Genomic DNA, 71,190 nt, shown 5'->3' with positions numbered 1-71,190 from the left:
GGACCCGGATACATAATTTTAAAAAATCAGTTTCAGTTTATGTGAGGTTCTCACCCCACTTTCGCTTCTTAGTCAGATTTGTTTATGCAGAATCGACATTTAATAGTGCTAATTGCACTCCAGTTAAATTGCCCTGATTGCAGAAAGGGAAGCAATTTTCGTGCTCTCTGTCTGGGTTTGGAAGAAATTGTTTTATATTCACCTCTTTATAAAGAAGTGGAGATAAGGCACCGAGCCTTTGCACAAATTGCACTTATGGGCTGACTGGCAGCATTCAGGCTCTATAATAGAGCATTATTTGGCCGTTTTGAATAATGTAAAGCATTTGCTGAAAGCTATTCTCCTGAAAATTGCTTTAACTTTTAAAAGGGTGATGATTCACTCCAAACCAGGCCTTTGTTACATTGTCATTATCCCCCCAAATGTTTTAACAGTCAGCTCAACACTTTAGCATAACACATTGATCTTTGTTTAAAAACTCGATTTTTGGAGTATGAAAAAATCTGTCAGAAAATACTTGACCCCCTAAAGATTTTAGCAGCGTTCCCCCTTCCGCCGCCATTCCCTCAGCCTTTCCACCGCCTGCCTCGTTCCTGCGGGTTTTAGTTACTTTTCCGACTACAAAGGGGCGAGGAGATGGATGTGCGGCAGGCAGAGCCGCCCGCCTGCCTTCAGGCACAGCAGAATCCCTACTTTGCTGTGGGAGCGCAAGCGGGCAGCGGATGCCTTTACTCGCTGATGCAGAGGCAACATTTTTAAACGTCACGCTCTCGATCTGCCTTCCAGACGTATTTTATTGATGACTTTCCCCAAGATAAGAGGAAAGACCCTCTCCCCCCGCCGCCCTGGGGTTGGCCAGAAGCGCCGCGCTGCCACTTGACGACCACCACGGCAGGCTCCTGGGAAGGGAAGGAGCGGGTTTCCCCCCGGAGGAAAGGAGGAAGGAAAGAAGGAAGGAGGGAAGGAAAGAGTCACCTGTTGGGCGACGGCTCCCGGGTGCCCCTGTCGGACTCCTCGCCTCGCCTGCGGGGGTTATGTCGCTCCCCCCGCCACCGCCTTTCAGCCGCCTCCACCCGCCGAGCGCTACAGCCCCCCTGGGTGCAGCCGCCGCTCAGGATCTGCTCCGGGCAGACCTTTCGGAGGAAAGGTTTACCATGCACTCCCCGGACCCCTGCGCCGGCTGCGAGTCAATGTGGAAAGAATTAAGCGCAGAACAGTATTTCCTCCTATTGCCCCGACTCTGTTTAATACGTGGCGACAAAAAGGCGAGCGCCCTTTGAAAATAGCCTTAGACGTTTAAATAAAAGATAATCTCCAGGGGCATCCTTCCCTGCAGATTGCATAACACAATGTAAAATAAATTGCAATGCCTGCCTTTTTTAAGCACACACACACACAAATATATCAAAACATGTAAAGAAAAGGAAAATCCTCTCAGTTTCCCGGTTTCTCCATCTTGTTCCACAGCGATGCCTATTTTGCATCTGCTAGGTGGTTTTACACTCGATGGCTGAGGCGGCACCGAGAAGAAGGAAATATTGACTCAAATGCAGAGCAAGGGCCCGGCGTTGCTTGAACGCACTCATCGTATTTCTGGTTCAGAACTGTACCCAGCTGCACTGGGGACGGCAGAAAGGAGAGGGAAAAACTCCTATTCCCATCTTCACAGAGACGACTGCAATGATGAAAAGTTGTACACCTATTGATCTTCTGCGGGCACAGTACGGCCAAGTTCTAGCCAATTACTTAAGAAGCCTCAAATAATTACAATCAAAGGGACTAGCTTCCAAGACATTGAGGAGCCGAGGTTTGGACTTACATTTCGCACATGCAGAGAGCAGGTAAAGTCTCTGTCGCTCACTGGGCGTGTGGAGTGTGCACAGTGCAGAGGCCACAGGCAAGTGCTGGGGAGGCTTATTCCAGCAGAGCCCTAGCACTGCTAGGAGGGAGCAAGCCTTCTCCCATTAGCAGTACTGCTTCCACGGGAGTATATGAGGCTTGAAAAACGTGCTGCCGGCTGCGAATTTGACTTTCAAAGTGTTTTGCTGGCGATTACTCTGTAAAATAATATCCTCTCTCTTAAGCGACAGGATGCCCCTTGTCCTCTCTCCCGCCCCAGTACAAGAGCAAAGGGATGCCTGTCGGTTCCCTGCCTTTGGATTTTTTTGGCGCTTTATATAACTAAAAAGCCTTCTCGGTTCCTTTTGCAAATAAAGTAAGAAACACGTTGTGCACGAAATCACTTCTAGCATTTAGCAAAAGAAAAACCAAAAAATTATCGTGTTTTCACAAAACGTCATTAGGCGCTGTGAGGTTATTCGTATCCAACACGGGCAGCTCCCAAACGGCCTGAAAAAGGAGGAAGAGGGCCTGTTGAATAAAAGCGAGGCAGGTACGGTTTACTGGCCGCGAGGATCGCAGGTGACCGCACCGGCAGCGGGGGACATGACACCTCCTGCACAGTTTACAGGTGGCGGGTGTCACGCCTGACGCGGCGGTCGGTGCGTGCCCGGCGGGAGCGGCGCGGGGCGGGCGGGAATTGCGGCGCGGCCGGACCGGGGAGTTTTCTCCCCGCGCGCTCACTGGCACGCGCCCCGCGCCCCGGCACCTCCGCGCAGCCTGATTGGCTGCCGGGCCGCTCCGGGCCGCTCCGCCCGCGCCCTCATTGGGCGAGCGCCGCCGCCAGCGGTACTTCAAAGCGGGCGCTGCCCGCACTTAGGCAGAGTTTGGCCCCGCCGCGCCGGAGTGTCCTCAGTGCCGCCGGGCAGCGCGGGGCGCACACCGAGCGCCGTCCCCTCCGCCCCACCGCCCAGCCCACGGACGTGCTATGGCTACGTCTATCCTCGGGGTAAGTCGCACCGCGCGCTTCCTCGCGGCTTCCCCCTGGAAAAACTGCCGTTGCCGCCGCCGCGTTGTGGCTGCCCCTCGCACAAATCGCGAGGATGGGCGGTGATCCCGGCCCGCCTCGGGGGATTTCACTGTGGGCAGCCCATCGGGTCGTTACCAAAGAGTTTAGTCTGAAAACTCGCTGGGCCGGAGAGAAGCCGTGCTGCTTCTGCTTTCTTTTGTTTTGGTTTGTGTTTTGTTTTTTTTGTTTTGTTTTGTTTTTTGGTTTTTTTTGTGTTTTGTTTTGTTTTTTTTTTTTTAACTCGAACTACGGTTGATTTCCAAAGATTTTCGCCAGCCCGGCGTTGCGCGTGGCGACGGTCAGAAGGCTCCGCACACCGCTCGCCTTGCTGCCATCTCGTTTTCCCGTCTCTCCTGTACGATTGCTCGAGGAGACGCCGCATTTCGTTCCCACGGGATTTTTGGTTTAACGGTAGTACGCTCGAGCAGCCCTCTCGGAACACGCGTGTCTCTCGTACCCGTCGGGATCCTCTTCCGATGTAAAAATCCCTCGGGCGCCGAGACCGGTCCCTGGCGGAAAAACGAGTTGTGCTAACGGGGCAGGGCTGAGCCTTCCTCCAAAATAGGAAAAAACTTTTCCGCGGTACCGCTCTTCGCGCCGCGGTTCTACCCGCGCTGCCGCGTCTCCGCGGGAGCCTGACGGGCCGGCTTTGTCTCTCCCGCAGGAAGAGCCGAGATTTGGAACGACTCCCCTGGCCATGCTGGCCGCCACCTGCAACAAGATCGGCAACACCAGTCCCCTGACCACCTTGCCCGAGTCCAGCGCCTTCGCCAAAGGGGGCTTCCACCCCTGGAAACGCTCCACCTCCAGCTGCAACCTGGGCTCCAGCCTCTCGGGCTTCACGGTGGCCACGAGCAGGGGCTCCAACGGACTGGCCAGCGGCACGGGCACCGCCAATAGCGCCTTCTGCCTGGCTTCCACCTCGCCCACTTCCTCGGCCTTCAGCAGCGACTACGGCGGCCTCTTCTCCAACTCAGCGGCGGCGGCGGGCGTGTCCCCGCAAGAGCCCGGCGGGCAGTCGGCCTTCATCTCCAAAGTGCACAGCTCGGCGGCCGAGAGCCTCTACCCGCGGGTGGGCATGGCGCACCCCTACGAGTCCTGGTACAAGTCGGGCTTCCACTCCACGCTCTCGGCGGGCGAGGTGGCCAACGGGGCGGCCTCCTCCTGGTGGGATGTGCACACCAACCCGGGCTCCTGGCTGGAGGTGCAGAACCCGGCGGGGGGGCTGCAGAGCTCGCTGCACTCGGGCGCCCCCCAGGCCTCGCTGCACTCCCAACTGGGCACCTACAACCCCGACTTCAGCTCCCTCACCCACTCCGCCTTCAGCTCCACCGGCCTGGGCTCCACGGCCGCCTCGCACCTGCTCTCCACCAGCCAGCACCTGCTCACCCAGGAGGGCTTCAAGCCCGTGCTGCCCTCCTACACGGACTCCAGCGCGGCGGTGGCGGCAGCCAGCGCCATGATCTCGGGCGCCGCCGCCGCCGCCGCCGGGGGCGGCTCGGCCCGCTCCGCCCGCCGCTACTCGGGCCGCGCCACCTGCGACTGTCCCAACTGCCAGGAGGCCGAGCGGCTCGGGCCGGCGGGGGCCAGCCTGCGGCGCAAGGGGCTGCACAGCTGCCACATCCCCGGCTGCGGAAAGGTGTACGGCAAGACCTCGCACCTGAAGGCGCACCTGCGCTGGCACACGGGCGAGCGGCCCTTCGTCTGCAACTGGCTCTTCTGCGGGAAGCGCTTCACCCGCTCCGACGAGCTGCAGCGGCACCTGCGGACTCACACGGGCGAGAAGCGCTTCGCCTGCCCCGTCTGCAACAAGCGCTTCATGCGCAGCGACCACCTGAGCAAACACATCAAAACGCACAACGGGGGCGGCGGGGGCAAAAAAGGCAGCGACAGCGACACGGACGCCAGCAACCTGGAGACGCCGCGCTCCGAGTCCCCCGACCTCATCCTGCACGAGGGGGTGGGCGCCGCCGCCCGCGGACCGGGCAAGGAACCTACCGCGGGGCCCGGCGACTCCTAGGGCAGCGCCGCCGGAGCCGCCCGGACTGAGCCCCGCGCCGGCCGGAGGGACATGAGCCGCCCCGCCGCCGACAGCGTCCCGGGCCGCAGCGGGCCGGGCCGGGCCGGGCCGGCGGACGGCGGGGCCGGAGAGACGCGGCCCCCGTCCCGCCCGGCCAGTAGGTACCGAGTGACACTTTCTTCCGCTTCCCTTTTCTCTTTCTGTTGGAAGGCAAGCATCCTAAGAGAGGCTTAAGGTGAGAAATCCAGCTGCAACTCCGAGACGATCCCTCTGTATCTCATAAACATCTGTATAAATAGGGTTCAAAAAGAAGAAAAAAAAAAAAGAAAACCAGATCGTGTTCCCTTATTTTTCTTGTAAATGTTGATCTGATAAGGGGTTTGGGGGATTTTTTTTTTTAATTGGTGAATTCCTGAAATTCAGGGAGGTTTTGGGGTTTTGATTAATTTTTTTTTTTATTTTAAATTTCTGATGCACTTTGTGGAAGTCAGTATATATGTAAAAGATATTTAAAATGTTGAGTTAACACTTCACTCAAACACACGTAAGTTAAGGTCTCTTAAAGAAATTAAATGCGTTTATCTGTATGGAAAAAATCTTGACATATTTTCATTTTGGTATTATTAAAGGACTCTGAACAATATACTCACGGGTTTGTTCTTCTTCGTGCCCCCTCCTTTCCCCCACCCAGTCCTTGCAGGGGTCAGGGTTTTAGTGGGAGCCCTCGCACCCCCTTCCCATCCTCTTTACAGTCACTGTGATTAAAAAATGCAGCCAGCAATGATAGCCAGGATAGCCCTGAGCCAGGCGCGCTGAACTGCTCTGCTCGCTCTTTTCAAACCTCTTAAGGTTTGGTTTATTATAAAAAAAAAAAAAAACAACAACCAAAAAAAACCAACACACAAAACCCAAAGACCAAACAACAAAACAACACTAAAACCCAAAACAAAAAACAATTCCAAAACCAAACAAATTTAAACGGAGTCCGAGCCCTGCTACACCTGCCAGGAACCACGCCGAGACTTAAGTGTCTTTGGTGAAACCATCCCCAAAATCGAGTGAAGGCAAACTGTACTGAGGAACTATTTATTTAATTTAAAAAAAACCTTTAGCGCCACAAGGCTGCCTAGGCTGGGAGGTGATCTCGGGGGAATAAATCGCTAGAGTCAATACTCCGGAAAAGACATTTCATGCCTAAATGAAAATCTTGTTAAATGTTATTAATTTTGACTTAGAGCACACAGCAGCCCCCTGTGCCTTGTATTCCCTTATTAGGGATTCATGTCTTATCAAATATCTAATTAATCTCCTAGACATCATTTGTTCTGGCCAACTTTATCTCAGCTGGTCCACGGGGAAAACTCCAAATATTCTCGGTGACAAAGCTCCCTTGAAGATCCTTTTAATTGTCCAAATTAACTGCACCAAATTTGCATGTCAAACGGTAAAGGGCAACCTAAGATAAAATGTAAACGTTTTAAAAGCCCCAAACTAAGCACTTGATTTGATAACTAGGCTTTTTAATGTTATGGAAGACAACTGCTCCTTTCCTTTTCAAAGACAGTTGATCTATGCAAATAGTGAATTGGAAATGCTTATGTCCCCATGCAGTCAAATGGTCCTTGCATGTTATTTGAATATCAGTGGCTCTGCTATTGAAAAGGTTCAAGGATGCTCTCTGACTTCTTTGTGATTACTCAGTGCAGCGTCTTATTCTGAAGAAAAAAAACTCAGGAATAATTAAAGGCTGGGCTAAGGCCTGGGAACACATTTGGGACAGGAATCTCATTTAGACAGGCTCTTTCAAAATAAGGCACAGTTAAATTGACCAGAAGGCAATTATTGAAATGAAAATTATTTTCACTCCCTTTGTCTCCTGACCACCAACCTAACAGTCACAGTATTTTTTTTTAAAGGCAAATTGTTAAATAAGATAATTGTGTTATTAAAAAAAAAAAAAAAAAAAAAGAGGAGGGGGGAGGGAAAAAAGTTAATTTACTCTGCCCAGTACAGATTGGATGAATACAAATATTTTAATCCTCCATAAAACAGGGAATGCAAATAACATCGGGAAACGGATTCTGCTGTCGGCCACCAACCGGAATAAAGACGTTGCGTTAAAGAAAATACATCTGCCGTGAATACTAATAACCGCGTCCCACCTCCTCCGCGCCACTGTTGCACAAAAGCGGCCGGGCAGCGCCGACACCGCCTGTGCCCCGGGGCGGCGGTGGGAGCCCGGCGGTCCGTTCCGCGGGCCGGTGGAAGGGAGCCACCCGGGAGAGGCACCTCGCATCCCCGCTGCCGACCGCACCTTCCCCGAGACCCGCTCCGGAATCTTCCTGGCCAAAAGCATCCCGGAAGGTGCCTCTCCTCCCGGCCCGGGCGGGCAGGTTTCCCGGCGGGCAAGGGAGGGGAGCGGGCGCGGGGGACGCGCTCGGGCGGCGGTAACACAGAGCGGGCCGGGCGGCGGGACCCGGCTCTCCTCCCTGCCGGGCGGCCCGGGGGCTGCGCAGGAATGCACCCGCGCGGGGTGCTGGGCAGAAGTCAGCTTTGTTTTCGATTTATAATAAAACACATCAAAGGACACCATCCAGGTCCAGTTTCTGCCAGGCCGGGGTTACAATTCTCAGCTCAGTGATCAAGGACCTCTTTGCATTGCCTTTGCCCCTTCGGGTCAGAAAACGTCCATCACTTACAGACTCCCCAGAAACAAGGAAGGGAGAAGCTCTGGGCCGCAGAACCGGTTCGTTTAACCAGGAAAATAGAAAGCATGTCACCTTTTTAAAAATAAATGACACCATTCTTTCGTAAGTGTTGGCGATAATTATATGGTCTGGGGAACCTCTACAGAAAAAAAAAACTGAAGAACAAACGGTGTGAGGACCGAAAAATAAATCTGATTTCAGTCTTTGAACCCCCAGTTCAGCCAACACTTCATTAGTGAGAGAAGGCTAACCCGAGAGCGGGAGAGCACCAGGAACGGGAGGGATGTCCTCTCGGGCTCCAGCGGGAAGGGGGGCACAGGGGAAGCCGGGCTCCCCGCCGCCTTGGCCCCGCTCGCCCGTGAGCTGTGCCTACCTCCCATTTACATCCCGCTTCAGGAGGGAATGCTTCCATTCCCATACCTCGCGGACAGCACCTTCACCCCTGCTCTGCGAGCCCGTTAAAACACGGCAAACAACCGGCCAGCGACAGCAACCATCACCGCCGAGAGAAGGTAAAATGCCAGGAAAAATTATCTAGTAAATGTCATTCGATCGCCAGGTCCCCCGTTCGCAGGAACCGTGTCCCTTGCCCCCCGCGGCGAGTTACAGCCCCAACGGCTCGTTTTACACTTTAAAGGTAACATTAATTTTTTTGTTCTAATGAGATAATATATAAACACCCGATCCCGTGCCTGGACAGCTTCTTAATTGCGTCTTTCAATTCAAATGGAAACTTTATCTGCGGGAAGCTGTAATTTATTTGCAGCCATTATCTGTTCGCCAGGATCCTCTCCCACCCTTCCAAAACGCAGATGAAGGGAAGCTAACAGACAGCCCGCCCCTTTGGATAATTGTGCGCTAAGTGTTTATTTTAAGTGAGAATAATTTGGCTACAAATTTCCTCAAGGAATAACATCCTCCACACACTAAAAAGCAGACCTGGAGGCACAATCCGGAGCCCGCACACCGGGACGCGCCCGGCGCTGCCCGTCCGGGGCCGCTCGGCGGCTGCCGGGCGCCACCTACAGGCGCTGCCGCGGCGGGCGGCGGGCCGGGGGCGCGGCCGGGGCGGCCGCGGGGGCGGCGGCGCTACGGGGGCCGGGCTGCGCCGAGGAGCCGGCGGCGGGAGCGCGGGGGGGCCGCGGCGGCTGGGGCGGGCGGGGGGCGCGGCAGGGCCGGGCAGGGCCCCCGGGAGCGGGGGGGGGCGCGAACTTTTCCGGGAGCAGGCGGGGCGGGACGGGCCCGCCGCGGCCACGCGTGCACGCCCCCCGGGGCGGCCGGCGCGGCTCCGGGTGACGACCCGGCGGGCCCTCCGCCGTCCCCGCCCCCCGCGCGGCCCCGCGGGACGGCCCCGCACCTGCGGCCGGGCGCGGCTCCCGGCGGGCTCCCGCCGCGGGGCCCCGGGCGCGGCTCCGCCGCCGCTGCCGCCTCGGCGCCGCTGTTGTTGCACAAACGCGCGGCAGCGCTGCTCCCGAGATGTGCTAATTGGTACCTGGCTGGCAGGGCGCGGGGCCCCTGTCCGCTCCCCGGCACAAAGTAGGCTGCTAGGAAATTTGAAATTGCCTTTCAGCCTAAAGCTGCCTTACCTGAATGTCATAATTACAGTAATTATGTACATCCAAATTACATGCTAATTAAATTAGAATCAAATCGTTCTAAATCGAAATCAAATGAGGTAGCGAGAATTAATCAATGACAACATAAATAGAGAGCTTCCTTCAGGGATATTTATTGTACCGATCAGAGCAGAAGCCCGATCTGGGAGTCACCCGTTTATTTACTTTCGGAGCAGGAATAATTTACTGGAAGGCATTACTTCCAAGCCGTGGGTCCGGCGGGGCGGCAGAGCCAGAGCGCGGCCCGGGAGCCCTTCTCCCGAGGCTCCCCGCCAGCCCTGCCCGCCCCGAGAGCCGGCCGGCGCGGGCGGGAGCCGTGCCCACGCCGTCCCAGCCCCAGCCCGAGCCCGCCGGGCCGTGCAGCGGCCGCCCTGCCGCCCGTCCCAGGGGAGCCGCCGGCCCATGCTCCGGCGACGGGCAGTCCCGGCCCCTGCGCTCCCCTCAGACTGTGGGAGCCGCCGCACGGCGCCGCGCCCCCCGCCGCCCAACCCCGCACAGGCTTAACCCTATTCCGCGGCTTGTACGAAGATAAATAAATAAATAACTCTGTCGCCAGAGCTGCTCTTACCGCAATCCGCAGAGCGACAGCACCTCCTGCCGGGCCCCGCCGGCTCTGCCGAGTGGCCGCGCTCGGGCCGGGCCGGGCCGGGTGTCCCGCGTTCCCCCGGGCCGGGCGGGGCGGGGCGGGGCGGGGCCGAGCGCGCGCAGCCGCCCCACAGCGCGGGCGGCGCCCTCGGGCCTGCCCGGGCACTTCGGCCAAACACGGCCCCGGGCCCCCCCCGACCCTGCCCCGCGAACCGGGGCTCCGACACACCGGCGCTGCCTGCTGACACCCCCCAGCGTGACTTGTCCGTCCCGCAGCCGCCCTCTCGGGCGCTGAGGGTCGCTCTCGTAGCGGTGAGGGGACACAAACCGGCCTAGGGAAGGTACCGAGAGCAGTGATCCCCTTCCTACAGCCGCACCAACCTTCCCCCGGCGAGATCAGTGGTTTGTTTCAAAACTCTTCCACACGTAGTCTTTGCTACATCCAAAATGTCATGATTCTTCTGCCAGTCTTTTCCTATGCGAAAAGGCAGGATGCACACAGCACACGGTTTAAGTACACGGAGAGGAATGCAGAGCCCACAAAAAAGCCTAGTGGTGCAGATGTCGAGCTGTTCATCGTTCTTCAGGTGGGAGTCAGTTGCATTTTGGTTGGCAGGTTCCTGTGCTAAACACAAAACAACTAGAGAGAGCCAAAAGCAAGAGACAGTTCTTTGGAGCAAAGGCACCTTCCAGTACTTACTGGTTATTCTCCCTATCTTTCATGCTGCACTTAACACAAAAATGTTCTACCAGAATACACCTTTTCCCGTCACATAACTCCATCCTCTCTTACAAAGAAGGATAATAGATCCTTCGTAAGAGGTTTTGTTTAGATTGCCAAAACAGGCATTTTGGCAGTCTCCTGTCCTTTCTACATCAGAGCTTCCACACATGCATCAATATAGAGGGGCTGACTCTACTGCAGGGGAGTCACCACTGCTGTGCACGCTCCTTAACTCCCAGCTACTTCAGCAGGAACTCCTGGAGCAACCTAATGCAACACACTGAAAAGGTGACATCCTTTAATGGTTCACCCTTTCAAACTCTTCACATGCACTTAAACGATAAGCCAGGTCACTTTCACCATGTATTATTATACTCTGTGCGATGCTGAAAATCTTGAGTGACCATTTTAAGAAGTAGAAGTGGCCTGGTAATAAAAGATAGTCCCATTTGTCCTGTGAGTGAGGAGGGTAAGAAAGTTGCTGGAATACTGAGCACAGTGACTCCTTTTCACATGTCCACTAATGAATGTACTTCCATCTGCCATCCTAAAAGGGCAGAAAAACCTTTCCTTGGCAATAAAAACCTTGTGAAATGTTGCCTTGTGCATTTGTACTGATTCAGAACTCTGGAAAAGAAGGAAATTACTACTGGTTTTAAAGAATAAGGTATTTTATTATGGAAGTACATCTTCATAGCAGTGTATGCAGAAAATGACTGACAATCATTAAAAATACAGGAAGTTTGTTTCATGAAAACAAAAGGACTATTTACATTAACTGTGTACCACAAACAATAAAATACCTGAAACAGTTGAGGCAGTAAATATTCTTTTCATGTCTTGAGAGATTATTGAACAAAAACTTGACATTGTACTGACACATAGCAACAGGGGTTCAAGATGTTTAGATAGCCCTGACCAAGCTGTACACTGCAGGAGGCCAAAAAATGTTGGCTACACACTTATGTGAACTATGTCTCTCTGTTGTTCTAACTCATGAAATTGATCTCTTACAGGGAACTTTAGGAAAAATACTTCAGTATGAAAAAAAACAAAACCCTCTACAAGACAATGCTTTGATATCTGAAGCAGTGATTTTATCCAGAACTATCTCAAATGTTTGTTAGCATTTAGCATCTCTCAGGGCTCTTCCTGATTTACTCTCTGCTTCCCCTCACAGTTGTGCCTGAACAGAAATCACCACTGACAATACAAGAATATCACATACCGCTTTGAAATATTTTAAAACCCTAAAACCAGGTCTATGAATTACTGCCTGTATACAAGAAGTATTTGCCAACAAGCATATTTAGACAGTAAGAAAAATATTGTAACATTTATACCTAATTTACAAATATTCCAACATGACAGAATTGATGGTGTTGGCTTTATGTAGGAAATGCTACAGAGGTTGGAAAATGAACAGCAGTATGTAATTGAGCCCTTGTTAAAGTTATTCATCCAAACCCAGAGACATTCTTGTTTGTACCTGTCCTCTATACTATCTATTTTTTTTCCTCTCTCTGCTTCTGCTTCTACTGCGTCTGCTCCTTTCTCTGTGTTCCACTTTACTGCCCTTGTCCCCATAGCCTTCTCTACATTTTTTCTTCTCTCTGTGTACATCTGTGCTGGGGCTTCTGGTTTCATTTCTCCGATGCTGCTTTTCACCAGGGCTTTGACTTGGACTTCTTCTTATGTGCCTTTGCCTGGAACTGCTGTGACTTGTGCAAGGGCTTCTCCTGCTCCCCTCATTCATGCTCTGGCTTCTACTATCCCTCTCCTTTCTTTCAGTCTCTCTCGTGTTGGTGCTGTGGTATCTGCTTTTGGACTTTCTTTCCTCCTCACAGGAGTTCCATTTGTTGTTCTCTGCAGAACTATCTTGCTTTAAAAGCCTGTACTTCTCCCTATCTTTGTCCTTGTTACCGTGACTACTGGAGAGATCTTCATAAAGTTTTTCCTTCCTCATCTTTGCCTTTCCTTCTGAATCGCTGCTGCTGCTGCTAGCCTCTGAAAACTTGTCTTTTTTTCTTTTCCTAGAATCTATCTTCTTTTGTGCTGCTTTATCTCTGCTGTCAGTCTCGCTATCACTGCTGCTTACTGAAGTCTCACTGGAGGATGAGGAAGACGATCTTCTCTTATGTTTCTTGTGTTTACTTTTGCTTTTTTTCTTTTGCTTTTTCTTCTTTCTGTCTTTCTTTTTCTTTTTCTTCTCTAGACGATCCAATTTCCTTTTATTTTCAAAATAAAAGAGTAGCATAATCAATGTGTTAAGATATCCTAAATTACAAAGATGTTGTCTTTTAAAATTTGCTACTTCTGATGACCAACCCAAATATACTCTTTTTCCATATAAATATGTTAAATTCCTTTCCTCTTTTAGCGAAGTATTATTTTAAAACTTCTACTCTGACATTACCCATAGTAAGTAATCCACAGTTGCTCCCTCAAAACAGGAGCAATATGATTTTTTTAATTCTTTAATTTTCAAAAAGATAAGTAAGATATGTCAATTTTGGCTTTGCAACTAAGAATAAATACACTCAGTAATGATTTTTTTTCCCCTTGCCTGTCCGCTCTGAAAACTTTAGAAAAATTATTGCTGCTTTTGTTTGTGCATTTTAAAAAGAGATTTTGAAAATGAAAAAATGCAATTAGTATTCAGTTTCACTTAATAATGAAAACTGAGACTCCAAAGCCTACATCTCTGAGTTCTCCAGGCAAATACAGATATTTTCAGTTATCTCTTCTGCCACAACTAGAAGTTTACATTTTCTATCTGTAAATACAATATTCCATCATGCACATGCATTCACTGTTATTTTACTATTTTCATGTAGTTTTTATTTTGCTTTTTGTGTTTATTCTAAAAAAAAATCAGTGTCTGAATAGTGAAACTGCTTCTGGTGTATTAAAAAAAATCCCTTCAGACTAGTAAAATCTAAAGGACCCAAACATTTACTAAACTTCAACTTTCAAAACGTAAAGGATTATAAACATTTCAATATCTTGGGCCAGCGGAAGTTCAAGCAAAATACCATTTTAAATGACTCAAACTACATACACATTCCTTACTTAAAAGGAACATAAACTATGCCAACTACTTGCAGAGAATTATTAATTACATATGTGAATACCATATGTACCTACCTACTCATGTACCTGCTTAGCCATTCACCTTCCTCCACTCTTCCCACTCCCTGTATACATGATATCTTTTAACCTTAAAAGACCATTTTAACTGTATGCCTGTATGCAGTAGTAGGTATTTTTGATTTTAATAATTTTCAGGTTATTTCAAGATAACAATGCAAATTAACAGAGAAAAAAACCCAGAAGTCACATGACACACAAAATCAGTTGGATAAAAGCAAAGCATGGAGACCTCATCAACTCAGACCCTTGCGGGGCAGCGAGCTGCAAACCCTGACCCAATCACTGGCCAACCTTGGCCTTGGGGTACAAGGTCACATTCAGTTCAACCACATGGCAGAAGATAAACTCTGTCAAGTTGTAAATCAGTAAAAAAGAATACAGAATTTTTAATCACAGAAGGAGACAATGTAAACAATGGAGTGCAGAAAAATATTTTAGAATAGCAACTGACAGCATCTTCAATGAGCCAATTATTATTTCAGTATATCAGTTAAACTGGAAAAGAGTTCCAGTACTAGATTAAAATAAAACAAACAGATGAAAAAAAAATCATGCTGCATAATGCTATTTGTGGTCAAGCATATGTTAAACTAAGATGATTTTCTTCTATACTGATGGTGTTGAATGGCACCAAAGAGTTAAAGTCGCAATCATGGAGTCACAACTACAAGTGATACAGACCCTCTCCACTGGGTACCACACCTACCTTAGAAGTTTCTGCTTTTGTTTGGTTGACAGTGATTTTAAAAATTCAACTTCTGGATCATCATCTCCTTCACTTGCAACAAACTCCTAGAAGAATTCAGTAAGACATTAGGTTATTATATATAAAAATACTATCTTCATTCAGATTTGTGTTTTAAAAGTGATGCCTCAATGTACCTTATTTTTGCACAGACACAAATACACTTTATTACTAAGTCAGCTTGAGACTCTTTAGAAAGAGCAGCATACCCATTACAGAGTGAAAACCCCTGACATTCTGTCTTAAAGCTGAGTAGGTGTTATAATGTGGGGGTTACACAACAGGAGTTATTAGTAACATATGAAAAAAGCACTGCTAGGGAAAGAAACATTTCTGAAATAGTTAATAAAAATGAGCCAATTTTGGAGCCCACGGTTCCCCAGGATAAGTCACTCCATTGTTATCACGCTTGGATGAATAGGCAAGATGCTAGTCCTGCTCGAACTCAGAGTAATTTAAGCAAATTACTTTTCTGTCTCGGTTTAGTCATTAGGAAAATGGGTATTAACACATCTACTTCACTGTTGTGTTATTAGTCTTAAAATGTTCATAAAGTGTTCTAGCAATGCAAAATACTGTAATCATATAATCTACATACAGTAACGCAATCAGCAAAGCATAACTACTTTGAAGACCCTGCATTCCTCAAATTATGTGAATCTGGTACACTACAGTTCTTCACAGTGATGTTTTTAATTTTAGTCACATTCAAAAGGGAAAGAAGAAATAAAGATTAAAAACCTTTTCCAAAGAATCCTTTTCCAAAGAAACCCCTGCACACCTAGCAAACATACTGGTATCACCACGGTTCACTTAACAGTGCCCATATGCTACATTTTTTGGGCTACGTAGCTTTTTTAAAGGCAAAGGTAGGAGACACAATGAATTGTTGATTTAATGAAGAGCTCAAGACCAGTTTGTGGTCATCCCCTCTTTACTAGTGGTTTGACTATCCTGCCATATGAACAAAGTTTATTTCAAGGAGTGTATATTAATTTTTCACTTTACATTTTTATTAAATCACCTCAGTCAGAAATACACTCTGTGCAGTTTAAGTAAAGGTAACTGAACATTTTCACTCCCAGAAATAATAACTGAAACAATAGTGAATCAAGTAAAAAAAAAACTCTTCAGATACAGCATTCCTGGCAGTAATTATTTGGGCATACGGCTTCAAACCTCATCCAAAAGCTAGCACTGCATCAGAAGGATGCAGCAAAACCTCTAACCACACCTTCATGAAAAATTCAATTTCTATTCACCCAGGGCAGGAATTTAATTTATTATATGTGCTTTCAAAAGAAGTAATTTATGATTCACCGTCCTGACAGAACCAAAGCTGGAAAACTGTAAGTTTATGGACATTTTTCTACTGGTATAGCTATTCAGCTTTCCTATGGATATGCATATTTGAAAACATTAAGTAACAATTCACAAGCAATCACATTTAGATTTACAGACATTTTCAGCTTACTGGTAAAAAGGTATTACCTGTGATGGATCATTTGCGGTCAAGTTTCTCCCCAGTACATTTTGTTTCAGTGCAAACCCACTGTTTCTCATCTCCGCTATTAGCTCCGAGGGGTGCATTGATGGCCCTGTTCACAAAAATCACAGTTTGAATGTATCATTTATATCTCTCTACCTTTTTTGGACTCCACAGTAGGAATTCAGTTGAAGCTTTGTTAAGTAAAATCACAGCTAAATCAACTCAATAATCTTCTGCTGAGCAAATAATCAGATATGATTTTCTAAAACAGCAGTCTGAAGATTCAGAATGGAAAATAATTGCATTTTTCTTTAAGTACAAGGGGATTCTCTTATGTAACTTTGTCATGTTGAAAACAATATATTTAGGTAAGTCTAGTAATATATTTTTATTATAGTAAAAAAGCCCAGGAAACCTAAATAGAGCACATTAAGTAAGACACTCAGGTGCCTCCTTTCCCTTAAAACAATGGGAAAATGCACTTCTAATATGTCACTAATGACGCATTTTTCATAATGACACAAATGTTTGAACTTCAGTGTAAGAAGTAACATTAGAAACATAGTAGACATATGGAATATAAATACATGAAAAAATATCTATCTCTCTACTTATTCTAGGGACTGCCAAATCTCTAGACTGTTACCTTCTCAGAGATTTCTGTTTTTATTAGCTTAAAAACCATGCTATATATTCCATTGGAGTAGGTGTTTGGGATTAGGCATGTGCTTGCTTTCTTTGCAAACATCTAACAAGTAGTACAATACAGGATGTATTAGGTATCCTTCAGACTTGGCTGCATAACTTGTAAACCCTGTAACTCACTCTTATGCTTTAACTGAATCACCACGATCACCAAAACTTTATGTACTTGTTTGATTAGGTACTTCTTCTTCACCCTAAACATTCAGTCCTGTGTGATCACTTTCAGTAAATTTCCTTCCCAGTTCCTTGCTAACCTTACTGTTAATGAACCAGCACTCCTGCGTAAGGTAAATCTAAATCAGGAGGAATGTGTAAGAGCATGGAGCACATGATTACTATCACTGCACTAAACTACTGTAGATTATAAGATTAACTAGTCTTATGAAACATACTGATCCTGCTTTGTGGTTTTAAGAGTTTCTTAGTTGTGCAGATTGACTAAATTCTTAGATTTTTAACACAGACAAGTATGGAAAGTAAAGGGAGATTTTCACTATGGAATATATATGGAAAGTAATACAGCACTTTCTCAAAAAATGTCAACTTCTTAGTTTTCCCATATAATACACTACCTTGCAGACATGAGCAGACCTCCATGTAAAGCAGGAAGGAAGAAAACAAAACTTCGAAAATTGTTTAAGCAGACCTTTTGTTACTTGTTTTTCCATGAGTTCTTTACTTTGCCAGGCAAAAGAATTTTTGAATGAGATACCTTTTAGTCTTTCCTTGAGTTCACATTTTTTAAGTAGGGGGTTATTCCCCATCCCCCCACATACTTTACCAAAAGTACTTTTTCCTTTTAGGGGTTACAGTGTAATGGTAAACTCACAATTAATGAATCCATATAGGCACCAGGGTTACAGTGTAATGGTAAACTCACAATTAATGAATCCATATAGGCACCAGTGTCTACATTTGCATGTATCCCAAATTTAAAATCTTGCTCTGCTTGCCCAAATCTACTCTGGCTGGAACAAAAAACAACATCAGACAGACACCTAACAACAGAATTTGGTACCAGAAGATGCCTTGATTTGAAAAGTTCACATAAACCAGCCATAGAATTCAGTCAAATACCTTGTATGAGGAAGCCAAATGGAGACAAAGCACAGAGTCGTGAAAGAAGACTTCACCATACCAGAGAAACCAAAACACTTGATCAGTTGAAGGCTGGAATACCCCTATTATTCAAAGGCAGTAAGAGCCACTGCCTAATGAAGTAACTTCAGCTAACTCCTTCGGTATTCCCCTTCAGCATCTCAGCATTTTACACATTTTGATATGTTTCTGATACTTAATTATTCTGATTACTGTGATTAGATAAATAGAGAAATACACCTTGTCCAAATCTGTACAGGTTTGCAAAAGAACTAAGACAGAAGCCCTAACCTTCTGTTTCCATACGAGGATTATGGACAGAACTGAGACCAGAGAGGCATGAAAGCATATCAGCCTTCAAAAGCACAGTTCAAAATCAGTTTCTAGATACAAACCTTTCTAACATTCTTTGTGCACAACACTGGAAACAGGTAAGTAAAATAATTTCCTCTTTTACACAAAAAATTTATAATGAATGCCCAACACTACTGATTTTTGTGCATTTGTGCCCAGTGGATGTCAGTTGTGCTGTAACACACAGATCCATAGAAGTGAACAAGAGACCTGTCAGACTGGCTGCCCAAGCCGGGATCCAACATACTTTGGAGTTAGCTTCCATGTACTTTTTAGAGGTGAAATCACCACTAGGTTTAAAAACCAAAGACACAGGTAAGCTTAGAAGGAAATTAAGCCAGGCTAAAAATAAATCTATTTGACTTTTGTTTCCTTGTATATTAATGATGTCAGACATTCATAGTTCCACCTACAATATTTTATTGCAATGTAGTATTACCATGACAGGGACAGTTACCAAAGTGCCATTATTCCTGTTTTGTGGATATATACAAGCTACATCCAATGCACCTACAGAAACTTGAACTAAAGTGGTTTATGAAATAAATTATTCTTGTTTTGGTCTCCCTCACAGTTGTGAGGGCAACAGTAACTTAGGTTCAGCCTAGCTTGTGAGAAGATGCAAGAATCTCCATGATGCTTTTCTAAGTACATTATTTTTACTGTAAGGTAAGGTCTTAGAAAACACTTGGAAATGAGATGCAGAAAATAAACAAACCCCATAAAAGGAAGTAGAGTCAAAATCCAGTCTTATTTCCCAACCCTTCTGTGTGCAGACTCCAGCCAAGCATGACACAGGCAGCTGACCACAAGGCTGATTATAGAGGACACCTCTTGCACCATGGCATACTTGCAGTTTTAAAAACATTAACATTTTTGAGAGGATGACAGAGGTGAATCTGCTCACACTTTTTTTTTTTTTTTTAACAGTTGATGTCACAGAGCTTCTCAGAAGTTCTGCTGCCCAATGACAGCAAGACAGCTGTAGGGACACAATAGGGAGAAAACAATCTCTGATCTGGGAAGTCTAAAGAGACTGTTTTCTACCTGGTTACAAGTCCAGGCTGAGAAGTTCAATTAAGACATTATATTTGACAATGGTTGCACAGTTTAATAGTGAACCTCTATTACTTTCTGCAACACAAGAATCGAGAAAACGTTTATTCTCATAATTAAACTCCTTTGCTTGGAATCAAAGGAATCAAATGCTTGATAACTTTCTTTTCCCATCCATACCTCAACAGACTGCTTTTGATTTATACTTTAATGATGCTGATAAGCAGATGTGATTTTCTTTGAAATACCAGTGACTGAGGTCTCCCAGGATTCCTGGGCAGAACTATTTTATGTGCCAGCCTTGAGGCTTGTAACATACTTCTTTTTGGGATGCTTCTTCAGAGAGTCTTAAAAGGTGTAGATGCCTAGATCTGTGAGCAAACAATCCCGCTCCCATTTCTACACTATAAAATTAAATAGAGGATTTCCCCTGGCTTATGAGAGAGACAAAAACTGTAAAAGAAACTCAAAACACTGAACCTCACTTAACAAAGGTTTGAAATCCTCAGAATTGTCCTTGCCTTCCCTATTGAGCGGTTAAAATTTAAACCGTGAAGCCACCCACTGGCTGACAGAGGACCTCTTCCTTTGTTTGGTGTGAATTGATTGCAGATTCCTGTTTGTTGGAGACACGATTATGCCCAGAGTGAGCAAACCAGGCTTACCTGATAACCCAAAGAGGTAAATCTTTTCAGCCTGTCTTTGGCTTATGACTACACTTACGTCATAATCCTCCAAGATTGTCAGACGAAACTGTACTAGGAGTATCTGACAGCCATATGTAACAATTACATCATCAGCTGTAAGACAGTAAAACTGAGCTGAGAGGCTCTCAGTTGGCTACAACCTTTGGCTCTGATGATAGCTACTTCTTATTGAAGAGCACCCGTTAACTTGCAGAGAATCACTCCTATGCCAGGCACAAACATACCTTACATACTATGAAAATCAATGGCCTCATATATGCATTCCTTATGGACTTGGAACAACCTGTGAAGAAGCTACCTGTGTGATCTCATGCAGGTGAAATTATCTAGAGATGATGATATGCCATGAGCTGGCAGAACCTTAGATACAGGAACCCTATAAAAATAACTGATTGCTACAACTTCTGACAACTAGTCTCTCAGCATTCTTTCATCAGCAAACTAAAAATAAGTTCAAAGTTACAATCTGTTTCTTATTCTTTCTGAAACAAGTCAAATACAGTACCTTGCTATTTTTGAACATGACTGTCAAGCTTATTTTCTGAAACTGCATTTTGATATGAAAAAAGACGAAAAAAAAATCTTTAAAACTTTTCCAGATGACACTTGGTTAAAACTAATAAGTTTATCTACTTAAAAAAATCATGGTCTTGGAAAAGCTTTTTGCCATGTAGTGTAATTAAACACTTGTGAATATGATACTTATTTTTATGCCTTAGGACAACTTGTTACATTTTGAACAGTTACAGGTACTTAAAATAATATTAAGAGCTTGTACAAAAAAGGCTCCATAGTTGAAGACCTACCAAAGGATTTTTAAAATATTTTTTTCATGGCTATTACAATTCTCAAGAAACAGTGTTGCCAAGCAAACAGGTTAGAGTTTCTTCCTGCTTTTTACTTCCCACAGAAGTTCTTGCTGCATTCATTCCCTCTGTTATCTTCTGCTTAAGATACTATTAAAGGGTAAAATTCAGATAGCTTAGTTGACTCGAAGAGTGGGGCTCAAAATCTAGAAAATCAAACCATTCACTGAAGTGTGAAAAGAAGGACTTGAGTCTTCAAAAAGTACAACCCAAGTGCAACCTTAGTTTGACAGCTGTTGGTGCAACTTTGTAATACTTGAACAACTAAACAAACAGAAGAGATGTAAATAATTTTTTTTCCTCAGGCCTATATGGGCATCAATTATACTGCATTGCAGAAAGATATTGTATTAGAATTTCTATAACATACTGTAAATTTGCTTTTTTTAGAACAAAGAGCACTCCCATTTCTCATCACACAACTGAGATCAATTTAACAGAATCAGTTCTGCTTCTACTAAGCAACCAGGAGGGGAATAGAATTCTGGATTTCAATTACTTAAGAGCCTACCTTACAGCAAGCACTCCCACCTTGCATTACTACCCCAGAAACAAGAGAAACCTATAGCTGTGATTAGTTTTCTATTCTGTCTGTACTTTCCTTGAAGCTACAAATGCAAAGTGTATGGAACTCTGTGTTGTTGCCAGAAGTCTCCTCTAAGAGGGACAGGCACAGGCCTGCCCTTAGGAGAGCAGTGCCAGCTCTAACACACTATCCACAGGCCTCCCTTACAGTGTGTAAAGCACATTTTTCAAATTATCCAGTATGAGGAAACAATATGCTAAAATGTCTTTTCATAACCACTGTGATTAAATATCACTTTTTCTGCTATACTTTCCGTGTTGGTAAGGACAGACCATAATGGTATGATTGCCAGTATCACCAAAAATAGCAGTTTTACTTCCATCTACTCATGATGCATACTATTGACAGTGTTTGCCCAATTTATTGATAAAAACTTCACTACTGTCACCAGTGCAGATGAGCAAACTGAATTATTCTTTGCAATCAATAAAGTTTTAAATGGTTTTTTATTGTGGAATATATAAGGAAAGCAAAGACATAAGAAACAGTAATATTGTAACCATTATTCCCACCGGTGGCAGGGGAAATTACAGTAAGTTGTACTTACATAGTAGCTGCAGTTATGGAACTATATGTTATTTAAGATCCTTTCCAACCCAGGCCATTCTATGTATTGTTATGAAATTAAATACAAAACTCTTTGCAAAGGTTACTGGAAAAGGTAGCAGATTCTTCATGGTGTCATTTTAATTAGAACTACTCACCTTTATTTCAACTATTGCTCATTTTGTGTATCATCAAAACGGAATATTGAGAATAGGGCTTCTCTAGAGCTTCCCCTTCCTGAGCATGTGTTCTTAGCTTACAGATGTGATAATTTTAATCTAAAATTATCACCATCATCACACCATCAGATTTCCCCTGACTTCGTAATAGAGAGACAATTTACATGAACATAAACGTGAACCAAGCACACTTGTGTATCTGCTGTCAGTGAGCCAGTATACGTCACACTCAGTATGCTCCACAGGACCATGTTTAAAAATTAATTTACGAATCATGGACAAAATATTCTCAAGGCTTCTCCTTTGTTACTACATATTTTTTGTTAACAAAGTAGGCCTAAAGCATGTTGTCTTCATCATTTCTAATATGTAGCTCGGACCACATGAGGCCATAACTCTTCCAAACTGAAATTTGATTTTATATGTAATAGTGATTCTGAAGCCATGCTTTGCTGTGGGAAGTAAACAAACAAATACACAGAGAGTACACAAACACCTCTTTCATATTAACTAGGTTTTAGAAAACCATTCTGCTAGTGGGATTTAGTCTAGCACATAATCACATGAAGGATGAATATACTCTGAATTGAGAATGCTGCCTCTCTGGGTGGTAGCAAAGACATAACATGATACAATGCTTGTCAGGCTTTGCTTTAAAAGAGAAACTAACTTTAAAATTAGCATAGACAGTTTTGTCAATACATCCATACACTGTTCTGTCCACAGAGTTTCATACGGTAATTTTTATACGGTTTAAAAGGAAATTGAACAAAAAATGGAAAAAAAAATTACAGAATGAGCTTAATCACGCTGCAAGTCTGTGAACTTTTATTGTGGTTGTGATAGAGATAAGAGTAGACACTTATTTTATCTAAAGGACAAAGAACTATTATCAAAACTATGTGATCATGACACATAGTAAATTTATGCTGCCTCCACTAATTCAGAATCGATCATCTTTTACTGATAATTTTTCCATCTATTTCAGAGATGACTGCATTCAGACCATATTTACACTTCAAAGCAACTGCTGCAGTTGGCATTGAGAGAAATCAATGACTAAAACCTCTGGCTTTTAATTAGCTCTTCTTCAGAGGGCCTGCAGTTTAACTGTATTTAACACTTCAGCACAGAATTTCAGTATAATTTGCCATGCTTTTGTCATATAGTATTTCAGAGAAACCTGAGTTTCCTTTTTACTTTTTTGGAGTAGTAAAAACCATTTAACATTATCAAAGTGCTATAGGAATCCATATTTATTGCTTAAATGCTAAGCACAAGACTTCTAATAGAAATCTGTATTTTATGCATTCACACCAAATACTGAGGCTTTTGAAGCATAAATGGAGGATTATTCTAAAATGTGACAGTTCTTAAACTATGTGAAGATTTAGTTAAGGTTCCTACTGTTAACAATCAAAGGTCTCAGCTGCGGATCGTAAAGAAAGGTTTCACACACTGTATGTTTCTACAGATGACCATTTATACAAATATTCACAGTTAACGTATTCAAATACCTTTTGTTTGTTATTATAGATTCATGAGAACATTTAAATAAATTCCTGCATTCTCAATACAATGCAGACCTTTATCTGTTGGGAAACAAAAACCATGTTTGTCACCAGAAAGCTGCAGTGAGATATAGACATAATGTAAAATAGACCTAGATTTTCTTTTTTGCTGTCTCTGCATGACTGATAATTTAAACCATCACTATGGAAAGGTATCTTACCCAAAAGCTAAAGATTAGTTAACACACTAAGTGACAGATGGATGGAAACCACAACCACTATTAGTTTAGGGGTACTCGGGTGATGAAAAGGGAGAACATAAACTGTAGGAGCTGTTAATGAGTCTCTGGAAGGCGGCACCTGCACAGACTTACCTGGAGTTCCTTTATCTTGGTAGACCATAAGACACTAGATACACATATGTGTTGCTCCATTACAGTTTTACCACTGTGTACCTGAATTTTCCACAAAGTGCTAAGCACTTTACAGTACTTTCTCCTCAGTAATTCCACTGCATGGTTCACATGTGAGCTCTAAGTCATTCTACTCAGCTCTAAGACATTCAAAGCAGTCCACAGCAGAGGAGGAAGTCCAGCACTCACCAGGTTCAGCTTTCAGAGGCCAAGACCACAAGAACATTTCTTCAGTGTTACCATCCCACTTTTAACTATGCTATTCATACAATTACTTCCCTATTTGAGACACACAAGCCTTACTTTCTGCTTCATAAGAAAGTAATAGATTTATAGTGGGTTCTTTGTTCTAAGAAATATTTATTATGTAATAAGAGTTGTAAGCATTCATCAAGATCTCATAGTTTTTTAGTAATCCCACCCCCCCCCACATCTGCCTAAACTATCCCTGAACAAGACAGATAGCTTGCAGGCAAGAAGATGGGGGAAAAAAAAAGGTATTCAGTTTATTCTAACTTTACCTGACCAAGAAAACTGAAGGCAACTTTGAAGTAAAATAACAGTATTACATCAAAACATTTTGCACGGAACGTCTAATAATCTCTGTTCTAATCAAGTCAAAGGCTTTTCAGAATTCACAAAAAAAGCACTGAAAACCACAAAAACAACAGATGCTGCTGGTTAATGAAAAAAATGGATTGTAAAAACAGAGATGCTAATATTCTGGGGTTTTTTGCTGGTTTGTACTACATATTGCATACATGCTCACATGCACAGGGGCATGTAAAGTCAGAAGCACAATGGATATTTTCATCTCGTCTGAACTTTGAAAATTAGGATTTTATCAGTAAAATACCCTGTAAATCAGTTTAGCCCAAAAAAGCATTTTGATTGCCTAATTTAGCTTTGTAAAGGAGAAGTAAATCTTCTAAGTTGGTCTCTGTAAGCCTCACAGCTGGAACATCCTAACACTACTTTGCAGTTTCCAGTGATCAAAGTAAGTTACTTTATATCTAAAATGAAGAATTTCATAATGGAAGTAATGCAACACCAGGGGGTGCAGTTATCATGAAATAATTACACCCCTGGGAGATTACAGACAAGGCTGTACCCCAGGGGTGTGATTATCCCATGATAACCACATCCACTGAAATTGCCTTATTGCAAAAATAATCTCTAGTCACTGGTGAGATATTATTCAATAGGTGCATTTTTTAATGGTAAGATTATTATTTTTTTTGGTATGAATTACCAGCTAGATTAGTAAAATGGTCCAAGAAGCAAAATAACCAAGCCACCATGCCTAAATTAAGGTACTGATTGTAATTATTTTTGTTTGCTGGAGCACTGCAATGTTTGTCAGATCTTGAAAGACAGCAGAATACAGTTCTGTGTCACAGAGATGCTTTGCCCTGCAGCAGTTCCACTGGAGGAAACTGAAGTCTGTGACTGGTCTCTGCACAGGAGATATTCAACACTGAATCCAAAACAGCAATTGCCAATCAGTTTTATGTGCCAAGAGGAAGATTACAACGCAGTCTTCACACAAGATTCGAAGAAAACTATCATTCCGATGAAATGAGAGAATCACAGCTTATAGAAATGATGGGAAAGAAAAAGCCTATATTGGTTATGATGGGGGGGGGGGATCTATCTAGTCAATCAATAACTCTTCTTTTTCCTTGAAGGGAAGCAGAAGAACTATAGATAAAGCAACTAAATCAGACACAGGAGTTTCACTTTCATTTATTTGTACTCAAACAAACTCTGATGCTGAAAAAAATAGTCCGGGTCCAAATAAGACATTTTGTTTTGGTCTTTCTGAAGCAGGAAAAAATTAGAACAAAACACAAGCTGAACTTGTATCAAGGCCTGATAGAAGTCTCTGACAGGGAAGCCAAACCATTTCTTAAAACCTATTTCTGCAGAAATCAGTGATGTCCTTAGAATATCAGATCCAGTACCATGAGACCAAGTATTCCCAAGCACTGATTGCTTAGAGATTCATTACCAGCCAGGATGCTTTGCTATACATGGACTAGAGTCTTCCAACACTGTGCTGATGCAGGATGTGCTCTAACAAGGGAGAGTATTTTCAAAGTTTGAAGAATCCTAATCTAAATTTAGGTAATGTAACTACCACGCACTGCCTAAAAAAATTATTCTGTTCAGTTTGCATGGAAAGGATGCAAGAGTGACTTCTATTAGGACGAAAAGAGTATAAATCAGAAGAAATAAAGTGCTGTCAAGTAAATAACTTCAAAGCAATAGTTTTATCCACTGACTTTATAGAAAATTTCAAAGATTTTTTCTTAACAAACAAAGTTTAAATGATTTATAACTTAAATTTGGTTCTTCTAATACAATTAATTTCATAAACGAACTGGAATCCTCGTATATTGACTATTGTACTAAAATGTTATTCTGGTTTCACCTTTATTCCTCATTATATCTGTACTTCTCAGCTGTACCCTTTCATTTATGAGACAGTATTTACATTTCAATTTCCTGAAAAACAAGCTAGAAACAAGCTTTCAGTTATCTCCTAAATATGGAAACACTTCCTGAGCTTTGAAAGTGCTCTAACAACTTAGCACAACGTTTTTCAGCTCTTTGAGAGTTCATTGCAAATGTATTCTTACACATTTAGCTATTAAAAAGCCCAGTCAAGTAAGTTTAATACACATTTCAGACCTGCTGTATACTACAAGCAACCAGTCCCTATCCCTGAAATCCCTATTCATTGCTCTGTTTGAAGGCATGTGTTTTCCTCTACATTTTAGAAACTAACAGACTCAGAAAATTGTACTGACTTTATCTGACCTTAGAAGCCAAGTAGTTTTGTACTTTTTTTTTCCTAGTGCTGACAATCATAATGAATTAAAAAAACAGTTTTCTAAGCATGAGGAGACACACACTTGTGACACATGGAGTGGGAAGCAATTCACGTGTAATTTAACTTGCTTCAAGTGCAAGGAGTTTTTCAAACCTCATCACCGTTTCGTAGAACACAGAACAGTTCCATAAAAAGATGATCTTATAAAAAGTCCCTGTCCTTTACAAAGTACTATTTCCTGGAGTTCCAACCAGTCTAAAGAACATCCTGGCAACAGACATTTTTGCAGTAGTATAAAATAAAAAAAAATAATCAGTAATTTAATCTAGAGACAAAAAAGCAGCTTAGGAGTGCATGCAAAGACTGATAAAGAGAAGCAGGAAGAAGCAGAGCTTGAGATGTGTTTGCACAAAGGAGCAGATGAAGGTTCTTGGAAGTGAAAACAGATGCAGCAGAGCTCACTGCAGATCTGCAGCACTGCAAAACCCAAGGAGAATTCTCAGCAATCCAATTACTTATTCCCATCCCAGCCAACACATGACTGTTGTCAGGCTTTTGATTAAAAAATCCTACTTTTTTTTTTACTTCTTCAAATGTGTGACATAAGCTTTAACATGCCACATGGATGAATTAAGAGTCTTAAGAAACGCAGTGAATTCGAGAACTTATGTTCTCATGTAACTGTAGTGCTTCATTTACACACATGGAATTTTCAGAAGTCAAAGGAGTGTAACTTAACTTGTTATTAAATCAGATGAAGTTTTAGAAGTTGATGAAAGGATTATATTCCTGAGGTTACAAAAAGCAGACAACCTTTCATCTGATGATGTAATTAATATTACCACCTTCTTGAAGCCTTGTGTTTGCTATTAAACCAAGAATTTTGAATTGTTTTGAACTTTACCTACAGAGTTTTTACATAGTCTTCCTGAAAGAAAGAGAAAGTAGCAGCATCATTACAGCTGACTATTCAAATCCAAGAACAGTGTCTTACAAATTATATATACAAATCCTGATCTGTCGCCCACCCCTATTTCCTGAAATCCTTCCTCAGCCTACAATAATCATAGCACACTGTCTTCTAAGTTCCAGAGTTGAAAATGAGAGGGCAGTGGTGCAGTCTGAGAACATCTAAGTAGTTTCATAGCACTTTCCTTCATGCAAAATTCATCATATATGCGAAATCCTCTCTTAAGGCTTAGAAAGACAGTTTGAGAAGCAATCTGGAGGACATCTCTCAAAGTGGGACACCCACAGCAGTCAAACGCTGTCTACACCTACATAGTTAGTTCATACGGTTTGAAACAAGCAGTTCGTCTTCTACTGCCACTGCAATGTGTCTGTATTACACTGTAAGGAATAATAAGGACTTCACATTCAGGTTTGTGCAAGCATGCACAAATACCTTCTGCTTTCTCAATCAAACACTCCTAAAATTTACACAGGTCATTTGAAGTGGGGGGTGGGAGTCAGTTCTGTAGCACAGAAGGATATCTGACATGCAAGAGCTACAGTTCTCTAAGCACAATTTTTTCTAAGGTAAGAATCAGGCAGGAGAATAATTTAATGTTATAACCTATTGAACAGAAAGGCTGAGCAAGTCAACTGCAGGATGAGTAATATGATGGCATAATCACCAGACAGTGCCTAAAAGAAGAGTAAGAAACAGCATTTCCTTTAGCTCAAGTCTTCCAGCTCCATCTCAAAGAAACTATATATCTAAGTGACCTAATTCTGAAATGCAAGATTGACTGGAGCCTAAATATGTAACAAAACTAAGAGCTACTACATAAAATAGTCATAACCTCAGGAAAGATAGAAGAACATCCAATGCTATCAAGTGTGCAACTGTAACGGTATCCCTGCAAAATCCAGGATACAACACATGGCTTTAAAGCAACAGTAGAGCAAGGCTGAAGACTCCCCCATGCTACCCGGTGTTGCCTTAACACGCCACAACTTAAAGAACCTTACAAGCGTTACAGACTTGGGTCAACTCAGAGAAAACAGTACTGTAGGCAAAAAAAAAAAACACCTCAATTTGAATTTTTATATCCAGTTCTTTAAACTTAATCTAACACTAAGTGCTGTGTGACTTCAAGTAACAGGAAAACTAATAGAAGAAAAAAATTGTAGTTCAAGAAGCAACATGAAGCTAGCTGAAAAGAAACCAGGCATTTGGAAATCCACTTACAGAAGCACAATTATATTAAAAAATCCCACTCCTTTTTACCAAATGATCAACAAAGATATAGTGATATATTCCAGCTTTTCCATACAGTTTGCTTGAATTTGAACTGAGGCAGTAGGACAGTACATTCATTTTTTTAGTGACACAAATTTTGTCATTCTGATATAAAAAGTCTCATTGCAGCTTCTTTATTTTTGCCACAGATACGATCAAAGAAACAGTCATTATGGAATCTTTCTAAAATGTGTTATTAATCTAAAAATTAGGTCCCTGCAATTTGAAATAATTAACTCAAAATTGTGGATCCTACATTTGGAATTAACTGTTTTCCCCATTTCATCAACTATTTGAAACATGATAAAACTAAACCTTCTAAAATTAAATGTGAGGAGTTCCCCCCAAGTGTCTAAGCAGCACATTTAAAAAACATTTACCTGAACCATCACTGGAGACTGAACTTGCATTAATTCCAGAAAGGCCAAATAAGGGACATTCTCGATCAGTGTTTATATGACCCCACTTGTGGCATTTGATACACCTCACATTCCGCACCTGAAGGGAAAAAAAAAACAATTGACACAATTTAGCTAAAAATACAACCTAAAATTTACAGAAATATCTGTGTTATTAGGCATAAGAGAAGCTTTTTAACTCACTGAGAAACAGATGATAAAATTAAGAGAGTCCATGTGAATGTTCTGCAGTTATCTAACATTTGAAACATACTCAAGACATCCACAGAGTGAAATTTATGTAACTTGCCTGGATACCAAATGGCTGATCTCTGATATTCATATCATCCTTAGCATATCTGTTACACAAACACGAAAGAAAACAAATACTCAATTCACTGTTATTTTTTAAAGAACATCATATACAAAACTAACTTCTGTTGTTAAGTTTGTGTCCATTTCAGAGACATAATTCTTGTAAATATTGTTTTTAATGTATTTTCAAATATGGATGCAAAAGTCAAATAAAACCAAAGCTGAGCAAGGAAACAGTTCCAGGTTTGCAGGTTTTACTAATTAAATGTCAAGACATGAAAAGATCACACAAGTGACCGAGTGTTCAAAAATAAGACAGAGGAAAAAAAAAGGAAAAAAAGGAAAAAAAGGAAAAGGATATGAAAGGTAAGTATAAAGAGAAAAACCTTATTTGGATAAAATCCAGACATCTTACTTTTCTCGAGGGGCAACTTTTTGCCATTCAAATTTGTATTCAGTCTCTCCTTCTTGCTATAAAACAGAAAACATGGTAAGTTTGATTTTTTTTTAGAATACATTTTAAGTAAGTAGAAGAAAATTTTGAGAAATGATGTAATGAAATACCTCTTTTGTTTCCTCTTTGAATTTTCAGAAATCATGCAAAGAAAAGAAATTATATGTTAATTATGTATGTAAAATACAGGTGGTGTCTAAGCTGAAGACAAAACGTTTTACGATTTATACTAATCAAGAGTGCAAATACTCAGAAAGCAGCTTTATTTAGAGTGCACTTAAAATAGTCAGCTTCTAATATACAGTTATAAATCCTCTAAACTCAGAATCATCTTCTAAAATTATACTGATTTGTCATACAAGAAAAAAACTTCAAACATATTTTTCCAAGCCAACACTTACTCTTAAAATATTTTTAAAAAGTTCAGCAGGTACTTAACAACTTCTGTTTATGACACTACTGCACAGGTATAGTCAGACCCCCCAGAGACAGGTCAGGCAGCCCTTTTGACTACAGAATCTCAGTATTTATTACTTATATAACTTTTGCTAATTAAATTTTTGCACTGCTATTTCCTATGTTTGACAAATAACAAACTGAATTATGGGCATAATTTTTAAACAAAAGCAACCTGCTATTTCTACAAAGGAGAGTAGGCCAAAATACAGGTTTGTGTTGTCCAAGTCACTGCCTTGGTAAGGCCTAGTCCTCCTCATCCACTAGTTTTATAATTGGCTAAAAAAAACACCCTTGGTCAAGGATGGAATTTATGCTTTTTCCTGGAAAGATATTTTATTTTTTCCCCTTCACACTGAACCATTGCTTTAAAAAAGTCACAACCATTCTCTTTGAAAGAAATTAAAGAACTGTGAAATCAAAATTATTTTGAACTACATGTATATCCACATATTCCCACAGGAAGACCTAAATTAATAATACCTCCTAGCATTACCTCACTATGAACGAGTTATTTTAAAATAAAAAGCATTGTGCTTATTTCTTCAGAAAGTTTTTAGCTTTGCAGTACTGTCTGCTCAGAATCAGGAAACCACAGTACCTTTCTTTGCTCCAGGTGGGGCTTCATACATGAAATTAAGACCATTCTTCACACGCTCATCACCCATAAGCAACCTAAATAGAAAGGGCAGAGCCTGAGGTGTTACACACAAAACAGTCACAACACTACCACTTACTAAAACAAAAGGAAACATGCAGTATGAAATTGTTGTAATTGGCATTTTTTCATTTCTTAAGGTAAGCAAAAAAAGCTGAGTATCAAAAGAGAGGCCAGACCTGAGAGACCAGTCAATGTTTTTGCATGCTCCGTTGTGTACCAAAAATCACACATTTCAATTGCAACTGAAACTTAACTCTGTGTCCACAGAATTAGGAGAAACACAGATTTTGATGTCATACAAATGTATAACTATACAAGGTTTTCCTGCTGTTCTGTGCAACATATTTTCAAATTAATTAGAAGACACACAGAGGCCACTTTAAAGAAGTTCCTGTGACCTCTGCTTAATCAGACAACACTTTATGAGTCACTGTCCTCTCCTACTACTACAGTCAACAGGAGACAGTAGTTCAAATTGCTCACAGTAAAATGTCCTTCACTACCATGAAAACAAGAAACAGTAGGAAGAAGTGTGTGATCTTATGCCAATTCTCACCTATTATCATAGGATTCCTGTTCTTTCAAATACTGTTGCATTAATTCTTCTTGTTTCTTCTTATCATATGATATTTTCTGTTCTGCCATCCATACCTAATTAAAACAATTAAGTTTCTATTTTAAACGAATACAAAAACTACCTCAAAACATATTAATATATACAAACTCAACTGGCTTAATCTATACTTAACAAGGGCAGGCTGCCATTCTAATCACATAAAATACGTTATTTTCATCCAGTATTGCAACTTCCCACAAGCAGTAATTTTGAGAAACTACAACTCCCAACAACGTTTACAAATTGAAAAGACAGGAGAAAATTTGGTAACTCAAAGGGAAAAGTCGGCTAAGAAAACACTCCGAGCATGTCACTGGAGTGTCACTCCCTTGTCGAATTCCCACCAGACCTCAAACCCCAGGTTTTCTCGGAAGCTCCTGGCATGGAACACAGTTCTGGAAGGGGAGAGATCTGGAACCTGGACAAGTTGGGTGTGAAATATGGTGGAAACATCGGCACAATCGTGACAGGTGGTTTCCTGTACGGTGTGCGGTGCCTATTTATCCTGACAAACAGGTGTTGAAAAGCTGGAGCCAGGAAAACGCGACAGTCCTACACATCTGTGGACACGAAAACCCGAAGCTTCAAGTATTTCCTATTTTCCCTGCTCCCCCCTTCCTCTTTGCCCCGGTCCCGGTGCCACCCCAGGATGCCGACGAGCCCGGCTCGTGTCTCCCGGAGACCCCCAGCCGCCCTCACCTTTTTGATGTTGGACTTGGAGGCGGGGTGAAAATCCTTCTTGCACATGAAGTTGGCGAACGACTTCCCCATGGCGGCGGCGGGCAGGGAGCGAGGGAGCCGCCAGCCCCGTCACGGACACCGGGAGAGGGACAGGGACAGGGACAGGGACAGGGACTGTGCCGCTCCGGGGCCGCCTCGGCCGGGCCTTCCGGGTCGGCGGGCGGGTCTTCCGTGGGCGCCTCCGGCCCCGCCCCGCCGCCGGTACCGCCGCTGTCCCCGCCGGTGCCGCCGCTATCCCTACCGGTACCGCCGCTGTCCCCGCCGGGCCCGCTCAGCGGCCGCCGCCGCCACAATGTCGCCCTGGCCGTCGCCCCGCTCCTGCGACACCTTCGTGGCGCTGCCGCCCGCCGCAGCCGGGGGCCGAGTGGTGTTCGGGAAGAACTCGGACCGGCCGGCGGACGAGGTGCAGGAGGTCGTGCACTTCCCGGCCGCGACGCACCCGCCCGGCTCCGCGCTGGAGGTGAGGACAGGCGAGTCCTGCGGGAGGCGGCGAAAACGCCCCTCTCACCCCGCTACCTGCGTGCTTGGCCCGCGGTTTGGCCGGTGACTCGCGGTGTGCTCTGCCCCCTTGCAGTGCACCTACATCACCATCGAGCAGGCGGAGCGGACCCACGCCGTGGTGCTGAGCCGGCCCGCCTGGCTCTGGGGAGCGGAGATGGGAGCCAACGAGCACGGCGTGTGCATCGGGAACGAAGCCGTGTGGGGCAGGGAAGAGGTCTGCGATAGCGAAGCTCTCCTCGGCATGGACCTCGTAAGGTCTGCACAGGCCTTTCTGGTGAATGGTATTTCGAATTTGGAATTTAAGGTGGAAACATTTGGTTTGAGTTACGTGGGGAAATATGTGCTTTTGCTTTCAGAGAACACTTCTTCCACTATTCTTGCTATGGTTAAAAATAAGTACTTCTTGGAGCAGGCATTAGATCTCTGCCAGGAGCCCACGAGAGGTATCAGGCATTAAACCAGAATCTGTCAAGGAAATTAACAAATGTTTCTCTCTCTATAAAAGTTTATACTAAACTGAAACAATTCTTTTAAGAGTACAGGTAGACTTCAGGAACTAGTGTTGGAGCCTTTTTCTAGGGCCTCTACTCATTTTCTATTTCTCCCATCTTACACACACATTTTTAAGTTTCAGTCTTAGCTGCACCTCTCAATGTAAATAACAACAGCTTCATGTGCCTGCCCCACTGGGTGTCAGGGTAACTCTCATTAACATACAGCAGTCAGTCAGCTCTTCTCAATACTGTTTCCCCCCAGTCCAATACCCACACAGGACTTGCAGGCATTTTGTAGGAGCCTTCTCCCTGCTTTTCTATATTTCCATTTGGTGTTTTTCCCCATGTCAAGTCTTAGAGGACCTACTTCAAAGAAGTCCTTTAAGTGACTTGCTTATTTCTCTTACTAGATCATACAAGCATCAGGTACATATAGAAAGTGCATTCCAGATCAATTTGAATACTCAAGCTGAATAGCTGTATGTAGAGTTTATAGTTCCAAAGATAACATCTTTTTTTTTTTTTTTTTTTTAGGCTTGGACTTGAAAGAGCAGACACAGCTGAAAAGGCTCTTACTGTCATAGTTGATTTGCTGGAAAAATATGGACAAGGAGGAAACTGTATGGAGAGCCACATGACATTTACATACCATAACAGTTTTCTGATAGCTGACAGAAAGGAAGCATGGGTGTTGGAGACATCGGGAAAATACTGGGCAGCAGAAAAAGTAGAAGGTATGGATGATGCTCTTTGTTTTAAACATTTCAAATGCAGTGTCAGTTGGCAGTTCTCCACTTTCCATTTACCACTTCATTAAGGCATCAAACTAACTTCCAGCTACGTACACGTGCCTGCGAACAGGAGTTGCTTCTTAAGGCGTGAATGTGGAGTGGCGAGCAGTTTGTCAGAGGAGCTGAGTGATGGGGCCTTTTCAGAGTCAGAGGTAACCATTCCTGCACTTGGAATACAGAGGACAGAAAGGTCAGCATGAGAATGACAGCAGTATGTATGGTCTTGGAGATGGTAGCAATCAGTGGCAATTTCATTTGGTGACAGGATTGTTGTACTGGGCCCTGAAGAAGTTGATTCTTCCAGTGGACTTAGAAGGACAAGCTTTGTCTTTGGAGGTTTAAGAGGAAGAATGTAAAGATAGGAATAATCAAGACAGAACCTAAAGTACAACTTTGGCAAGAGAAGCAAATGAGTCAGAACTGAGTGGCAGTGGAATTTCAATCAGAAGGATACGTATACCTAGGGAAAGAGGGCCAAAAATATACCACAGGACTCAAACATCTTGTAGGAAACTCCTCATTGCTAATTTGCTTTAGTAAAGTAACTGTAAACAAAATCCCAAGAAAAATCATTCTGTGTATTGAAACAATTCTTTCCTCAACTTACAAACAGGGGGTGTACGTAATATTTCCAACCAGCTCTCCATCACAACCAAGATTGACAGAGAACACCCAAAATTGAAGGAATATGCTAAAACCAATGGCTGGTGGGATGGGAAAAAGGAATTTGATTTCGCTGCCACGTACTCTTATGTCGATACTGCCAGAATGACCACAACCAGAGGCCGATATTGTGAAGGCTATAAACTTCTGAATAAACATAAAGGTATAATTTTTATATATTGCTTTTTTAAGATAAGCAGTGTATTTAGTGAGCTATATTAATTTAAATCATAAATTATTATACATCTGATGTGGGCAATTATTCACATGACTTGGTGAGAAGTTACTAGAATAACTTACCAGAACTTACTAGAATAACTTTTTGCCTAAAGGAGAAGTGCTGAACTTGAAATCTTCTATCAATTTTTGACAATTTGTTGATGAGGAAAAATTAAAACAAGGGTTGAATATCAAACACACACAGCTACAGCAACAACCCCGAGAGGTCACATTATGACTATATCACTAAATACTGCGTAAGACCTGTTCTGAAACATTTTGATATGCTATATATTATTACTCTACTTCTAAGGAAAAAAAACAAGAGGCTAAAACAGACTTACAGTGGTTTGCAGCCACAAAGAATCTTATGAACAATTTCAGTCAGGTACCATTCATATAGCCTAAAACAGCACAGCACTCAGATCCATATGTTGCATTTATTTTTGACATTGGTTTTTAAGTCTTTGTAGTTTCACTGTAACTGCTACTCTAACCTTGTGTAGTCTAATAAAATACACCAAGAGCAGAACAAAATAATCTACTCTAAGCAGGTACTCCTAATCACTAAACTTGCTCACTTATTTTTCAGACCTTTAGAGATAGAAGCTGTTCTCTCCTAATTGCATCTGTATTCACTTGCTCAGTTGAAGGAATTAATCTGAACCAAGATTACACTGCAACTCTTCGTTTCTTTCTTACTTATTTAGCTGAACTCTGCCAGACCAGGTTTAGCATTTAGTTAATGCATCAGAGTGAATTACCTTTTGCAATTTTGCTGTAGTGATCATGTAAATCCTGCATTCATTTTGGGAATTGCAGGTTCTGAATACTGAAAGCATTTTCATAATACCTGTATTTACTTGTGTTATAACAATGCTGAGATTCTATCTGTGTTTTCATTCTAAATCCCCATTTTCAGGCATTTACCTGAGCCATTTGAAAAATCCCACTAGGTGTTCAGGTTATCAGCCTCATATGGCTCACTTTGTTTAGATTTATTTTAAATAGATGCCCTAACTAAAAGCTATTTGATTTACAGCATCAGTAAAATCACTGGTTTCTTCATCTACCTTTCCCCGTTTTCTTCACTCGGTGGCATTACAGTTGTGGGTTTTTTGCAGGCTGCCTACCATGTGAAGACCATTTTTAGATAAATATTAATTTTATTTCAAAAAATAGGGAATGTATTTCAGTCATACAAAATAATAATAAAGTCTAGTGGAAGATGTGCAGTACCTTCTTTCCTGCTGGACAGGTTGCCAAGCTGCAGTTGACGAACTGACCATTGCTTCTTTTAATTTCTTTGATTTGTGTAGCTTGCTGATTTCTTTAATTCTCCGACTTTCCCAGGCAGCTGTAGGAATACTTAAAAGTGTCTCCTTGCTGAAATGTAGTGCTGCATGCCTGTCTACAGGCAATTTGGATTATGTATGAAAAAATAGTATTGGAGACATCTGACTTAGAAGCAAGAGGACACTCTACCCCACACAGGCTGCTGATGAAGACTTCTTTACAAATGGATGGACTGCTTTAGTTTCTGTTGATTCTGAGTATAGAACATGTTACTCCAGTGCATCCTTTTGATTGTCAACTTGAAGCCTAAGTGCTTTTTAAGGTCAGAGGATGAAAATACGTTAAAAAAAAAATCCACCAAAAAAACAAAAACCAAATCCAAAAAAAAAGTGACAGTCTTGGTGTTTCATTTTCAAAGTTTCACACAAAATCCACACATAGTGGTTATTATTTTTATATTTTCAAAGCAACACAGTGGTATTAACTCTGTTCAAATACCAAACAGTATTGTAATGATTTATCTTAACTTCCACACAGTGCTCAGAGTTCAGCATTTAATCCAAGCTATTAATTTTCATCTGAAAAGTTACTATGTGAATGACCATTTGCTAGTCATATGTAATTTACCTTTCTCAGAAATAATATTTTTTTTTGTCCCCCACCCTTTTTAAGTCATGTTATAGCGCATTATCACCCACTCTTTGAAATAAATACTTTGGGGAAAACAGTAACATTTATATGTGTATTAGCTATTAAGGTGTACCATTAGGATGATTTTTTTTCCTGCCAACACAAACTAAAACTGGCATTGCATATTAAAGGAAAAAGCAGCCAGTTGTAGTGAACATGCCATTTAGTTGGTATTATAGGTTAGCTCTGTGTCTAAATAATTGTATTGTATTTTAAATAGGATCTATCACTTCTGAAATAATGATGGAAATTCTTCGTGACAAAGAGAGTGGCATTAACATGGAAGGTGGATTTATGACAACTGGCAGCATGGTGTCTGTACTGCCTCAGCAGCCTAATCTGCCCTGTATTCACTACTTTACTGGAACTCCAGATCCAGCAAGGTGATATAGCAGCAAGTAAATAGGATAAAAAATTGCAAATATCTAAATGAAAAAGTGCTGCAATTTGTCTAATTATATTCCTTTTTGCATGTTCCCCTCCCCCCCCCAAAAAAAGCAGAATTAAATATAGGAGGAACATAATGTACACTACGTACCTTAATGCTCTGTACAACCTACTTACTGAAATACTGCTGCAACACTGACTTAAATATAAGTTAGTTTTTCTTTTTTAAATAATTCCTTTTTGAAAGAAGGAAGTAGAAGAATGGGAGAAAATACTGACTCAACAATTTCAACAAAACTGAGTCAGTAAAGGATCTCTGTTCTATTTTCTCTTTCTAGGTCTGTATTCAAGCCTTTCATTTTTGTGCCCAATATTACTCAGTTATTAAAAACTACATCCCCTACATTTGGTCCTGATGATCCAGTTAAGAAGCAGCCACGTTTCCAGAGTAAGCCAGATCGAAGACATGAGCTCTATAAAAAACATGAAAATGCTGCTGTAGTTATGGAAACTAACGAGGAAACTAACGAGGTACGTTGATTAAATTAGATTTCAACGCAAGCAGGTGGTTTATATAAGCTCCTTGCTCACATTTTGCTATTGCAATGCCATTTAATGCCCTTTGATGGATGGCAAAGAACAGTGCAGTGCCCCAGAAGCCCCTTGTGTTGGCATCTAGCAGGCATATGTTTCCAACTCTGAAAATTGCAGCCAGTACTATGCTGTACTCCCAGGCTGAGGCTCAGGAAAGTATCTGCACGGCTCACCTTTAAAAAGCTGTCCACTACAGAGTCCTCCACCAGTCAGATAAGGGGGAAACGCTTGACCATTAGGGTTAAGGGGGATAAAGAGGAAATTGCTTGGTATGGACAGGAAAGGAAACCAGATGACCAAGATAGCTGGACACAGAGGTGAAGGAGGAAAGGAGTTGCTTACTTTGAACAGTAGCATCTCTCCTATTTATGGATATGTGTTCTTAACATAAATATCTGAAGCAGCTTTAATTTTATTTTCAATCTATCAGAAAAGTGTAGGGAAATGAAGTGAGTGCTAGATATTAGGAAAGATACCTAAGAAAACCTGTCAGGGTGCTGACTTGTACCAACACAAGTGTGCACCCTGGAAACTCTTAGAAGATTAAAATAAAGACAGTAGAACAGAATTATGTTAGGGTGATCACTACATACTCTGTATATCTTTTAGTAAAATAGATGTTTCTTTTTGCAGGGCAAAGGTAAAGAAATGCTCAAGGAGATACAGAAGCTGGAAAAACAGAAGATAAGTCAAATGGAATCAATCCTGCAAAACGGATGTCTTGATGTTAACCAAGTGGTTAAACTTTTTTCACAGTGTGTAGAAGAAGAACTCAAAATATATAGCTAAGAATATTAATTGAATGTGGTACAATTCTGCATTACAATTAGGTTTTCTAATGAAGAGGCTATATAGATTACATCTTATTTTCAGTATACCACTTAGTATGGACAGTTTTAAAATTGCAGATAATAATATTTAGGACAAATATTAGGCTTTTGATTGTAGGAAGCAATGCTGAAAAGGCACTTAAGAGCTAGGCAGTGGCTTTGTACATGGCACCAATCTGTCAGCAGAGACTGATTTTGCCAACAAACAGATGCAATTAGAAAGCAATAGCTTGACTAAATTGTGGAACAGCTCAATCTCTGGATGAAGAACACCAATTCAGCTTTGGAGAACTCAGTTCTAGTGTACACACATGTACCTTTTATAGTCAAAAGAACTGTAGCAGAACTCAGACTACTTAAATTAAAATAGCCATGCTGAAGACTGTAAAATATAGAATCAATGATGAGCACTGAATAAAAAGGAAAGCGATATGCAAGTCAATTAAGATTGGTACTCAGTTGTTTGATGAAACCGTTCACGTTTCATATATGAAAGACACATTTCATATATGAACCTTCTACTCCTTCAATGTAAAATAGGCTTAAGAGTTCAAGGTATATTAAAATCAAATCACAGCTATATTTTACCATGAGTGGCTGTGAAATCTGATTACATGGAATTCATCAGTGCAAGCATCCTGTAAGGTACCACGGAGTTTTCACTTCCCTTTCTATTTTTGCCACTCTGATACTGAAAAATAAACCTATTTACATAGAATATGATTATTGTCAAATTAATTCTCCATTGTACTTTATAATGCACTACCATGTGGGAGTTTTAAAATGTTTCTTGAATTGTTACTTTTTAAAATTGGGCAACCAGAAAGGAAGAGTTTGGGGTACAAAATATATACATATACTCAGAAGGACACTTAAAAGTACTTCTAATTTTTTTTTTTCACTTCATATTAAACCTTTTAACCATGACTTTGCCGAAATTAGTAGACTGCGGAGTTGATTTAATCACGCTTTTTGCTCTGCCAGGAACTCTTCCTTCCTGATCCTGTTTAAAAGTAACGATCAATATATGGCACTGCTTTTATTATCTGTGGCAAGGAACAAACTGAACAAACAACAAAGAAGATTCTAACTTTATCACACGATGAAGCAGGATAAAAAGTATGAGTGAAAGAAAAAAACACATACCACTCTAAAGCCAACACTTCTGCAAACCTTCAGAAGAAAACATGTAACATGAAATGGAGCATTAGAGCTGCAGCAGTGATATGTGACATGATCTAGCATCCCTACAGAAAGACCATTCTGTGAGGATTTTTCTATATTTAGTCAGTTTCTAGATTAATCTCAGATGCTAAAGATGGGGCTCTGAACATGCAGTTTTCTCATTTTGTAAACTGTTCTATCCCCCACTGGTAAAAAAAGTAAGTACATGCAACTGAATAGTCAATGAAGTTTGCAGAATTAATATGAAAAGTAAGAACTTTGCAGAATTTATTCTTTTTGATCCTCAAATGAAAGTAAAAATTAATTTGGGATGCTGTGTTCAGATCCACAGCAAGAAACTAATGAGTCAGGAAAAGCACTTGAACTTGGCAATAGCAAGCAGGACTGAGGAGCAGGTTAAGACTGAAAGCAAGCTGGAGCTGAGTGTGATCCTTTTGTATCTGTTTGTTGACAACAAAATTTCTTAGAAGTGCAGTAGTACATAGTGGATGTTTGTTAACTGAAAGATATATTTAATAAAAATTTGCTGCATTTACTTGTTTTCCTTATGGATGTCCACATCTAACAACCATGTGTATCTCTGTCCTATTTTTGCTCATCAGCTGTTCCACACTGTTCCATTACAAGCATCAGTAAATGCCAGGTAAAACTGTGCCAAATTCAAGGTATGAATCAAGGCAGCATAGCAAAACAAATGAAACAATTTACGCTACAATGCAAATACTGAAGTTACACTAGTAATGTGGAAGGACATTAGTGAAGTCAGTGGAGTCTCTAAATGAACTTCTTGGCCACTTAATCATGGGGTGGCAATTCAGTAGGTTAAGCATATCAGCCCAGTTGTAATACAGGCAGGTACAGTCCAAGTGTTGCTCTTGTTTATGTGTTGTTTTTCTAACCGGTCTACAGGATAAAAAGTACAAACAGTGTAATGAATGGAGATAGTTCAAATGATGGCCAAAAGAGTAAGGATATTTCAGTACCTTTTTATCTTGGCATATCATCCTCCTGAAATACATGCAGCGTAAAAATACAGAATGAAGATGGGATCAGGAGAAATAAATAATCCCCCCTCCCACAACAATATAGTAAAAAAAAAAAAAAAAAAAATTAAAAATCAGAATGTCCTCTAGAGGGCAACCTTTGCATGGATTTCACCTAGGAATGTATCACAGCTGATTTTAAAAAAGGTCCAGAGGTTATGAAGGAACATTATTAAGAAAAAATATTAAAATTTCTACTTAATAAACTACGAGTGTTATATCCATCCATGTCCATTACCACAATTATTTTGAGATGAGTCCTAGAAAAAAGATCCAGTGTTTCACTGGATATTTCTCTGCACTTACTTGTTCAGTAGATGTTTTCATGGATCTTAACTTCCAAGTTGACTGAGATTTACCCCAAACTAATCCACCCTCAAAAAACAAAAACTCATTGCACCACTGACCACATCTTTACAGCAAAGCTATTTCTAACCACCACAAATCCATAGATCAGTAGATCAACTACTGACATAACATCAAATCATCAACTGCTGCTCGGTGGAAGTAAATTTATTTACCAGATAAAAAAGTTTCTTAATTTTCTAAAGCTATTCAAGTCTATTTTTGGCTCCAGAAGTACCCAGTGATTTAGAAACAGATTATTATATCACATATTTCATTCCTAGTTTCTTTAGTCTATTTATTAACCATCACTCTTAGCAGACTAATGGGTGCAATATCAGCAGTCACAATGTGCTAACAGTAAATCTAACAGAATTTGGTGTCAGTTGTTAATTGAAGGTGTTCTCTGTATTAGATTTGTAACAGGAAGTCTTTTGTAAACAGAAATTTTGAGCAATTTCTTACTTACAGATATGTTGTGTTCAAATCTAGGGAATAGCAGAGCCACTATAAAAAAAGGAAGCAGGACTTTCACGATGAAAATGAGAAAGGCAAGAGTGCAAGAACAATGACTATGAATAGGACTGTAAAACTGCCCTAAAATCAAATTCTTGAATGTCTGAAGAATTAAAAAAAAATTAATTGTATTCGATAAGTAGATGACAATGTGAAACATTCCTGGTATGGACGGATCTTTCTGTGGATACCCATTAACAAGTTCTCTGTCTACTTAAAAAGTATCAAGGGTGGATTTAAGAAATACCAGAACTAAAACCCAAGAGCCACTTCAGCCACTTCAACAAATCTCTCTGAAAAATACATTTGTTGTAAAACTTGACATGCACACATAACCCTCTCACATCTCACATCACAACACAGCTCTGAAATCAAGTAATAGATTTATTGACAATTTACAGTATTCAGAAGCCAGACATACTTCTGCTCTTAAGTCACATATACCTAATTATTCCAAAATATTTGATGCAGTTGTCTTCAGCAGTTATTATGGAAATACACTACTGTTTTCCTTTGTGGACACAGCCTGATACAATGTCAATTATTTTGTTGCTGGAAAACATTAAAATATGTCAGTTCTCATAGCATACATACGCAGTAGGATGCAGTTATGTTTCTGTGCACACTGCAAAAGTGCAATAAGCATGACAGTAAAAGGAATTACTTTTTCAATGTAAGTCTTGCATGGAGTTACAGCAACCATATAACAACTGCTACTTGAACAGGAGCTTATGCTGCTAAAATAATTTTTAATTCTTAATACAAAGTGGATGCAAACTTATATAGAATAAAAATCTGTTGACCAAAAAAAAAGGAAAAAAAAAAAAGGGAAAGACTTTTAAAAACAAGGATGAGAGGAGTTATTCATATGCTTGAGCAAATGATTTTTTTTTAATATCTGCATTCCTTTCCCTCACTATATAAAATTTTTATATAGACATATAAATGCTGTTCTTGCAGTTTTAAAAGGGCAGCACAATGGTTATCAGATATAACACTTGGTCTTTAACTTTTTTAAAATATTGCAAAAGACACACAGGTTCTCAGATTCTGCCTTCAGTGCACAGGAATCCGAATGACACAAAAGTAACTATTTAGGTATTGTAGGAGGATACCTGAGGTTTATTAGAAACCTGTGTGAGGCAATCAGCTAAAATTTAGGATCTTAAGCTATTCTAAACCCCAATTTGGATGTTCAGTTAGGATTCTTTACGTAATAGATTTTAAAAAATCATTGTATTTAATTTGAAAAGTTTCATGATTTGAAAAAGAATTTTTTCTTGACTTACATGTCTCCAAGGCTTCCACAAAATCTTTATTTGAGGCTAGCACTTCTGAATTAAACTGTAAAGGCTAATTTCAGAATGTAAAAATCTACTCTTGACAAAGCTGTTACTACCACCATAAGGCAAAATTTCAGAACAAATTGTTTATTCCATGATGTAATTTCCTAATTTGGGAGAGTACTGGGTATTTTTATGGTTTTGAGATTTAGTAGGTTTGTACAAACCATTATTTATTTCACTTGGTATTTCCTCAGCTTTAATCCCCTGACATTGGGAACATTGTCACAACAATTCCACTTTTATAAATGGAGGATTTTATCCTTAAGGGAGAAAAAACCACCTGATCTGAGGTGTAAAGAGCTAGAAAAAGTTCCTGCTGTTAGACAAGAGGAGAGTAGTCAAAACTGGGGTATGAGAGAAAAAATCCTATTTCTATGAAGTCAGGGGGAAGCCTGACTGTAAACAGGCATCAATATTTCATCACACTAAAATATGTAAAACATCCAGCAACATGAAAAATACCTTTCATGGGGTTTTTCTTCCTCATTGTGGCATCAGTCACTAAAGCTGCTGTTATAATGCCTCTAAAATACAACAGTGACACATATAATTTTACTATTTGTTTTGCTCAGAATAGAAGAATGCTCTAAATCCAGAGCATCTGGTTTTGTTTAGTTGCATTCTGGTCAGAATGCTCCCTAAATATCACTTGCTACCATTTCCTTAAGAATAGACACAAATAGAACCACATCTCTCAACTTTACAAGAGAGAATAGCACAGTTCCCTGAGAGCCCTGAGAAAGAAATACTTCCAGTTCCAGTGGTGAAGGCAGAGGGTGGTCACACTCACCCCTAACTACCCGTCCTTTGCCTACACGCTCAGGTCAATGGCTCTCAACTGCAACTGATCTCTTCGGAATAAAGCGGTAATACAAGTATTCATCCCGAAACTCAAATTCATTTGCAATGTGCTGGACGACGCCTCCTTTCATCAGTCTGTCCCCGTACATCACAGCTTCGCCACGGTCGGAGGCAAGGCCAACTTGGATGAGCCAGTTCACCAGGTCACAGCCAAAGAAGATGCCAGTGGAGATCTTTGCACCACACCTGTATGTCAAAGGAATGATTCACCCACATGTTCTGTAAATCTGGTATCACCACTGCACGATGGGGAAAGGCAAGGAAAAATAGCAGGAAACAAGGAAAGACATCATGACAGTTAAGAGCATGTTAGAAGAGAATTTGCAAGTTCTGTATATTAGGGACATGCCAATGTTCCCTACCTTTTCCTACAGACATTTCAACGAGAAGCAATATGGACATACAAAGTTGCCTTACATTTGTGTAAATAAACTTCAGAGGGCATAAGTAGCAATGTTCCTAAAATCTCACACAATGTAATTTTATTTCTTATGTATTTACTTTCCATGTACTTGTTACCATGACTATTCTACAACAAAATACCTGATCTGAGGGCAGCGTGCCCCCAGCAACAGGGACTCAAGTCTGAACTTTAACTCCTTTTTATAATTTATGAACAGCTTTAAAGAGACACTAACTGTTTATGTATATTGTAAACAAAAACCATTTACAACTTGCATATCCTGTTAAGTGTTTACCACACTGGCAGTACTAAGAATAAACAAAACCTTTACAAGAATAATCTTCTTCTACATATTTATGAGGCTATGCCACTGGCATCTACCTAGTTGCAGAAAAAATACCATGCAAAAATTTACCTGCAGCAATGAATGTTTCTGGTTACCTAAAATCTACACTATGGAAACCAAGCCCAGGGTTTCTGAAGGTGATTAAGAGCTACAAGACAGCATAAGCCAAACTTTTCCCCTCCTTTTTTTTTCTCTTAAGTTAAAAGCAGCAGTAACACAGAGCAAGTGTTAACATCTATTAGCAGAGACACAAAAATTAAAATAAATTAAAATTCATAGTTATAAGGTCTCGGTTACATGATGTTTAAATCAAAGAGGATGGGATCGAGACATGAATATTTGCAATGAGAAGATAAATGCTTTGTTTTAATTCACAAGGAGAAATAAGATATAAAACAAGTTCTGCACAAACATATTACAACAATGAAGCAACAAATGTCATATTTTCATGTATTCTCAGGTGGATATATGATTAATAAAAACCACAAAACCCAACTTAATGAACAGCTCGAAGCCCAAGAAACCACAACAGCAGCAGAGGCACAGGAAATACAGCTATAAAACCTGTTCTATTTCACAACAGATGTTTTCTGATACTTCTTTCTTATGGAACATAACTGACTTCTGAGGTGACTGAACAAAATCTTGATGCTGTCTAAAACAGTTCTGAAATGTGGTTTTGGACTATTTGACCATTAAAAGACCCCATCCTGCCAAACTAGTCCTACTTAAAAGTTTACATTATATGAAAAGTCAAAGTGTCCTGTTAGAACAATTCTTCATGTCTCCACTTAATATATTTTAATAATGGCAGAATCTTTTTCTTATTCCTGCTGTTTCTGTCTGCATTTTATTTCTCACCCACCTACACATACCTGAAGACACAATCTTTGATTTAGGTATCATAATTTGCTTCTGAAAGCTCTGTTGATCTCATAAATTGAGGTTTAGGCCTCATTAGAGGTATGAGCAAAAGAAAATTTATGAACTCAAAAGCTGTAAAAGTACTAAAATCACTACAACCTCACATACTGAGTGGCCTCTGAGTACACACTAAAATCAGTTGCAACAGTTTTGCCTCCTGTAAAAGGTACTTATTAGTAAACATTCAGTCACACACACATGGACAGCTTCTTCATCTCAAAATAAAACAAATGAAGGGTCTTAAGTTTAAAAAACTTAGACATATGAACTATTACAGGTATTATCATATACATTTTTTCAGAACTATTTTATCTCCTGAACTCCAGTTAAATACAAAAACTGGTGCAATCCCTTAACAATATAAAACTTTTTGTAATTTATTGAAACCCTAGATGGGATGTGATAACTCACACCTCAATGTTTCAGTGTGAGACCAGAAATATTTTTCTGTTACAGTTAAATTTTTAATCTTCACCTTGGGGATTGAATAAATATGCCACAACAGGAATTGTCCACAGATTAAACTGCATTTCATTATTTCCAAAAGGGGAGTTATGACCTTTGTAACAGGTTATATGTTACATGAATTATATGAACCTTACCTTCTGCCTCTGACAATACTTTTGACACAGTGATCTTTATGATAACGAACAAACTGCTGACAGGTCATCCTGATTTCCTCAGGTACAGAGGGATCTGTATGCCCTGCTGCTTCTCTTCCACCCCAGAAAAATGCAAGCCTAACAAAAAAACAATTAACAAAAAAATTAAAACCAGCAAAACAACCAGGGCCATTTTTTTTTGAAACTGGAAATAATAGAATGGAACTCCTAGGAAGGTTACCACAACTTTTTTACTCTTTGTGCCCAATACTTTACATATAATCTTCCTAATATACTTGTATAGCTTTTGAACACTGAGAGGTGTTATTCTAGGCTCAGGCAGAGACAAGTCAGGGTAGCTGGGAGCCAGCTTCAGCTGCTGCATTCACATGGCAGCCAGTCAGCTTTAAGCTAAAGATGGCTTTGTACAACTTCCTCTTCCACAGTGAAAGTGCCCATCCACACAAGATTCAGCATCCATACCTAAGTTTTAATTTATCAGTAGAAATTATTTCTGAAGATTGATCATTTGGCAAAAATTTTGTCTCTAGGGAGCCTGCAGGATTTTTGCCTTCGAAAGTGTCATTAGGACAACAGTAAAACCTCACGCACAGTGAACTGCAATTACCTCTCCACAAGTGGGAGACAAAAGAAATTTGGAAGACTGAACAAATAGGAAATGGAATGCTACAGCACTGAACACTCAATACCCTTCAAAAATGATTATCAGTCATAATTCAGTTTATAAGTGCAAAGACTCCATTTACCTTCGCTTGCATGGTAGAATGATTAAATGCTTATCTAAGCCAAAAATACCGAAGCAAATGAAGCCCTGGAGGAAAAAAAAATATAGAAAAAGCAGCATTTAGCAAAAACTTTGGTTTCTATTGAACAGAAATTAAATGTTAAAAACTCAGTGTCGGAGAGACAGATTAATACATAACAGTCCATCAAATAAACTCTTCAAGAAACAGTTGGGTAAAACTAATGTTGTGACATGACACTTGAGACTTTGGGACAACTTACACAGCCATCCTTACATAGCCAGTTATTAAATTTGTCTTTGTTAGTGTCAAGAAAAGATTTACTGTAATTCAACTGCTAGAATGCTCTCTACTTAATTCATTTTTCTGTGCAGTTTTTATATGAAACTATCATTATTTGATACTGCAGTGCATCTTGTAGGCACACCTGCCCATGGATCTGTAAAATATTCCTCTACTATGTATATTAACACTGCCTTGTTTCCACCTTCACATGAAGCAAAGCTCCCATTTGTCAGTTTGCGCTGAAATAAGCCATGTGCAGCCAGAACAATTATCCATCTGTCAGCTCTTGGCTAATGGTGCTGTCACTGAAACTAGGGATAGTAACTTATAGCAAAGCATCCATGTAGTCATCTTGCAACTGTTATACCAGTGTAACTCCACAAAAGGGACACTGGTGAAGCTTTCTGATACAAATAAGGCAAAATTCCTACTCAGTTTCCATAACCATTTGGCATTCAGGTGTCATTTGTACCTTTGGAAGCGTTCATGGTCATAGAAGACGTGCATTATGAAAGAAAGCTATTAAAGCAAAAGGAAAAGCTTGAGGAAAAAAGAGACAAAACAACATAAGGAGATGGTGACTTTGGCATTGTTTGAAAACTTCAACTTACAGTGCTTGTAACAGCATCTGCTGCAACACCCACCAACCAAGTCATTTTCAGAACAAACATTGCTAAGTACCTGACCAAAATTAAACACAGCACAGAAGAACTGCAGTTCCACATACAGCCTCCCGGGCTCTTGGTTGAACAGCCACCACAAACAACTGGAGAGATTCTGTAAAGAAAATAAAAAAAAACAATAACAAAACCCATAAACCTAACCTGATTGTTAAATATTAAAAGCACTTTCTAACTCTTCACATGCTAATAGATTTTCATGGTCTCTATTTAACAAATACACAATTTTCATGGTCTCTATTTAACGAATGATTCAGATAAAGACAAATTACAGGGACTAAACAGGTTAAAACATCATTTGAGCTGCTTTGAGTTAGGTGGGAAGGGGAGGCTTGGTTGTTTAAAACATAATACTGCAAATCATACCAGTGGAGAGGTCCTACCTCTTTACATGTTTACAAAAGGAACATGCTTTAAGTATACTTAGGTATTCAACCTAAGACAGCCAATATTAGCCCTGACAGATTTGCAGTGTTTGTCTTTAGGCCTATTTAGCTGAGACCAGTGCTTTCTACATATTTCTTGCATAGTTAAGATTAGGTTAAGCTGAAGCACATACCACTTCAGCTATTTTAGATGCCTGGCAGAAGGAAAATAACTCTTCAAAGTTAACATATTTGTGTGTAAAGGCTAATTAATTTAACTAGTCTTATTTCATAGTGTCTATGTAATCATCCAGATACAACTAAGATATAGGCTAACATTTGCTAGACTTCTTAAATATAGAAGATGTAAAAAAAATATACTAGCATGGAACATTCGACAGAGGAAATTTGAGAGAGGGAAGCCTTCCATTTTGTAATTTAACAGAACCTGAAAAGCAACGGTAGTAGCCATTAACCCACACAGTTGTGCTGCACTGTCCTGCTTCACAGTATTGCATATTTGTGCCACACTATTTTCCATTTCAAACAACAATACTCCCCCCAACTATAATCCACAAGAAACTCAACTTTGAGCATTACATTCAAACACAGAGAGTTGTTTCTCATCTTTGTCAGAGTTAAAAATTAAATTATATCCCCAATGCATTACATTCTGGTATTTCCTACTGTAGGTGGAACAACCATCATCACAACTGGGATTGCACCAGTAATGACCAATGGCAACACTAACTTAGCTACATTATCTCCAAACCACCACTTAAAGCAACAAAATTGCATTTTCCCATTTAAAATAATCTTAAAATTATTCTTCATTGCTAAAACACCTCAGAGAAATCCCACTTCCACTATAAACATGATCAGATAGACCAATTTTTGTAGTTTCCTTCAGAAGTACAGTTCAGTTTATATTTTTCATTATTGTCTAAGGAAGAAGACTTAATTCTTGAGAAAAATGGAAAGAGGCACACTAGTGATGAATTAATTACCAAATTATGTATTTTCATCTTTTTTCCCTTTGGGGTTCTCTGGTGTGGCTTGCTCACTATCATCATCAGTCTTAACTTGCCTTAAATTTATAATCTGGCACAGAAAAATAAATTTTATGACATCCTTCTTCCAGTAAGGGACCAAAATTTAGCCTCTGTTTTATTTAATGAATTTTTACATGAGTAAGTGGAAGATTTTTACTGGACTGTCTACATAGCTTTCCTAAAAATCATTCTACCTCAATGACTTAAACAACATGGGGAGAAAAAGTATTTACAGCAAACAGGCCAACAACAAGAAGTAAGCACAGCAGCACATGTCTGGCCAGCTGTTTGTCTCCAGTCTGCAGTAGCTGTTCTTCCTGAGCCAATACACACGTTTGAGCACTGCAGTGACTCACACACTGATCCACTGAAAAACAAATCAGAAATTTTTCATTAGGCTTCTATCTAGTGAACTCCATGAGCCAACCTGTTAACGTCACTTGCTGAGTCCAATTACCCTCTAAGTATCTATACTGAAGTGGCATATGCAGAATTCAATACTGGCTTTGACAATACAACAACCTGTTCAGACATCTGCTCAAATGAAACAGTAGTTTACATGTGCTACTAAAATGAAGGAATTTTTTGCAACGGAATTCTTCTTTCAAAGATTTAACTCAAACTGGTCTTGCGGTTAATATTTTGAAAACATTACTAGAAATAATTAAACATGTCCCTTCCGCCACTTCTCCAGTTTTTAAATTTTAAATTATTTCTGAAAAAAAATTCAAATATACAGTCAGCTCTAATGTTTTTACTTGGCATCTCTGTGTTGTTGAGCTCTAGATCAGACAATCAACCATATTTATTTCAGGTCTGTCACTGTATTTTTAACATATTATATCAGAACACCATCATAATCCTATCAATCAAAAGAGACAAACACAAAGTGAATGGATGCTTGTCTTCCACCTATATTGTTCTAAGTAATTCTGAGTATCTTCCTCTAGATGGCAGTGAAAAACTTCCTGGCAAGGGCATACCTAGGAATTTGCACCAGATACCTTTCAGTGGGATAGCAAAAGAATTAGTAATTACTGCAGTCAAAGTTACACAAGCGTATACATTACAATTTGTTTTTACTGATTATAGTTTTGAAGTGTTTACTCAGGAGGTTGAAATAATTTCCACTCAATCCTAAGGTATTTTTTGCCTTATCTTTCAGGATAAGAAAATTAAACTGGCCTTCCTCTATCATTGAAGACATTCTTCTTACAATGATTGTTTAAATTACTTAACAGATAAAATAGTTGGCAAAATAGGTAGAAACCTAGAATTTTGTGAGAGGAGACATAACTGAAGTATGCTTCAGTATGAAATATTTAGATTTGTTGAAAACTATATTGCATGCAAACAAAACGTAGCGATATGAACTGTCTTGTTAAGAATCAAAAAAAAACAAGAAAAAGAAATAGGAAAAAGAGGCTGTACTGCTGCTAGCTTTGATTACTGGAAGTGATGTACAGTGAGAATGTGCTGTGCAGGCAGTTTTCCATCAGGTGCTGAACAGTCAGTTTAATCCATTTTTTTCTATTTTAGTGAATCCTAAGGTCATCTTAGTCAATTTTCTCCATCTCTCTCCCCTAGACATGAATAGTACAGCACTATGGACATTTAATCTAATTTGCAATAAGCACTAGATCCCTCTAGATCTCATTCAGTGATCAAAACACAACAAAGTCCTTTTAAAAAAAGATGCAAGATGTGAATATGAGAATGTAAAGGAGTATGTTTATGTTAAAAGCTTGATGCAAAGTAGGGTTATGCATTCAACTTCCCAGCATCCAAAGACAATGGTGGAGAGGTAAAGTCTGAATGCTTAGATGGACAAGTTAAAGTAGTTTAGTGTTAAAAAATAACATCCAAAACAACCGTCCCTCTTGAATACTGAAAGATTACAAACAACTACCAGCAGAAGAGAACAAACACCTAAAATATTACCTAATAATTGAATTCAGTATGAAACATAAGGTATCCAGGTAGAGTTGAGAGCAAAACAGCCCCAACAGTTTCTGTGTGAGAACAACACATGTAAATGTTGAGGAAGAGTTCATAGTATTAAAACAAGAAGATACTGCTTTACCTGTCTCTATTGGAGGAATCTTGCATTCAACAGCATTTGACATCACTTTGCTCTCTTTAGCACAGGATAATTCACCGTTTGTTGCTTGACAAGAACAGCAACCTACTAAGCATATACAGTAATAAGACAGTTAGTTTCCTTTACTACCTTAAGTAGCTTCAAAGCATAACAATACATTCTATGCAGCTTTAACTATTATGCTCAAAAAATAACCCAAAAGGAGAAGACAGAGGTAATTTTTCCAATTTGCTGAAAGGGTAAATGGGTTATAATACTAATATATGGGAAGTGTTTTCACGTAACACTACCACCATGGAAGTAACACAAGGATTTTTAGCTAGGGGCAAAAAAAAAAAAAAAGGGAAGTGATCAAAAAGGCTACATACAAAACAGAAGGATTAGAAACACATTGAGTGTTTCTGCTGGCATATAATTCATTTTCAGAGAGAGGGATTAGTGAGTAAACAATCTCAGATGCCTTGTGGACTGCACTTATCACATCCTTATCAAGATATAACTACTTACATAAAAACCATACACGTGCTTTTTCATTTGTCCACTTCCCAAACCCTTACAATGATAACAATAAAACTTTCCTTAGAAACATAAGCCTAAATCCTTGGGCAGTTATATTTAGATTTTCTTCTGTCCTAGTGTAACACCTGAAAGTGTAAACTGTCCTTACCAGGTCAGAATTATATTTGGAATATTAGTTTATAGCACCCCGAGACATTTATTGTTTTTATAAATCTACTTTCTCTACCCCTTTCTGCGGATGTCTGTGCAGATGACCCTGGAGAAGCCTGTGCAGAAGATTCTGGAGAAGACTGTGCAGAAGATCCTGGAGAAGGCTGAGGCACAGTGGCTGAAACCTGTTTCCGCTCACTCCCTCCCACTTCAACCTCCTCCATTTGGCTTCGTGGTGAATATGGGTTCAACACCTCATAGTTTGACCCTTGTCTATTTCTGTTCATGCACATAAGTGAAATGCCTGACATCAATATACTGATGAACAGGATCACTGCTGTGGTAATTATCTGTTAAGAAAGCAAAGAAAGCACACTTAAATATGGGAAAATATGCCTTTCTAACTTCTGTAATTTTCTAAATATACATACAAATGCATCTGAATAAGACTAAGTTTTCTGTATTAAACTGCTCTTGTACCTTGTGACACTGAAATAGCAACCTTTCCTCTGAAGATCACCAGTGGTCCGAGTTAAGTTCTGCTCAGGTACCTTTTAATTCCAAAGAGGAATGTGCTCTAATTTCCATGCTTTTGCCCATGGGGAGGACCCTATTCATTAACCTTTCCTTCTAATCATCTGCCACTGATACCCAAAGTCCACTCTGAGGCTATTTAATACTTGTGACAATGCCACATGAATAATACCAAGTGACTCATTGACTCTCTATACGTGAGAAAGACAGACAAAACGTGGGGAGTATCTGTGCTAGTACACTTCACATCCTCTGATAAGAGGAACCATTGGTAGTTCAGGCTCAGGGCCTTTCAACCCATGATTGTACAGCAACGCCTCCCACAGTGCAAGCAGTAACTGCTACACAGGTCAAGTAGATCCCATCTATTACAGACCAGAAGCCATTAATTAGCTATTGGATAATAACAATTTTAGATAATTATCAAGCGACACTACAAATTAGTGACCAGGAAAAGGGCTCTGCAATTCATTACCACTCCTAAGCCTTTTCTTTGGGAAGCCTACTCCCCCTTTTTCTTAGTCACAGCTGACTAAACATGAAGTTCCTTGTTCAAACAGGTTTTCCTAATGGTTCATTACAGAAGTACATTTTTGTATCAATCTGTAAGCATTCTACAATGATATGTTTACTATGGTAGCCTATACTTAACCGAAAGGTACTTGCATTAGAAGCAAACAGAAAACACAATTTCTCACTAATCTATCGGATACGGCAGAAGTCTGAAGTGATGAGGACAGAATATGTTCGTACCTGGTATTTCCCGTAGAAAAAGGCAGAGTCAATACCAGTGTTGTTACGTTCACCAACAATTAGTAAGACTCCCACCAGAACTGTTGGGATTCTGAAAGAGCAAAATAGGAAGTATGTAACATATTTAGCATGCTCCCACTAATTCTGCAGGGAGGCATTTGAATTAACTTACCCCCATCCAGCTATGATGATAAACCCAATGGGAATCTTCACGGTTTCTCTCTTCTTCAACAGAAACAAAGAGAAAGATAGAAAACCTAAAAAAACAAACAAAAATCCACCAAAACAAAACCAAAAGAAATGCCTTGTTCACTATTAAATAAGTGCAGAGTCTAGAAGCTGTGTGATGTGACCTGCGCAATAACTCAAGATATTCTTCTCAGATGTTTAAATAGTCTACAATTGTCTTTCTAGATGTATTCTGGGAAAGTAAATTAGAAATACCCATTGTCTTAAAAAATCATGTTAATAGTGAAACACTGAAGAAATTCCAGGACATTTTGTATTTAACATCTATTTCTAAATATTAAGAAAGGTTCACAAGAATATAAAAAAATGTCATAAAAACATTAAAGACACAAGTAACTAATTTCTTAAGGTACTGACAGCAGTTTTCTATTCTGACACTCATGAGTAATCAACAAATAATGTTGTACTCTGTTATAACATTTCTTTAAAAACTGACCAGTCCTTTGTAAAGCCAACGATAAATTTAACAAAAAAGTTTTACATATTTTTACATATATAACTATACATGGGAGTATCTTCTGGAACTGCCTATTCTATTCACAACTCAGCAGATCAGCAACATTCTCATGCTGAAGCAGGGTTAGTATTTACGTTAGGCCTTACCAATCACGAGCAACATATTTCAGCTTAACACCACAGGATTAAACTCTTAGATTTCTAGACTCAAGAACAATACAAGAAGTCTTTTGAATACCCACAGTATTTTTTAAATCATATATGTAAAGTTCTCTAAGCGTCTTGATTCATCTTTCAATTCTGTCTTATTTCAATTCCTTCTTAATCACACACACACATACTGTTTTTAGAAACTACAACTGCCAGGGTTAAGAGATGTCAGAGTTACTTTGGTATTTCCCTTCATTTGTATTTTCTACTTTTTGAGGCACCAAGTTTTGAAATCTACTTAATGTCATAGAGTTAAAATAATAAACTCTGCATTAATTAAAATTCACCATTAATACTCTGACTAGCTGAAGGGCAACCCACCATATTCACTCTATTTGTAATTCCTTCTGCCTCAAGAGCAGGTTCTTGTCTCCTGTCACACAGGCTGCTGTATCTAGCAAAGACAAACAAGACCTGCCCTAGGTATAAGCTTCAACAGCAGAAGCAGTGCCTGACACTGAGCCCTGCGTTGCCACTGCTGCAGCTTGGCACAACTTAAGAATCCATATTTATAGAACTACATACGAGTGAAAGGAACAATTACTCTGAAGAATGTAACTTTATTTCAGTACATTAATCTTTTATTACAGTACCTAAGTTCTGCTGAGTAAAATCATACCTGTCCATAGGTAGGTGCTGTAAAGTGAGCTGTAGAGGAATATAAAGACTAGGATCTGCATGGTGATGTCTTTCTCTTTAACAACAAAATTCCATACCACCATTCCAATGCAAGCAATAAACTGGAAAGAAAGGTAAGATGCCATCATTTAAATTGGGAAAGCAGGATGACAAGAAAAACTAAGCACAGTGCAATATACGTGCAACAAGCTTCAAAACTCCACCCCCAGGTTTACTGGAATGTGATTTTACAAGCTGGATACTTCTCTTAGCAGCAAAGCACTGCCACAGTAAATTCAGTACTGCAGATGTGTCTCTTAACTATGGTACCCTATTTTCAGGAGGGGTTTTTTGAGAGCAATTATATATATATATAAATATATAAACTGTGAGTAACACAAAACTGAGAAAAAAAACAACTTTATATACCTTATAATAAGTAAAAGCTGATGGTTTTGATAAGTACAAACCATTCCTCTGAAATGATCTGCACATGAAACAGGTAAATAGATGTTTGTTCAGCCAATAATTCGAACAGTTTTCACCCAGTGATACTGTATATATGATAATTTTAGTACTGAAGGAATCTGAAAAGATAGGCTGAAATATTATGGGAACAGTAACACAGTAGTTCAATTTTTTTATGATGAAAGCTAACTTTGCTGGTACAGAACAGAAGCACCTGCAGTTCTTGTACATGACATTTTTCTTATGTGAATTTACTATATATATATACATAGAGATATTTTTTGTTTTAAAAAAGTCAGAACACTTCAGAAGGCACTACCACACAGACATATTACAAGCACAGGCTGTTCTCACTGAATTTAACAGCAGTTGTGCAGTTGACTTCAAGGGAATAAGGAGCATCTACACTCCACAGTTCTCTCTCAGATTAAATAACAATTAAAATTAATCCAGAGCCATTTGGCTTTTGCCTTCCCTAGCCACTGGCCATTCATTCCCACATCTCTTGCTTTTACCAGCACTTGCACCTGCCTGATCCCTCAGCAAGCCACTTCAGGGGGATAAACATCACATAGATTATTTTTCTATTTAGCTTCTTGAATCAGGTCACTACAGAGTCAAACATACGCTGCTGCTCCTGGTACTGTTGACTTCAAATCAGTATAAATTGATACAGAAGTGCACTCAACAGCATTGGGCAGTAACTGAAAATACATTTCAGAAGCCACTCTCCATTCTGATTGCTCATAGTTCTGTTTGAGAACCATAGTACCAGCATTAACTATAATTTTCTTCAAGGGTGTATTTTAAGGCACAGAAATTGTTTAGACAAGTCACACATTAGAGTTCCCTGCTCTCCATAGATGGCTGTAAAGATATCACTGTAGAAACCAAATTGGTAAAAATGTTAAAAAGACTTAAACCCTCAAATTCACACATCAGCATTCTTCTTACTACTGACCTGAGCAACAAGTAGATTTGTTGTAATCATATGAGGAAGCTGTTTGTATTTCTTACTCAGAAGAACAACAATAAGAGACCAGGTCTGTGACACACAAGAAAAAATAATTTAAGAATAAAACAAAACCCAAAAGAAAAAAGAATATTCTTGAAGACTATGGTGAAATAAAACATACAACAAATCTTCTGGAAAAGTTTCTCAGCAACATGACTACTCTAGGCAGCTCCATATCAACTGCTGCCAGTCCCTATGCCTCTGCAGCTGTAGCCACAAAAAATGCATCTTTGTGTTCTCATGCTGGTGAAATATTCCCAGGAAGCACCAAGAACTTGTCTCTGGTGTGCAGAAGCCTGGTTTTAACTCAGGATATAAAAGATCACAGAGTGGCCTAGCAATTTAGAATTTAAATCCCCACCCATCTCCCCTGAATCTCCCAAAATGATATGAGAGCAAGGGGCAGCATTCATTTCTGGTACAGAAAATTTCAGGCACAAAATTTCTGGTACAAAATTTCAGGCACAGCTTCAAGACAAGAGGACTTCTTGTCTTGAACAACTGAGACAACAACTTCAGAAAATTTTAACTCCTTCAAACATAAATGTTTTTATTTTAAGAAAGCAAATAGAATAATCACACTATCTGTATTTTTTTTAATAAAGCCAAAACACAAATCATGTTGGACTTCTAGATTATCTCACTTTTTAAGAAAATAATTTCTAGGAAAGGAATTTGATAAATAAGTTAAACCTTTCAGGTTAAATGTTTTCATTAATACTCATTAAGATTTCATTAAATAAATATTCAGTGACATTCCTGGAGCTAAAGTTTGTACACAGCCTTCATTACTGTGATACCCAAGCATCTCATTTGGCTTGATGTAATTAGTCCCTGTGGTGTAAGCTAGCACTGTAATTCCCTCACACTCTATTATTAAAAAATGAAAACAAACCCAAACAAAAAAGAAACTTCCAAGCCCTGCACTAAGAGCTCTAATTCAGCCACTCATCTTTCTCTATAGTGCAGCTTTCCAGCAGACACACTGCTAAATCAAGATTTTTAACTCCTTCCCTATTTTTCTGCAACAGAATATGATGAGGAAATGAGTCTTACTGTGACTCAATTTGTTGCTACTGTCACTACCCTGATACAACAGTGTGCTTTTGTACTTCCCTTCACCAGCACCTACCAGAGAAATGAGGCTGACAATACTGATGTCAAAGCTAACATTTTGGAGTGCAGATGCCAGTGGGTTGGGGTCCATAGATGGAATGGTCAACAGCCACGCAGACACATACATAATGGGTGCAGACACAAAAGTGCTAATCACCATGCCTGAGGTAATCTGCAAAAACAGTCAAACGAAAACAAGAATAGAGTTAATCAGATATCGAGCTAAATAATCTGCTTTCAGGAACACAACCGCTGGCAAAACTGGACCTTTGAATTAAACATACACAGACCTCTAACAAATCCATCTGCTGCTTCTATAACAAATTATTTAGAATTTAAACCAGAAAGTATCTGGCTTATACATGCAGCTAAACTGAACATTTTTACAAGCTTCTGAAATAGCAGGAATAGAGAGTTCTCTACTGCAAATTCTTACAGAGCTTTTTCATGGGTGTCAAATACACTAATGATTACAGTCTTGGGTTGAATTTACACTGTCACAATCTACTTTTGGATGCAAATATTCATATCACAAATAAATAAGAAAACATATAGTTATGCAAATAGTAACATGCACCAATTCATGAGAAGAAACCATATATATTTACATTCAAGTGATTTCTAATTTGGCTTCTCATAATTTTTCTGCTTTCTGGAATTTGCACAGTGATGGAAGTGTGAACTGTTGCTCATACTACAGACCACTGCTTTAAACAGATTTCTTCAGTTTGTAGGGCACAAAATTCTATCTTTCAAGATTTACTTTTAGTATCCTTTCCTCCCCTTTATCTTAAAAAAACCAAACCAAACCAAAACCCAATCATCTAAACAACCCCTAAACAGAAAACATTAAAAACAACAGGAGTTAACAGAAATGTTTCAATGTCACTTCAAGTGGATGAAACATTTCTAAAATTTGTATTTTAAGTTGAAAAGGTAATTAGTACTCTCTGTTATACATTAAAAAGACTAAAATGCATTTCTTTCACAAAATTTAATTGAAGGGCAACACAACGGAATCAGTTAAGGCATAAGATTTTTCAGCACTGAACTAATACTATTCTTCAAAGATAAGGTCTTTGAAAAAAACAAAAACAAAAAACAAAAAACAAAAAACCCAAACCCAAAACCCAACAAAGATACAAGTTCTTTAAATATAAAGTTATCCTAGTTCTTCCTACTAGAGTCATGAATAAAAAAAGTATGAGGACTTATATATGAAGATCTACCATCAAGGCCCTTGAGAGATCAGGTAAGATTCAGGGAGTACAAGTAAGCCTAAGATGTCTATAATACAGAAAAGTAAATTCTTTGATCCTACTTATTTAAGTATTTCATCAACAAAATTAAGCTCAAAGTTAGCACATATTTGGAAAAGTCTAACTACATACAATTCCTACTTCCATATTAAATTGACTTGCAAATATCGCGACACCAGGTGCTGCTGGAAAAACTCCATAAAGAAATGCATAGTTTGATAAACTGGTGTGGTTGACCGCGCTGTCACTCCTGTCCAAGAGCTCCACCATTTCTCTACAGAGAAATGGCATCATAAGTCTGAAAAGAGAGGAGGAAAAAATATTATTCAAGCTTTAGCAATAGACTCTTCTTTACTCAGAAAATGAACCAAAAGGAAATTTAAGGTTTGATTGAATACTATTTATGAAAAACAAAATAGTAACATAATTTTGAATGATTGCCTTTATTCTTACCAAGGCATTTACCAGCTGCTTAAAAATCTTATGTCACAAGTTATATATAAAAAAAAAAAGAAAAATGACAACAAACTCTGGGATATAAGCATACACATTCTTTGTATTAACCTTGGATTTAGAAAGGTAAAACATGAAGCACCCTTTATTCTTCAACTGTTAAATAGTAGCCATAAGGAGTCAGAAGCTGTGAAACTCTGATCACCTTTCTGCAAGCTGTCTGAAATATAACAAGGGTTCAAGCTTATGTAACCCATTCCAAATGTTTTGGCCAACAAACCCCCTGCATCAATGCTATTTTGTTCACCTTTAGAAATAGCCCAGATCTCACAGAGACCCAGTGGAAGCCTTACACAGGGTCACCAGTAAAGCAAAGTGGTAATATTAAACCCCAATTTTTTTCACATTCTTACAAAATTTGTCATTTACAGGCTAGGCCTTTAAGTTTGCTAGTTAGTTGTACTGATATTCAAATGCACCTTCAAAATTTACAACATAAACTTGACCACCAAACGATGATTCTATTATGTTAATTGTAGCGCAGTAGGAAATAAACTATTTAATTCACTGCTGAGACATATTCAAGGGAAGATAATGAGTTCTAAATACAACTTGTCATTTATTCATGCTTAAAAAGTCAGCAGTTTAAAAGCATAAGGTGACCATTTTTAAGCTCTTCCAATATAGCAGTTTCAAAGATTTACAGATAAAGCAAGGAAAAACAACTCATTTAGAGATGCATTGATTAAGCCAAATAAAATACAAATACTACTCAAATGTACTTAAAATCACTATTGTCTAAGTATTTCTTTAATAAATTTTAATTTAAACTAGTAATTCCCCAACTACTAAATTCATGACAGATGGCCTGCAGGCAGTCCATGAAGCCACAGCACCCCTGATTTTTTTGTTTTCTCTGTAGAGCCTGACAACCAGTTTGTAGTCTGCTTAATTTCCCTTAAAAGTTAACAGTTGAATACTATCAAAGAGTTTGGGAAGCACTCCTCAAAATACTGAAACATACTATCACTATAATGCTTTTGAGAGAAAAGCCATCTGACCAGGGTATTCAGAGCTTAAAACATCTAAAGAACAAAATTAGAAAAATACATAAATCAAACTTACAGTTTAGCTGTGATGAGAAGGATCAGTGCAACAAACATACCCTTTGTCAGTTTTTTTGTTTGTCCCACCATAGTTAGTCCAAGGTAAAAAAGTGCAGAGCCAGAAAACGAACTGCCCAGTCCATCAAGGAAGTTTTCAAGGTATTCAGGAATTTTCTGGCCAAGAATAAAGTTTGAGGCAATTCCTATGAAGACCATGAATACAATTGGGTTCTGCAAAACTCGAAGGAGTGCTAGGCCCACTATTTTGATTTTGCTGTGTGGCACAGTGCGATTATCCCTCCACTTCTGGATTTCACAGAAGATAAACCCCAGGGGGTTCAGCATCATGAGAGAGATTGGAGCCACTAGGTAAATGTACTGGAGATACTCGGGGTAAGTGGTTTGATATAAAGCTTCAACTAGAAGATAGGAAATGAAGCGTGATAAGTGATAACATTTCAGTACAAAAATACATTAATATTGAAATTAAATATTGCTGTTTGAAAACTAAAGAAAATTATTTCTTTATCCTTCAGAAATAACTGAAGGATAAGTTTTATTAATAATTAATACGGCAATGCATTAAGAGAAGTATGCCCAATCACATCAGGGCACAGTCATCTAATGAACACATTAAAGACCAAAGATTAACTATTCAATACTGTTTAATGATTCTACAAATAGTCAATATTGATAGAAAAAAAGAAAGAAAACAATATTACAGTTCTATGTTTCCTTTGAGTTATCCAAAGGCTGGAAAAATTTTGGCTTTATTTCTGACTTCCCTTTCCTCCCCAGGAACGTGATAAATGTGGATAATTAAATGCACCTTTGGAGGACACAAGTTGCTTCCCATCTTAGGGGAGTCTCACATCTCTGAAATTTAATCAGTTTGTACTGGGTAAGTCAGGTGTGATCATTCTACATTGATTCAATACACAACAAAGCAACAATCAAATAAAAAATAGCTTATCATTTAATTATTAGTTCATTCTCTGGGACTACTCAGGAGAAGAGTTATTGCTGTAGTTATGGTCCTTCAAGGAATTGTAAATCAAGTCCATTTGTTTTCATTGCTACTACATACTTCTGAGTCAAAGCAGAATTGCTTCTTATTTCAAGTTTGTACTAACAGCACTTCAAAAATGATGAAAATACTTCACAAATATATACAAGATTAAATTCTAGGGTGAATTAAAAAATCCCAATGCTTTAAAAGTACAATGTTATCTTTTACCTGTCTCATAATGTTATTATATTCAGTAATTTTCTTGGTATTATCAATAACATAACTAGTAATAGAATTCCAATGATACTATATCAATATATAGTTAATATTAGTACTATAATAATGACTATATCTAATTTATAGATATATAATGTATATTTATTATATATATAATATATACTATCCATAATATTAATAACATTATTAATCTGTTACTTTTCTGAAAAGGCTTTCCCTCATGACTACTACGTTTTTCAAAAGGCAAAATATTTTTATCTTTATATTATTTCTTCTTAAAATTCTGAATACTAAATCAGCACTCAGTATGAACAGCCTCCTCTTTAGGCTGAATAAAAGTCACATTCTCAATTAGCTGATATGTGATATATATAAAAAAAGGCATTAAAGGTGTTTTTCCTGTTACAGGCCATGATCAAAATAGGTATATGAGAACTACTTGTGCTAAAATGCTGAATAAAATGCTGAACTGCTGAGTGTCTGGTCAGTTACTGCATTTAACAAGCCACTTTTAAGCTCTAAACACAAGTCAGTGCCAATTAATCCCGGACACTTTGATGTAAATACATGTTTTTTCTAAAACCTCAAACCTTAGAGTAATGTTTTATATTGCTTTATACAGATATATATATATATATATTTATACAAATGCAACTCCACACAACTCACATGTAAGTAGTGCCTGAGTGAAAAATTCAAAAAGCCATTACTTCCTGGCAAAGTGAAACTGCATACTTAATACAATATATTAAGGTCTATAAGTACTTTTACTGATGTATGAAGTCACAATGCATTTTCCTGGGTACAAAAAGTGGAACTAGATCACTGAGTCAGTGGGTGAAAAGAAATAGAAATTATTCCAAAGGAATCATTAAGACAGTGAAAATAATCCACAACTTCTATTGCTGATGAAACCTTTTTTTTATTTAAATCAAGGTGCCTGCTTGTTGATCATAACAAAAAATTGAAATCAAAGATATTTTTTTTTTTTTTTCAAAATCAGTTCTCCATGTCTCAGCTGCTCAAAATTACATACAAGTCACACACTAGTTGTCCACGCTTAATACAATTAGTAACATTAAAGTCATGGTAACTGAGCCATCATCCACACAACAGTTCTGCTGCACCTGTGCTTAAACAATATAGCACTAGAGAACAGATGAAGCTGTTGTATCATCTCACCCAGTAATGAAAAACAAACAAAGCTTTCTATCATAGTAGTTTTATCTGCATCAGTGGGGTGCTAGCAAACCTCTGTGCCAGCTTTCTTTCACTCCAACATCACTGTCATACCCACAACAACAGAAAAACACTTAATTTGATAATTTAATCTGCATTTTGATTTTCCTATGTGCAAATCTTTACTATGCTATTTTTTGTTGTTTAACAAAGAAGTAATAGTAAATAATAATAGTAATATATTAAAGAAATTACATTGGATGAAGACTCAGGAAGTTACTGATTTAAGTGTTCAAACTGCCTTTTAAAATAGTGTTGTCTTAGTACACTGATTTGTCAATACTCATTTTTTTTTATCCCTTACAAATTTCAACTCCTACAGCTTTTTAAGATGTATTTCCATTAAAAGATCAGGTTTTGTTCCAAACACTACCTGTTACCATACATGAAAAGAAGCAAGGCATTCTTTGTTGCCCAAGTGTCCTGCAAAGACTTCAGAGAAGTCATTAATAGCGAAAACTTTGCATAGGTGACAGCATGAAGCAAACACTGGTGAAAGTTTGGGGATGAAAGAAGGGAAAGGACGGGAGAGGAAGTAAACAGCTCTAAAAACCAGACAAACTTCAAGGCCTACAGTGTCCCTGTTGCAGGAAGTATTCCAGTAAAGCTCTTAATGAACTTAATGGTGTAGATTTTGGCATTGCCATTCCCAGAAAAATATGATTCATACCTTATAAATCATGAAATATCTGAAGAAATATGTAGTCTCACAATAAAGTCAAAGTAGAAAGAATGTTTTAACTAAGATACAACAGAAATACATTTAGAGAACTCCTATATATATATTTATATAAAACTTAGAAACCCTAGTTGGCATTTAAAACACATACCAAGAAACGAAGATACAATCCTTAGCCATATTTGTAAAATACTCCTGATTTCTCTCAAGAGGAATAAATCTCAGAAGATACAACTGAGGGAAACACAGCATTTTCAGCTAAAGAAGAAAAAGCTTGCAATTGCGTTTATCTACATTTTATACATATCTAGCAAACCTGAAGAGAGTAAGAAAGGCTGAAGATTCTTCTGAGCATGCTGCCCTGGAATAGGGATAAAGAAACTGCTAACTCTTCAAGTCATCTAAAATATGGAGCTATTTGTCATATATAATCCAGAATTGCATGGTTAGGCTTCTCTTTTGTAACTGTTTTTTCGATTCTGTAATCAAATGTCCCTGCTTTTGGTTTTGCTAGAACAAACTTGCTTTCTTTTTTTTGTTCTTAACCTTGCCTAGATGATAAGTGATCTCAAAGAGAATTTTGAGACGCACTTCAGAAATTACTTTGATAGCAAGGAACTCAGTTCAGAAGTCAATTTCAAATTATGGGGTTAAAAAGCAAACATGTCTAGAAGAGTGACAGTTAAAAGAAGAAAGCATACTTACCAATAGGATATCCCAGTGCAAAGTCATTGCTTTGTGTAGCAAAAATAGGGAACAAACCTGCTTTGCTAAATCGATTCTCAGGATTGGCTACCAACAATGTTAAAATGCAGACTAAAAAAAACACAGCAGCTTTGGCAACTAAAACACTGTACAGGAAGGACCAATTCACATTAGAAAAGTTAAGTACCACCATGTTTTTGAACAGTAATGCCGGGAGTGCAAAACGGGACACAAAATTTCCCAGTCCTTTGGCCTGAGTTGATGTGATAATGTTAGCTCTCCCAGCTATGTAGCCACAAAGAATTATTCCAAAGCATTCTAACAGGGCTGGGAAAAGCCTGCTTATTGACATAGAAGGAGTACTGCTGGTGGTATTGAGTCCAGCTTGTCCAGGCAAAGAAATAGACATGTTTGCTGAATATGAGAGGTTCTTTGCAGTGAAGTCTGGATAGCTATCCATTTCCTTTGACCACCTCTTCCACAAGAAGAGTATGAAATGATCTCATCTGTAAAAGAAACAAAAGTACATTCATTAACCTCCAAAACTGTGGTGTTGAATAATTATGGTACTAGGCTTGCTAACAGAAGAGTTAACACTCTAATGTAAGTGCATTAAAAACAAATAATGAGACAGATGATAAACAGCTAAAGAGAAACAACTCTGAGAAAATCATTCCATACACACATCATCCTCAGACATCATTCACAAGTCCATACAATTGAACAAGACAATTGATAGAACCCAGAAATCCCAAAAGAAATACGAAGGTAACACTGAAATATGAAAACTAAATGTAGATTGGGGATTCAAAAAGCAAAAAATTGCTTGGAAGGAAAGGAGATAAAACAAGGCCTTTTTTTTTTTTTTTTTTTTTTTTTTTTTTTTTTTTTTTTTTTTTTTTTTTTTTTTTTTTTTTTTTTTTTTTTTGCTATTATTGTAGGATCTAAAGATCATCTGGAATAAATCACAACTGTTCAGCATTTTCCAGTCATTGTTTCAGAAAACAGGAATTGCTAAATTCTCAGAGTATATTCCTCATTTCCAGACCACCATTACAAGCCTAGTTAACTGTTAACACTAAAGCACAAGACTATTTACACTCTCATTAGCAGCCTGTAACCTACACTTTCTCTACACATCAACATCCCACTCCCCGTGCTTTCTTATTAAGTATAAGCTTATGCCCTCTTAAATTATTACAGAATAGACCATAGGAATAGCCTTTACAAGAACTGAGCACCAGGTAAGGAGGATAAACTCGACCAAGAATCATAGCTTCTCCACTCTGGCACAAAAACTTTTGACAAAGTCCTCTCCACCTTCCAGAAAGATTTAGAGATCAAATCATAATATCACCCTGTAAGTTTGTACCTTGCTTTATGCAACTTGGACCTCTCCCAACATTTCAGTTTCATGTGCTAGTGACACGCTTTCCAGTTAGCAATGAATCCACATATGACACAGTGGCCAATGATCTAATTCACCACACTAGTGCCTACCCATATTTCTACATACAATTCTTCAGGCCTTTGGCAGTGAAATTTAAGTATGCATTAAGTACTTACGTACAACAGAAATGTCTTGTTACTCCTGTTCCTCACTTGTTAGCAGTGATCCCCTTTGAAAGGGCTGACTAGAACACTGCAGGCTTTATATGCCAGTAGACATGTAAAGTCTGCAAATCAGATGAAGAGAGTGGCCATTGAACACTAATATTCATCGGTCAATAGCAAGGTCTTGCCAGAAGCAGAAATGGCTTTGGTGATACAGCTCTGCAAACTGTGCAGTCCATCATCTACATGTAAAATTCTGACATGACTAAATCCTGAAGTACTCTGGATAGGAAGTCAAGATAACTTACCCACTTTGTAGGGATAGAAACTGAGGTAAATGAGAACTGAATTGCCATAAGCCATGTAACACACCAGTGGCAAATCTGAGATCGCCCACTCCCAAACAGTGTTTTGTACAGCACAATCTGCACTAATTACTAACTGGTTTAAGAGTCTTCCCAGCCTCTTTGTATCCTACCCACAAGGAACACAGAATTCATAACAGCCAGGCAAATGAGCAAGTAAATCAAGTCAGTGCAAAGGTGAGATCTTGTATGCTCTATTTCACACCCTGGCATCCAGCACACACATATTCACATGTAGCATAAACTCTTTGACACATGACTTTTATTTATGCCTGAGGCTTTTAGTAAGCACTTCTACAATGCTGTTTTAATTCATCTGGACTGAGTAGCTGCATCATCCAAATATGTCCAGTATCCTTGGCTATCTCTTCTCCCAAGGAAAACAAGTCTCACACCAAGTAGGGCTTATTTTAAATGCTGTGTTTTTCTTATGTTACAGATGATACATTCACTTAGAACTATTTGGACTAGGAGCTCAAAGCATTATCTACTACAGAACAATAGAAAAACTTGCAATTAATGAAGCAGACAACAAACCATCTCTTCTACTAGAAGAACTTAAGGATGTTGTTGGAATTTGCAAAATGTCCCAAAAAGAATCAGAGACAGATTTCCAATATTGAATTCTTGAAAGAAATCAGCCACATTTTACACTAGCTGCAAGGTGAAAAGCAGGTTTTTGGCACAGCCCCAAGTCAAATTCTTCAAGCTTACAGAACTGCATAGAGGTAAAGCTCCTGGCAATGCAACATGTTTAACCTACTTGCTGCTCTCCTCAGGTATTTTTTTTTCAGCCATAAGATAAAGATGAAGCTTTTATAACCAAGTGCAACATTTGATCTGTAGAGGAAGTGTATTCCAGCTGTATCTATCCCTAAATTCTAGTATTCCTCCTCATCTCCTCTGCCTCCCTATCCAAGGCTAACGGCAAAATTTATTTTATTCACAAAAGCCACAGTTTACATACTGTATAGGGGAAGGACTTCCAGCACTATAGTATCTCCTTACTCTTTTTCTCTCCTGAAAAGTGATTTGACCTATCCAGGCTTTTTGCTTACACAAACTGAGCCTATTGCTATACAAGACCATATTTTTAAACCAAAATTGCCTAAATTAAGCACCTCTCTTCTTTCATTATTTCTCCTCATAAAATTGCTACAAAATATAGAAATGCCCTTGTCCCCATTTCATAACTCAGGACTTAAACAACTATTTAGAAGACTGACTTATATTGTATCGGTCAACAGCACATGCTAAATCCTCACTAGATCAAAACTGACATGGATACACAGCCACACATCCTACAACCATCCTCTGTAAAGTGCCACAAATATTCTTGCAGCCTTCTTTCAGACTACCTTCACCTAGAACTTCATTACAAGGGAGCCTCTGAAGTCACACAGGTTCAATTTTTGGTGAACCACATGAGTTTCAAAGAGAGAAACTGCATCACAGTAAAAGCTGCCACTGGCACTCCTCAGAGGGTTTTGAGAGTGAATCACCTCTTCAGCTTGTCTCAAAATCTTCCCATTCAACACAGATTATTGCAGAGCAGTATTTTCCAGAAATGCAAGCTCTTGCAGAGCATGCTGCTTAACACAGTGAATGTATATCTCAGTGCCTTTTGCTCTACAGGATAGAGGCATTTATATAACTGTTGTGAGATTATGCAATGACTAATCACAGATTTAATATACAGCCTTATTACAGCTCAGACTTAACTCAGACTAGCATCTCACATGAGTGAAATTGTCTCCAATTCACAGTCCTCAATGAAATCAAAGATAACGATCTGATGCAGAACCAAAACTTGATATATTCTACACAGAAAAGAATCTGTTCTTATGGTACATGTAACAAAATAATGACACTAAAATAAGGAAATATGACACAGTTCCAAGGGAAAGCACTTTGCTTTGACTCCACAGGATATGATTTGTGGTTATCCCTTCAGAGATTGAGGACTGAATCCTTGAATGCTCAGCCATAGCTGCATTGTTGGGAACTGCAGGCCAATACAGACAAAGCTTTTAGCAATAATGCTGCCTTATCTGCTGTCGACTGTGTCAAGCATAGCTGCTTGCAGCCAGACCATCAACTTGCATTTTTAAGGAAGGACAGCAGAGTCAGCACGAGAGGAAGCCTTGTATGAAGACCAACAATACAGAGAGACCAAGGAGTAAGTGCAGTTTACACTTCCCGTGAAACAAAGCAGAGCACTGACATTTGCCCATTTCTCTTGTAGGTTGTCAGTGTTTGTAAAGTGTAAAAATTCACCAGACCAGAAACTCAATTTTCCAGCAGCTGTGAGTTAAGCAACATCAGGTTCCACCGAGTACAGAAATAGAGAAGTTGTCTCCTTTACCAGTAGGAAAATCCCTTTCATCTTCTTTTTCAATGAAAGTCCAAAGACAGTATAAGAGAATAGAAGAGATAACCTAAAAGTACATCCTCCCTTTGGTCTCTCACTCTTAAGCTTTCAACTGATAATCACTCTTAGGATAATGTGGTGACACTGGCAAGGCTGTGCACATTGTTCATAAATTATATCCCACAACATGACCTACTTTAATGCAACTCAGAAACTTTCCTACTTTGATGCAATGTGTAAATATCCCAAGGATGACACATGATTTTACTCAGGAAGCTGAAAGTTGAATCGGGACACGAAGAGTTACCATTCATGGCAGCTCTAGCACCTCATTCTCAGCTCAGATTAAGCATCCACTATATGCATTTTCATGTAAAAATTTGTGCAGTAAGTCAAAGAGGAAGCAATTGTAGGGAGATAAAATGATAAAATTAAGTGGGAGGAAGTGATTACTGCAGTTCCTATTCTTTCAAGTTAACCATGATTTTTACTTTTCTCTTGAATGGGCTAAGAAAACAGAGAAAGGGCAATATTTCAACAGCAATTAACCCCAGAAGTGGGCCACCCCTGCCTGCAAATCTAGACAATATCACAAGAAATATCAGACCTTACATGTCTCTAAGCAGTTGCTTTTCAATATCACGTTTCCTTTTTCATTCTTCTCCTGCGATGTGACAACAAGGCACCTGCCAGCGGAGCAGCGGGGAAAGCCACCGGGAAACCCACGACGCTGAGGCCTGCCCTGGGTACCACTGGCAGAGCTCACACCACAGCACTTGAAGCTACATCAAATTCTGGCAGTGGGAGTTCAGACAAGCCCAAATGAAGCAACAGTTGCCAGCAGCACAGAATATCAACCCAGAAAACAAACGGGAAACATACCTCCCCTTAATTTTCAATTAGGTTCATCTTTGGGCTTGTCAGCAAATAGGTACGCACTTCTGAAGCAAACAGCGTATCTTTTCAGGTTATATTTTCTTGCCATAACCCCTTAAAAAAGCAGCTCACTTGCATCACTTGCCAAACGGGAAAGCAAAATCCTTTGGCCCGCAGAGAGAAAGCCACAACAGAACGAACGCCTCTCGCCTGCCCTTTCCCTGCCCATCACTGCTCTCCTTCCCGTGGTCACCTACGAGCATACAGCATTTTCACTCAAAGATTAGAAACCAGCAGCACTGCCCTGTGCGACAGCTGCTTCAGTAGCAAATACAGCGTGAACCCGGGGGAAGGACGAGCGGGCAGCTTACCTACTCAGCTTTCGGCAGGCGCCTCCGCACACGAGTGCGTGGGGTTCGTACTCTGCCAAAGTGAGAGCCTCTCTAAGGCCGAGGCCGCTGGTACCGAGGTCGAGGAGGGGCGGGCTGGTCCGCCCCGGCCCGCCCCGCCAGCGACAGCCCGGCACTGTCCGCCGGCTGAGCGGCCCGGGAGGGCGGGCGGGGGCCGGGGCTGCGGGCGGGCCGGGGCTGCGCGGCGGCGCCGGCGGGGAGGGAGCAGCCGCAAGATGGCGGCTCGGCGGCCGCCGGGCGGGGGGGGCGGCCCGGGCGAGGGGTGTCCCCGCAGCCGCCTCAGCCCCGAGGGCTTCCCCCGCGCTCGGGAGGCGCCTTACCGGGAGTGAGGGAGCGGAATAAGCTCCTGCTGCCTCCGACTGCTCCCCCGGACCGGGCCGTGCGGCGCCGCTCCCCGCGGGGTGCGGAGGCCGGGCAGAGCCGCCGCTCGCCCCGTGGGACACGACGCGGCCCCGGGCTCGGCGGGGACACCCACAGCTATCTGCCCGAGCCAGCGCTACCATCGCGGCTCGGCGGGGCCGATAGCGGGGCTGGCTCCCCACGGCAGCCCATCCCTGAGCCTTCTGCACCAATTTCAACTTTTTTAGCAGTTCGAGCGCTTAGAAACGAACCGCCGTGTTTTCCACGTGGCATCCCTTCCACTAACTTGGCCAGTCAGTGATTTCCCCAGTAAAAAAGTAAAAAGCTCATAAGGGCCAAAGTTTTCTGGCAAGAAACGAGGATACAGCCTTCTCTATCCCGTTTGTAATACAGTTGAGGGTACAGCAGTTCCAGCTGCCCTTTTTCCAAGAACCAAGACAGATATCGATGCTGCAAAGAGCAAGTGTGAATTCAGTGCATTGTATTCTTCCTTTCATGGTTGACT

General features: G+C 40.0%; 4 protein-coding genes across 12 annotated transcripts; 2 read left to right on the top strand and 2 right to left on the bottom strand.

Annotated features, from left to right (window-relative positions):
- The first annotated feature begins 2,665 nt into the window (after positions 1-2,665).
- On the top strand, positions 2,666-5,246 carry SP9 (Sp9 transcription factor). 2 transcript variants are annotated; one of them, XM_027878479.1, is made up of 3 exons: positions 2,666-2,848; positions 3,174-3,319; positions 3,573-5,246. In XM_027878479.1, the coding sequence occupies exon 3, from the start codon at positions 3,606-3,608 to the stop codon at positions 4,926-4,928; it is 1,323 nt and encodes a 440-aa protein (XP_027734280.1). In that variant the 5' UTR covers positions 2,666-2,848; positions 3,174-3,319; positions 3,573-3,605; the 3' UTR covers positions 4,929-5,246. The 2 variants fall into 2 exon arrangements, with proteins under 2 accessions (XP_027734280.1, XP_027734279.1); XM_027878478.1 differs by lacking the exon at positions 3,174-3,319 and having other exon boundaries at positions 2,727-2,848.
- Positions 5,247-11,208: 5,962 nt separating this feature from the next.
- Positions 11,209-32,846, bottom strand: CIR1 (corepressor interacting with RBPJ, 1). The gene is made up of 10 exons (XM_027878477.1): positions 32,650-32,846; positions 31,891-31,985; positions 31,275-31,348; positions 30,328-30,341; positions 30,179-30,234; positions 29,759-29,807; positions 29,431-29,548; positions 15,951-16,057; positions 14,421-14,506; positions 11,209-12,789 (listed from the first exon to the last, which is right to left on the bottom strand). Exons 1-10 carry the CDS (start codon positions 32,719-32,721, stop codon positions 12,063-12,065), a joined length of 1,398 nt encoding a protein of 465 aa, XP_027734278.1. The 5' UTR covers positions 32,722-32,846; the 3' UTR covers positions 11,209-12,062.
- Positions 32,847-32,880: 34 nt separating this feature from the next.
- Positions 32,881-40,882, top strand: SCRN3 (secernin 3). The gene is made up of 7 exons (XM_027878476.1): positions 32,881-33,151; positions 33,266-33,447; positions 34,221-34,420; positions 35,091-35,303; positions 37,566-37,728; positions 38,071-38,251; positions 38,960-40,882. Exons 1-7 carry the CDS (start codon positions 32,984-32,986, stop codon positions 39,113-39,115), a joined length of 1,263 nt encoding a protein of 420 aa, XP_027734277.1. The 5' UTR covers positions 32,881-32,983; the 3' UTR covers positions 39,116-40,882.
- A 1,727-nt stretch (positions 40,883-42,609) lies between these two features.
- GPR155 (G protein-coupled receptor 155) lies at positions 42,610-70,432 on the bottom strand. Of its 8 annotated transcripts, none has more exons than XR_003570612.1 (17): positions 70,287-70,432; positions 64,750-65,255; positions 60,900-61,299; positions 59,454-59,619; positions 58,079-58,234; positions 56,893-56,976; positions 55,465-55,585; positions 54,103-54,187; positions 53,931-54,021; positions 52,720-52,993; positions 51,957-52,061; positions 50,107-50,240; positions 48,458-48,553; positions 47,495-47,559; positions 46,728-46,865; positions 44,054-44,638; positions 42,610-42,797 (listed from the first exon to the last, which is right to left on the bottom strand). XR_003570612.1 is itself a non-coding variant. In XM_027878475.1 (17 exons), the coding sequence occupies exons 2-16, from the start codon at positions 65,207-65,209 to the stop codon at positions 44,086-44,088; spliced, it is 2,403 nt and encodes an 800-aa protein (XP_027734276.1). In that variant the 5' UTR covers positions 65,210-65,255; positions 70,287-70,432; the 3' UTR covers positions 42,610-42,797; positions 44,054-44,085. The 8 variants fall into 8 exon arrangements, 7 of the variants coding, with proteins under 7 accessions (XP_027734276.1, XP_027734272.1, XP_027734273.1 ...); XM_027878475.1 differs by having other exon boundaries at positions 44,054-44,113; XM_027878471.1 differs by having other exon boundaries at positions 42,612-44,638; positions 52,720-52,739; positions 52,788-52,993.
- Positions 70,433-71,190: the final 758 nt, after the last annotated feature.

This window comes from Empidonax traillii, unplaced genomic scaffold, assembly GCF_003031625.1.
Source record: "Empidonax traillii isolate 1590-97213 ecotype Southwest subspecies unplaced genomic scaffold, ASM303162v1 scaffold42:size1813164, whole genome shotgun sequence".
NCBI lineage: Eukaryota > Metazoa > Chordata > Aves > Passeriformes > Tyrannidae > Empidonax > Empidonax traillii.
The sequence above is the reverse complement of the archived record's forward strand: the minus strand, read 5'-3'. Positions and strand labels throughout refer to the sequence as shown.

Coding starts and splice junctions, on each gene's coding strand:
- SP9 (XM_027878478.1), top strand. CDS start 2,828: ATGGCTACGTCTATCCTCGGG. Junction 2,849..3,572: donor TGGCTACGTCTATCCTCGGG/GTAAGTCGCACC, acceptor TCTCTCCCGCAG/GAAGAGCCGAGATTTGGAAC.
- CIR1 (XM_027878477.1), bottom strand. CDS start 32,721: ATGGGGAAGTCGTTCGCCAACTTCATGTGCAAGAAGGATTTTCACCCC. Junction 29,808..30,178: donor AAAGTTGCCCCTCGAGAAAA/GTAAGATGTCTG, acceptor TTTGTGTAACAG/ATATGCTAAGGATGATATGA. Junction 29,549..29,758: donor ATCAGCCATTTGGTATCCAG/GCAAGTTACATA, acceptor TTTTCCCTTCAG/GTGCGGAATGTGAGGTGTAT.
- SCRN3 (XM_027878476.1), top strand. CDS start 32,984: ATGTCGCCCTGGCCGTCGCCCCGCTCCTGCGACACCTTCGTGGCGCTG. Junction 33,152..33,265: donor CGCCCGGCTCCGCGCTGGAG/GTGAGGACAGGC, acceptor GCCCCCTTGCAG/TGCACCTACATCACCATCGA. Junction 38,252..38,959: donor TAGTTATGGAAACTAACGAG/GAAACTAACGAG, acceptor TTCTTTTTGCAG/GGCAAAGGTAAAGAAATGCT.
- GPR155 (XM_027878468.1), bottom strand. CDS start 65,209: ATGGATAGCTATCCAGACTTCACTGCAAAGAACCTCTCATATTCAGCA. Junction 61,300..64,749: donor TGCACTGGGATATCCTATTG/GTAAGTATGCTT, acceptor CCTATCTTCTAG/TTGAAGCTTTATATCAAACC. Junction 50,241..51,956: donor GATTCCTCCAATAGAGACAG/GTAAAGCAGTAT, acceptor TTTGTTTTTCAG/TGGATCAGTGTGTGAGTCAC.